The 60948-nt window shown below is 42.3% G+C and overlaps 6 protein-coding genes across 7 annotated transcripts in view; 2 read left to right on the forward strand and 4 right to left on the reverse strand.

The window, feature by feature from the left end:
* The window catches only part of pde8a (phosphodiesterase 8A), a 38019-nt gene extending 33414 nt beyond the window's left edge, over positions 1-4605 (reverse strand). Inside the window, exon 1 of one of the 2 annotated variants that reach the window (XM_079217559.1) lies at positions 4426-4605. In XM_079217559.1, the coding sequence (XP_079073685.1) occupies positions 4426-4578 (153 nt within the window). In that variant the 5' untranslated portion in view covers positions 4579-4605. Of the gene's footprint in view, positions 1-4404 lie in introns of both variants that reach the window. The other variant, XM_079217558.1, reaches the window with a different exon arrangement.
* Positions 4606-12590: 7985 nt separating this feature from the next.
* On the reverse strand, positions 12591-17000 carry LOC306735062 (glycine amidinotransferase, mitochondrial-like; the record flags this gene model as incomplete). The annotated part of the gene is made up of 9 exons (XM_079216497.1): positions 12591-13424; positions 13558-13674; positions 13765-13828; positions 13949-14113; positions 14436-14573; positions 14799-14989; positions 15672-15867; positions 15989-16201; positions 16932-17000. 9 exons carry the CDS (start codon positions 16998-17000, stop codon positions 13312-13314), a joined length of 1266 nt encoding a protein of 421 aa, XP_079072623.1. The 3' UTR covers positions 12591-13311.
* Positions 17001-34417: 17417 nt separating this feature from the next.
* On the reverse strand, positions 34418-39283 carry LOC306736012 (glycine amidinotransferase, mitochondrial). The gene is made up of 9 exons (XM_079217592.1): positions 39153-39283; positions 38129-38341; positions 37812-38007; positions 36939-37129; positions 36576-36713; positions 36089-36253; positions 35905-35968; positions 35698-35814; positions 34418-35564 (listed from the first exon to the last, which is right to left on the reverse strand). Exons 1-9 carry the CDS (start codon positions 39219-39221, stop codon positions 35452-35454), a joined length of 1266 nt encoding a protein of 421 aa, XP_079073718.1. The 5' UTR covers positions 39222-39283; the 3' UTR covers positions 34418-35451.
* Positions 39284-41273: 1990 nt separating this feature from the next.
* On the forward strand, positions 41274-50604 carry LOC306735248 (long-chain fatty acid transport protein 2-like; the record flags this gene model as incomplete). The annotated part of the gene is made up of 10 exons (XM_079216701.1): positions 41274-41754; positions 42388-42597; positions 42707-42865; positions 44096-44220; positions 46439-46633; positions 46864-46954; positions 47119-47317; positions 48889-48986; positions 49119-49249; positions 49510-50604. 10 exons carry the CDS (start codon positions 41274-41276, stop codon positions 49684-49686), a joined length of 1866 nt encoding a protein of 621 aa, XP_079072827.1. The 3' UTR covers positions 49687-50604.
* A 701-nt stretch (positions 50605-51305) lies between these two features.
* Positions 51306-55226, forward strand: LOC306735452 (long-chain fatty acid transport protein 2-like; the record flags this gene model as incomplete). Its single annotated transcript, XM_079216921.1, has 10 exons — positions 51306-51786; positions 52303-52512; positions 52624-52782; positions 52970-53094; positions 53280-53474; positions 53677-53767; positions 53845-54043; positions 54421-54518; positions 54817-54947; positions 55053-55226. The coding sequence occupies 10 exons, from the start codon at positions 51306-51308 to the stop codon at positions 55224-55226; spliced, it is 1863 nt and encodes a 620-aa protein (XP_079073047.1).
* A 265-nt stretch (positions 55227-55491) lies between these two features.
* hdc (histidine decarboxylase) lies at positions 55492-59176 on the reverse strand (the record flags this gene model as incomplete). Its single annotated transcript, XM_079217497.1, has 12 exons — positions 55492-56262; positions 56522-56623; positions 56841-56939; positions 57024-57114; positions 57213-57375; positions 57487-57553; positions 57975-58118; positions 58203-58340; positions 58430-58552; positions 58633-58746; positions 58831-59003; positions 59149-59176. 12 exons carry the CDS (start codon positions 59174-59176, stop codon positions 55492-55494), a joined length of 2013 nt encoding a protein of 670 aa, XP_079073623.1.
* Between the last annotated feature and the right edge of the window lie 1772 nt (positions 59177-60948).

Here is a 60948-nt window from a genome sequence, read left to right on the forward strand (position 1 = left end):
GAAGAGACCCACTATAAGGTGACAAAGGGATTTATTATGATGCTGTTTGGCGCGCACCGCACTTTGTGATTCTTTTTAGGCCAGCAGAGAAGGCTTAGCAGGCCCTGACGGCCCGCCACTGGGTTTTAGGAAATACAATGAATAAATACCGTACTAACGTCACGTTTCATCCTGAACTCTTGGACATCTTTAGCTATATGCAAACATCTTATAGGGTGATTAACTCTAGAGCTGCCAATACATCAATCAGTAGACTGGAGTTACTCCATGGGCCTATCTCGCTTCCTCTCAACCCCTTCTGCTCATGGCCCAGTCGAGATAAATGACATGGCAACAAAAATAAATCCCCCTTTGCTGCCCCTTCAGGCACTCCAGACAGGAAGGGAAACACAGGGTCACACTGCAGCTGACAATGTGTTTAAATAAAACATTATGAACGACAAAAGTCATATTTAAAGGCTGTATTCATGATTTGTGTGATGTTTCTTTTGATGTAAAAGTAGGACAAACCCTAGAATTACTGGAGAAAAATAAAAATCCTAAAAATCATACATTAGATTATTTTTGGACTGCTATCACTCTGTCATTCAAAAAAGAATAGTTAAACGTTTTAGGAAACATGCATATTCACTGTCGTCATGGGTGGATTAGAAGATAGATGCCATTCTCATGTCTGTCCATTGCATATAAATCTACAGCCAGCAGCCCGTTAGCTTAGCTTAAAATTGGAAAGAGGCCAAAAGTCCAAAAGGTAACAAAAATGCGTGCCTCTAAAGCCTAGCAAATAACAGGTCATGTCTTGTTTGCCTAATCCATACAAAAAATTACAATACGTACAAAAATGTCAATTCACCATTTTTGAGGGACTACATTTTGTGTTTATTTATTATTTATTATTATTGATTTTGTATACAGTCTTTATGCAAAGCTACATTTCATATACCTCCACTCTTCTCATCTAACACTCAGCAATAAAGATAAGCATACATGCAACAATGTCAAACTATTCCTTCATGTACTGTTTAGGTGGACGTTTTGGTCCAAAGTGCCTCGCAGCACCAAAATGTTGCCCCAGTGGGACTCAAAGTGGTAACTATGGCAGTGTGCCAGGGGTTTGTGCCATGCTCTGAGCTATAAAAGCCCATTGTACATATACACATGACATCCTTGATTGACATAGATAAGCATAGTCCATCACTTGATCCAATCAGCAGCTGTACAGACAAAGACAACAGCAGGGCCATTGAAGTCAACTGAACGTTCACATGTCTATGAGCGCACAGAGAGGTGGCTCCAATTGTGCATTAAATCATATATGTGATTGTGAAACAGCTGTCAGTTAGCTGGAGATAAATGTGTTAACTTTGGACAACTGGAGGGTAGTGCAAAAGTTGTTATAGCGCAGGAGCAACAGACAGGGGGAAGAGCTCAGAAAGTTTGATGGCCAAATGAAAGAAAGTGAAATAGAGTGAGGACAAAAAAAGAGCCAATATCAGTCTCCCTCTTCTCAGGCAGCAGAAAAAAAGCACAGTGGATTAATTCATCACCATGCTGAGCCTTTGCCCTCCTCTGGAATAAATTACCCAATGACTCTCAACTTAGACTAAACACACACACTGACCAGAGAGTACACACAAAAACAGTGGGAGAGAAAACTGACAAATGGACAGAGGCCGTCCCGGGCAGCGGTGTATCATATCTTCACTACGAAATCTTCAAAAGCAAGACGTATATGTGAGGTGTGGGTCTTTTTTTCCTTCCAAAGTTCTGTGCTGGTAGCAATAGCAACAGTTAAGTGTTTCCCCATCCGAAGCTTTGGTTTAGAAAAGCAGCCTTGTGTGCGTTGTCACTTCTGGGGATGGGAGGGTTTAATGGGGGAAGTCTGAGGTACGGCTGAGTGATTTCACCACTTATGTTAATGCATGCAGAGGCTGGAATCAGGCAGCAAGCGAGATGGTATTACTCTCCAGATACTTATAAGCTTAGCACCTTTTATTGGCCTTTTCCATTTATAGTAAGAGGCAACGCTACAACTGATTCTACATTTGCTGTTGGGGGGTGGGGGGAGCTACATGATTTCCTTGAGTGGGGGAAATCAGACAGGAAAAGTCAAGGCCAGATAAATGGTTTTGTGTTTGACTGAAGTTTTTCCTCGGTCTGTTTAGCCGTACAAAAAAAATGCCCACTATCACCAGGACCTTGTACTTGAGCCTTATCATCACCAGAGCAGCCCAGATGGTAACGTACCCTTGACAAAGACTCACATCACACTAACAAATCTCTCTCTCTACTAATGTGTGCACTCCCTTCAGAATCACAGTGACAGTGATACTTGTTTGATCTGAAAATAGTGATACATTATATTTTCTTTAAGCCAAATGTGACTTCTCAAAACCGTGTGTTTTATCCGACCAACAGTTTATCCGACCCAAAGATAGTTAATCTACAGTCACGAAAAAGAAAAGCAGCAAACTCTCTCATCTGAGATGCTTGAACCAGAGAATACTGACTTGAGAAATGACTTCTAATCTAATCAAAACAGTTTCTGTCGATCAACTAATTGATGAATCAGTTAATCGTTTCAAGTCGTGCACCTGGTGTACCTCTACGAATACAACAGTGACATCTCTCAAAGTCTCTATTCACTATTATCTTCCATTATGTTATATGCAAGAAATTTGTATTTTACATGACAATGTGTTGCAAAAAAGGTTACATTTATGAACACACACAATTCCAGAGCAATCAATGGCCATTATTGATATCCTATGGGGAGAAGAAATCAAAGGAGCTATGACAAGCAGCAGCGCCATATTTCACTGAGACTTGGACAAATCAAGGCAAGTAGATTTTTCTACTTACTTACTTTTCCATATGTTATGGTAACAATAAGGCCGGCCCCTCGCTGGGGGCGAGGACGTTAAAGATGACACCTTTCAGAACGGGGATTAACCATTTCCAGCCAAAGGAGATTTGTATACCATTAGTCTAACTCAATCAGGGGACTAATTCAATCAAAGGCACAGTGGGCGTCTTGACATGGGGGCATCTGTCACACCGACTTCTCACTGCATCCTTCAGTGACATTTGGCCACAAAATTCAGCTTGACAGAGGCCCTCAAATAGCCCGCGGTCTGTCAGACAAATGCACACATGAAAATCACAGACGCACTTATGCACTCCTGACTTCACCAGATCACACTCATCCCCTCTATTTTCAACGGACTTTTACAGTACAAACATTACAGTACGAGCTTCCTTTGTGCCACTGCTCGAGGACTTCATATTATAATTATTCTTCATTTAGAGGTAGAATAACTGTTCTCAACTCAATATTGCTTGATTACTCACTTTTCTACAAAGGGGATGAGGCCTTTTGAAAACCAGGATCTTGACATCATAGTTTGCTGCATCAAATTCCATCTGTCTCACCTCCAAACACACATTGGCCTGTTAGTCTGAATAATAGTGATAGGTTGCGCTTGTGTGACCTCTTACACAATACACCAAATAACCACAATAATCATCATCATCATCATCTTGATTAGAATCACCTATTTGGTCCCTGCATAAAAGCGGGCTCACCACATTTGGCTTTCCTCCATTAGTGTAATTATTTGTGGGCCAATACACAAACGGCACTGTTATTTTTTGCGGTGATGTAACACACTAATGGCAAACTTTTTGCTGTTATGTCACTCAATCCTTTTCAATACCTGCTCCTACTTTCCATTCCGATATCAACCATACACTTTCAAAAGTACTCGTCTCATTTTATGCTTGAAACACAAAGTTTAGGCCTCTTCGATGGGAGAGGACATCCTCTTGAAGAGCGGACACGGTGAAGCAGAGGCCAAAGCTCTGCCAACTGAACAGTGGCTGACTATAGATGTCAGATTTTGGTTGTATAAAGTGCATACTGCAGCTGTAAAGATCATGCAGAGCACATACATCTGAAGAAGCGACGCAAAACTGATACAAATGTTTGCTTTATCGTGGCTCTTGCATAAAAACCACAAAGCGAACAATACCTCAGGAGAGTGTGGAGGCCTGTGACCCCACGACCTTTAATTGAGGCTTTATCACGGCCTAGTTCCTCTAAATTAAAAAAGCAGCTAAATTAGTCTATGAAAATGTATGGTTTCAAGTCAGTAAAAAAAATAATAACAGTAAGTAACGCAGGCAGATTGTGCCTGTTGTATTCAATAGTCAAATGTATTGTCTTTTTTGGGGGTCATTTATTGTCATTAAAAATTTTATTTATTTTCTATTATGGATAAGAGGCATTTTGTAGAACTTTAAACCAACCACACACACACACACACACACACACACACACACACACACACGCACACACACACGCACGCACACACACACGCACTCACACACTCACACACTCACCACTGTGAATGTAGGTTCCCTCACCTTGCAGTTCGGGGCTTTTAGGGGTAGTCCCGAGGCAGGATTTCCTTGATGCTGAGTGGTATTAGTCTGCTGGGGTGAGTGGGAATCCTCGGACTCTTTTCCACTGTGGTAGACCACCCTATCAGAGATATGAATACTTGAAGCACAGCCCATGCTTCAACCCACTTCAGTCTTTTGCTTTTTGTGTCTTTTGCTTTTTGTGCAAGTGCTTTACTTTGAGGCTACACGAGTGTCATTCACCCTTTTTTTTTGTATGTGTTGCGGTCCACTCTTAAGGTTTACTATTTTAATACATACATATATAAATACATATGTATATATATATATATATATGTGTGTATATATATATACATATGTATCATCTAGGCCACAGCAAAGCCGGTTCTCCAATTGCTCTAACACAAGGCATGAATAATATATCTCTCTATCCCCCACCCCTTGACCAGGAAGCTGATTTCCTCCCTCTCTGTTTCATATGAAGTTAATTGGAGGTCCTTCATAAAAGCAGCTGTCTTATCCTTAAAAAAACTTGGATTCCAGTATTCTTCAGCTGAGCTGCTCAGATCCCCATGGGTGATTTTGATCCCCCTATCAGGCTCCTATTCTCGCCTTCTTCGTACCACATCACCATTTTCTCATTTCTCAACTTCACTGTTATCAAGTAAGCATGGGCCTACAAACCAGCTTCATGCAATAGTTGTATCCATCATTTGTGTCCAAGGTTTTTATGTGTAGTCGTCCTCCCCCACCCCGGAGCCATCAAAAATGATGCTTTTTTCTTCTTCTCTTCTCTCCCCCCCACCCCCCGCCCCCCTCCACCCCCCTCACCCTCTCTCTTAAACAATCTGGTTGGCCACTTCAGCTCAAGACACGGGCCATAAAGCGGTTCTCACGACACTTTGCTCCAGTCCTGAGCGGTTCATCATCAACAGGCTGAAATATTCACACTGCGGGCTGTTATCCTGGCCAGTCGCTCCGATGTCAAGCGCCCTCCGTAAAACATAAAGCCATTATGTAGTCCGACAGAACACTCCATTGATCAGCCCGAATTCGCCAATTTGGGAAGCGGAGAAATCTTGCTGGAAGGCTTGCAAATCTCCATTCAGACATCCGCCGCCCGGCTGAGGATGATCCGCCTGATATAAGAGGTCCAAACCCGGGTGCAGTTGGCTACAGTGTCAGCAGGCTCCACGGTTTTCTCTCATTCTGGAGGAAAAAAAGGATGTGGAGGCTGTCATGTTGTAGCCTGTAACGCGTGGAGGTACTGCCTCTGGAGAATGCAATCGCTTGAACGACAAATCTTTCCAAAAAAAATAATAATAATAAAAAAATAATATATAAAAAAAACAGGACCGCTCCGTGTCCACAAGTTTCGGATGTGAAATCGGGGACGGCGGGACTATCCACGGTGACCGAGCGGAGGAACGGCAGGACCGAGCTACATAATGCTGATTTTATGTTTGTCTTTTCTCTGCCTTTTCTGGCGTTTGCCCTTCCAATTCTTCAGCGCTGCTTGACAGCGGCACATCCAATAAAAGCACCCGCAAGGATTGACCTACAGCCTTTACTGACGTTAATGCAAATGAGCTGCGCGCAGCTAATCGGCGTCGCGCTCGGCTCCGCTGGGTGGTCCTCCGCTTTGCGTGGGAACTTTGAAAGCAGGAAAAGGACTCGGAGCGGCTGCAGGTACCGCGCCGCCGCGACGTTTTCTGCAGATTGCGCAAATGTACACCGGGCAAAAGCGTGTTATTTATTTATTTTTTTGGGTGGGGTTTTTTCACGGGTATATCTGCGGCACAATAACACCATTTACGGCGGTTGTTAATAGGCGCTTTTTTTTTTTTTTTTTCAAACACCCAGTAAAAACCTTTCTGGTCGAATCTCAGAGATGGTTGGGTTACCAATTCGGCCCAAATAAATTACATTTAAAGGCACGTTATCTGAAAAAGTAGATAAAACATGCAGACGTGTGTGTGTGTGTGTGTGTGCGTGTGTGTGTGTGTGTGTGTGTGTGTGTGTGTGTGTGTGTGTGTGTGTGTGTGTGTGTCTATATATATATATATATATATATATATATATATGTACATATAAACATATCATATATATATATATATATATATATATATATATATATGTATACTATATGTATATATACATATAGTAGATACAACATACATACATGTGTGTATGTGTGTGTATATATATCTATATATATTTATATCTATATATATATATATACATTATATATATACTATATATACATATAATATATAAAACGTACAGACAAGTGTGTGTATGTGTGTGTATGTATGTATATATATAGTATATGTATAGTGTATGTATATACTATGCATATATATATTTATATATATATATATATATATATATATATATATATATATATATATATATATATATATATATATATACAAATGATCTAATACACTGTGTAGTGAGACATTATTAATATTTTAAATACCAAAGCATTTAGTTTGCTATCATACAATGTTTCACAGTTTGCATCCACACATTTTAGGAGCTGATATCAGAAAGTGTTTGGTGTTTTTGAAATGAATGACTCAGACGCCTTTTCGAATGTTATAATAGTTTCTGATTTATCGTCTGTCTGCCTAATCGATTCATTTAATAATTTAATTTTCATCTCTATTTTTTGACTTCTTGAAAGCATTTGCATTTGAAAATGCATGGTGTGGATTCTATAGTAAATAGAGACTCAATCGGGCCAGGGGCGTAAAGTGTTGTTATGTGAGTGTGTGTGTGCACACTTATGACACTATTGTGGTGACAAAATCTGTCCTCAGACAGACAGACACAAGGTGAAAACAATACCGGCATCGCTGTTGCGGCTATAGTAATGATGATAATTTTGTCTTTTTTAGTTTATTAGTTAAGTTTAATATAGAAGCTTTGACTGAACTGGACAGCATGTTGTTGCGTTAGCTTAACCCCCCTGCATTGCATTTATTTGTGCCCTTTATCAGTTTTGTTTTGACTAGTTAAGGAGTCAACTGTCAGGTGATGCGATTTCCTGTTTTAACACTTACTTTTCATTTGCTTAATTCTCTCAAGCAATAAAAACAACAATTCCACTCCCTAATAACATCAGGAATTTTCAGGGCTTGTGTGTTGATATGTAGGAGCATGAACATCTCATAATAAAATATAGGCACTTTTTCCTTCTTTTTTTTCACATCAATAGATAACACAAACAACTTTTTCTTTAAAAAAAACACATGCTATTTTGGTTATTGTGACCAAGATATGCACTGAGCAGGACTTTTTGTAGTTGAAAAATAACCTTGTCATCGCCCTCTGGTGGACAAACCATATAGTAGCAACACTGTTTTTAACACTTCTTTGAAGCTAATAGCAGCCCTTAATGTGGAACTGGCATCACAAAGCATTGTGTCACTTGACGCGTCTCCTTTGAAGCCCAAAGCAGACACTGTGCGATAGAGAGAGAGAGAGAGCGTGTGCAGTACAGTATACAAGGGCAAATGAAAGGCGTAGATTTTTTTTAAAGACAAGTTAGTACTGCACTTCTATAAAGCTGGCTTGCAAGAGACGGAGAAAGAAAAGGAATTATCAAAATCCAAGAGACAGAGATGCCTTGACCGTAACCTCCAAAAATGTGTGGTCCTACATTTCCCATAATGCAACCTATAGCATTTTTTCATTAGACCCCCTCTCTCCAGACACACCTGTCTTTCATGTAGTCTTCAAGGCCAAATAAAGATAAACATGGACACTTGATCATCAGGATTGTTTTCTAAGACTCGGGCAGAGTAGTGCTGCCTATGACAAGTAAACTGAATTGAATATGTAAATGTATCGATTCAATGTTAGTTGCAATAATAATTGCTTTATTGAACTTTAAGCAATTAATCATAGGATGTGGTTACATTTTTCAGACAGGGTACCAAACAAAAACACAAACCACTTTTGACCAACTTTAAAGTCACAGCCTCAAATGTTTCATTGCTCTCATAAAACAAAAACACATCAGTGTGATACCAGCGATGTGAGTGATGAAAAACATCAATGTTAGAGACGAGTGATGACAGCACATGAATAAATCCACTGACGGATCATGTTCAATTCTTCATAAGCTTTCACTGGCTGCATTATTCATGAGGGGATGACGTGTTCACTGTTGGCTTTTTTGCACTTCTGTCACTTAGGTGTGTTTGTCAGTTATCATCATCGTCCTTTGTGCTGCTTCTTCAGTAGGAAAGTAAACTCATAATGTATTTGGTTCACTGTCAGCAGCAGGTTTGTGTACACTATACGTTCATTCTTGTGACTGTCGCGTCTTTTCCAATTGTCCTGATAAGATTCCTTTGGAATATGTCATGTTTGAGTGTTTATCATCTGTAGTTTCAAATACACAAACCAAATAAAGACCACAGCATTGAGTTGTTGTGTGAAAATTAGCATGATATTGACTAAAGCTTGTCCACTATATCTGAAAAGATTTTTCGGAGTTGAAAAAACGTCTGCATTACACTCTGAATGTCAATATTAATATTCAGTCTCTAATTAGGCATAGAACATTATCATTTTCCAAGCCAAAGATGAAGCTGAACTACCCAAAAACTGTGATTATTCCCATAACCTTCATCAGAATTAGCTTGGATTTGGTTGGTGAAATTAATTTAGTTATTGATATTTCAGACAAGTAAAGAAATAGCTGGATGCAAAACATCAGCATTTCTTTGTAGCATTTTCACATTAGCAGACAGATAGAAGACAGTTTTCTTTAAAGAGTAAAGTCAAACAAATTTAGGAAAAAACAACACTCTCCTTATTTCATATTTTCTGTGTTATTTGCAAGTGTTATTTTGGAGAATTCTCAAGACTCCTCTCACTCTCTGATACAATAGTGGCAATGGGTTTATAGTTGTGGTAGAATGATTTCCAATTAAAGATACCTGATGTGTCCTGGGCATATAAAGTATGTTGTAGGCATCTGAAGAAGCCTGCGGTCGTAGTGTATGAGTCCGAGTTAATATTCCTGTCCGACGCCACCTTCCGTGTTCTGTCTGTGACTAACAGGACATCAAGAAGTCCTGAAAGGAGCTGCACTAGAAAATGGTTGGTGTGCACCGCGGCGACGGTGTTTCTACGAACGCTCAAGGTCGTCTTTTTTTAGTTCGAGAACACCAGTTGGCCTAACAGTAAATCTGGTAAAATACAGGAGGAAAACTGCTGTACAGACATTCCTGAGGTAAAAATGATTATTACAAAGGATACATCATTATAGTCAGAGAAAGCTTGTATATATATATATTTCATTATCTAATCTTTAATTGTAGGGACACACCACAGCATTATAGCTTAATGCCCGCCCCTCGATGGGCCGGTGGGCCTAAAATACCTCAAACTCAACAATAAAAATACAAGAGACATGCAAAACACAAACTCTGCAATAAAAACAGCACATTTCAGAACAAAAAGACACCAACTAATACAATAAAACACTATGAAACTAGAAGCACCAGATCATACATGACTACATGACTGATCTCTCTTTAAAATGTGATTCTGTTTGAGTTTTAATTGATCACAGAACCTGAAGCTCTGAGTGGAACCACAAGGTCGTTGAGCACCTGGGAGGCTTAGTTATTATGAGTTTAGGATTAGCCGATTTTGACATTTTGTAAACGTGATTGTGCCGTTATTTACTATGCGTTCCAATACCAGTACTATAAAACTATTTAGTATGCCAGGAAACTATTTAATATGTCCAAATGCGTAGTTTGTTAAATGCAGTATGACACAAATACCAGGATGTCCTACTGCATCCGGTCGCATTTTGCAGTATGCAAGCCAGCATGCTTTTTCTGGCCATTCTGACCCACAATTCTCTGCAAAGAGGATAGCTGAGCAAGACAGTCATAGTTCAAGAGGCAATCTCATGACGAAGTAGTGTGTGTCAATTAAATGCATACTGCATGCAAGAGTACGTACTTTGTAAGGGCGAATGAAGTTTGTACTACAAGTCAAAGGAGTATGCGATGTGTTAATATGTGTGCAGGTCAAACGAGCAGTTCAAAGATAACTCTCTTGCTGACCAGAGACATCACGATATTATTAACTTAACAATAAAACATGTTCCACTTTGGCCGTATTTGATTTTGAAACATATTTTAAACCAAATTGTGCTCTTCATCACTTCCGGAAAGCGCCTGACAACTGTGCAGTGAAGTGTACTTCAGTGTCTTTTCGGATCCACTAGGGGGCACCAAATGAGTGAATTTCCATTTTCTCCAAATAGTGACTTTAAACATATTTATGTTAACGTAATAAAATACAATAAATTAAAATGAATTTAATTATTATGATACTTCTGTTGAACTTACTATCTAAAGCCCCAAAAAATATTATGTTGCTCTCTACTGTAAACTATGACACAATGTTATATCATAACGTTCAAAGGGAAAAGGTTTAGACATTTCCTTCTGAAGGTAGTAAACTATTAAATTATGTCAAATGTAATGCAAATGTTACAACAAAACAAAAACAGCGTTTTGTTTTAATGCCCAAGACGCCCATATTTCTGCCTGGTCAAAAAGTATCTATTAGGATTTTGAAATTCTGATATTATGGGATGTTTGCACGCATTGTGCTCGCAGTATCTTTGATCAATCAGCGGTACTCGTGATGCCGTGCAAACCTTCCATCCAGTTTTCAACAGACAATTTAAAAGACACCTTGTTCAAATCATTAGATTAAAGTGAGTGCATGTAACCTAACTGTCATGGAGTATCTCAGGATTGTCTGTCCTTCCTGCTCCGGGTCAGTGATACAAATTCATTTTGTTTTGTGGTCCGGAATCATAAATAATTTGAATGAACTCCAGGATACCAAACATTAATCTAACTTCCTGTAACCTGTTTACACTTAAAGGTCACGTTCATCGTCATGGTTGGAACAGTCCAGCCTGTGAAAACAGTCTTCTTGGACTTTTTGTCAAGACTTGGACAGAAGTCCACAAATTCATAACAGAAATCCTGAATTACAAACTGAGGGCATTGGGTTTGAAAGGTGTGATCATTTACCGCTGCCAGAATGGGATCAATAGTGTTTCTCTTCTCTATTTCTCACGTTTTCTTTTAGATTACCACCACAAACTATGGTTTGTCCCAATATGAGTGAAAACCCCAACTTGACCACCTGTTCAGCTCCCAGAGATTTGAACACGTGGATCTTCTCTAGCTGACTCTTCTGGACCTAATTCAGACATAGTCAAGTCACACATAGTCAAGAGAATATGAAAGATGACGTCTGCTTTCCTGCAGACATTAAAGCCTAATCATTACCAGATCCCAATCAGGTTGATACTTGAAGTGCATCGATGCTGAAAATAAGTGTACTTAGGTAAAACGTTTGACAGCAGGACTTCTTTTAGTGTGTATACTTTTTATTAAGTAAAATATCTCAGTTCTTCTCGCACCACTTGTGATATGGTGCAAAATGTGTTCACTTCACAAACACAAATGTGTTAAATATAACACATAATATAAATAATATAATAATAATAATAATATTGCATAATACAAAACATCACATGCATTTGCCTGTTGAGCTAAAGCCTCCCTTTTAATTCATTGTTTTAAAATAAATCTTAAGACTTAATACAGCAAAGGAATCAGAAAACATCTTTGCACACAGAAGCAGCCAATCAGTTCAGTGAGAATGACGAGTCGCATATAACTGGCCCAGATTTGCAATAGGAGAAAAGGCAAAAGGTACACAATATCTGATATGGACCACAAACTTTTAAAGTAAATATATAATCCAATCAAGAGTATGAAAAATATAACTTTTTCTCCATCCGTCCATCCACTATCAGTCGCTTATCCGGGGTCGGGTCGCGGTGGCAGCAGGTTCAGCAGGCCGACCCAGGCTTCTCTCTCACCCGCAACACTTTCCAGCTCATTCTGGGGGATCCCGAGGCGTTCCAAGGCCAGCCGGGAGATATAATCCCTCCAGCGTTTCCTCGGTCTTCCCCGGGGTCTCCTACCAGTTGGACGTGCCTGGAAAACCTCTAATGGGAGGCGTCCAGGAGGCATCCTGACTAGATGCCCGAACCAAACCAAACGAACCAATAACTTTGTCTGTTAAATAACTTTGTCTGTTAAATCAATTAAAATCTTTACAAAACAATATACTACAGATAAGAAATTGATATTGTTTAATGACCTACTTAACAACTTTTGTACATTTGTTTAAATAAAAAAAAGAAACTTTGGAAAAACTTGGTGCTTGACTTCTTCATGAGGAGGTAGCTTCTCGCCTCCTTGTTTGATGACTTTCACATACCAAAGTGTATCTTGTACTCAAAGTTATGACTTATATGTATGAGCCATAACAAATTCAGCTTCACAATAGCCAGGCCAGAAATGCAGTTAATATTGAGATTACTGAATGAAGTAAAGTTATACTAAATTGTTGCTATTGAGCAGGTGTATATACAGATATATAGACACATTTCCCCTTGGGGATGAATAAAGTATATATCTATCTATCTATATCAGGACAAAGCTGTTTGCAAAGGCACTGAGATGCACAGCAATGTCAAAACAGTTCATACATGTTTACTTAGGGCAGAAAGAACTGTCTCATTATTAGTTTGTACAGTTTGAACAGTATACTGCTTTGACTTCGAGCTGCAGCGGGTGACACCCAAACACACACATTTCAAATACTTTTTCAAAGAAATTCGCCAGAAGTAGATTTGTGATTAGTGTGTACATACACAATTGACTGACAATTATGATTCAATAACTATAGTGGAAGCAAGATTCCAAACTGACGCTTTAATCTTCAAAGCTCAATAAAAACTGCCTATTTCTGGCATGGCTAGTGGAAGTAGGACTGCAGGGTACCGCGGCGGCGGATGTCGGTTGTCCAGCAGTGGAAGCCACCACCCAGGGAGTTGGCGTGGCGTATATTCACCTTTATGGTCTTGATGCCTGCAACAAAAACACAGTCATGCCTCTAATACAGAGTATTTAATACAGATGAAAGGGAAGATCAGAAAGTCCGTTGAAACAAATCTTAAATGCTGCAAAAATAAGATGGAATAACTTCCATTTAGGAACTCACCGAGGCTCTCGAACATTTTTTGAATTGTGCTCTCGTTGGCGTCAACCATAACACGCTTCTCCCCCAACATCAGGACGTTCATGGACAGCCATTTGGAGGCCATCCACAGTGGGTGGTCTACATAGAAAGGGAGAGGGAAGGTACATGTTTTACGAAACAACTGGAAACGTTTTCCTTCTGGAGGAGGAGATGACTTTTAGTACTCACCATCAGGCATCAGAGGTGTCGGAGGTTTCACAACAGTCCAACCAGCCTTCTGGAACATGTCGATCTGAGGAAGATCGACAAAGAGTAGTGAGCGTGGGGCACACAAAGTTAAAGCATTTGTCCACAAGAGGGCAGCACAGGACACTTTGAGCGGTGAAAGGCAGCCTTTCCTGTCCTACAGTACCTGGAGACATGGGCGATCAGGGTTCGACAGCACCAGTCCTGGCCCGATGATGTTAAAAGTGGCATCAATGTGCATGGGGTTAGGGTCCTTGAATGAGATGATGTGGATGTTGTAGTCTGGAGCCAGATGGCGGCGCATCCACTCAATTCCCATGTAATTTGTAACCTGCAAAGAAAAAAATAAAGAAAAAACAGTTTAAGCTTCATATTCTTAAACTTGTGCGTACCTGTATTAGTTTTGAGTGGATAAATGGTAAATTGGTGTTCACACGCACACAGCGACAGCTGTATGTCTATCTGGAGTTTAGCTCAAGCAAATCATTGCTTTATCTAATCTTTCATTCTGCATGTTGCATGTCGCTCTGCACGTGACTGCCACGAACACGTCGACACTATAGACGTCAGTACTTGTACCTGGGGTGCTTCTAAGAAAAGCCCCCCTCCAAATCGGACGGCAGACGTGCTCACAAGTGTGACAGCCTTCATACCTGACTCCTCTGGACAAAAAGGTCCCTCCCAGCTCGGATGAAGTCGGCAGCATCGAAGCAGGGCTCGTGCTCTGTGGTCACAAACTTCCCCTCGGCAGCCAGCTTGTGTCTGTCCTCCACTGTGCGGATGGGGTAGTCCTGAAAGCCCACGCAGTTAGGATTTACACTCAATTGATCAGTGTGTGGCCTACAGAGATCTGTGGCGATAAGAAGAACCTAAACAATGTGTTTCAGTGCAGGTTGAACTTTACGTTGGAGTTAAAGAACGTTATCCCCTCAAAAAGCATTAGTCCTTAGTCCTGCACAGTCCACTCTTCAAACGTGTAGCATGTGCTGTCCTAATCTCTCAAGATAAGGCCTCACCTGATCATACAACTCATCGGCCATAGTGGGTTTAGGAGCAGTGGTCCATTTTGCACCATTTCTAAAGTACTCCTTGATCAAAGGTCTGTAAGCTCTGTACTCAAAGAAGCGAGCCCTCCAGGCCATTGGAGCCTCGATGATCTCATTCCCCACAACCATGAGGATGTCTCTGGGCATGGCAGCATACATGCCTGCAACAGATTCAAAACACGATACACCATTAGCTTACATCAAATATTCTATCAAATACAATTTAAGCGCTGTTATCACACAGAACGATAAGAGACCAGCAGGGGTTAGAAGTATTCTGATCATTTACTGAAGTAAAAGTAGTGTTACATTATGGTAAAAGTCTTAGTATTATCAGATACATGTACTCAAAAGTACTCATTAGCTAAAATAGGCCTTTTCACTGTTATATCATGATAATATTGGGCAATTATTATTGATGCATTAACCTAATGCATTAGGTAAACAGTACTTTGATCTTGTTGCTGCATGGTTGAGGAGGTAGTTTTATACTTGTGTGTGGTTTATTCAATACAAAAATACATATTTAATCAACTGATCTTATATCTTGTATCCCAAATAATATAATAATTAAAGTGAATAGTAACTGTGGTTAGGAAAAACATGAGCTGGAGAAGTAAGGACAATATTTCCCTCTGAACTGTGGTGGAATAGAAGAATAAAGTAGCAGTAAATGGAAATAATCAAGTAAAGTAGCGTTAAAATGGTACTACTTGTGTTTTCATGGATTACTGACTTTGAGCTTTGAACTACTTTTTTACACACACATTTTTGAATGTGTAATGAAAACATGTTTAAAAGGCTAATCAGTGAGTGATGCCCCTGCTTCGTCTAGTTCTTTACCTGACGACGTGAAGTCTGGAGTTTTGTATTCATTGGACCAGGTGAGGGGCTCGGGCCTCCTCACAGTGACGCCCTCGTGACGGAGAATATTGCACATTTCCTCAATCTCAGCAACAGCTTTTTTCAAGTGGTCCGCAGGAAAAGATTGGCCCCCATACTGCTGGTAGAAGGGCCAATACTTAGCAAATGTGTTAGCCTGTTGAGAGGTTCACAAAACAACAACGCAGAGTTAACCTCACCGTGCACACATTAGTAGCTCTTTACCTGCACAGCAGTGTGATCTGGGTCACAGAGGTCATCTTGAAATAATGGCTTACTTTCACTTCCACGGTGAAGGGAGGCACACAGGCGTTTTCGGCGCGACCCACGATCACCTCCTCAAGGGGGTCCCATTCATTGTAGCTGCATACAGGGCACTCCTGCTGCACAGGCTCAGTAACATGGTCAGCAGCATGACCCGGCTGTGCAGCTGCTGCACTGGAAGTGCTCTGGAAGGCCCTCTGTGCCCATCCAGTCACCGCCCGGCCAAGCTGAGGAGGGGAGAAAATGAAGCATAAGTTGTTGTTGTTGTTGTTGTTATGTTCTGCAGCACACAAAAAGCCCCTCAGTTTTGTAAAATTACGGATTTTTTGTGTGACCTTTTCAGATAGAATACATGACACATTAATACAATCTATATGTTAGTTGAAAACCATTGCTGTTTGCTTGTTTGCTTGTTTTATTTTAGCTCCAGATATGACGGTAAATGACATGATAGAGTCTGGTAATTGACGTGGCGGGCAGCTCTCACACAAAGTCTTATTCAAACACAGTAAAACAATAGAGGCTGATAAGTAACACAGATATCTGCTTTAAAATGGATGATTTCTTTGGTGCTAAAGTTCACGTGTCAATAAGAAGCCGCTATCTACAGAGGGACCAGGGACAAAAAAAACTTTCTCAGCAATTAGAAACAAATCAATCTTTTGACTAAGGTCTCTTTGAGATAATCTCTGAGTTTGTCTTCTTCTTCTTCTTCTTCTCTAAATTGAATTTTCAGCTGAAATGCTCAATCACACACACACACCCACACGCAACAACAACAAAAGTAAATAAATTAATGAAAATGATCCCAAGTTAAAGAAGCAGCTCAGATCCAGAGTAGAGTGAAGAAAATAACATTTTCTTCATTCACTGATATGTGCTTAAAATTTTTTTTAAAAATCTAATATTTTTGGAAGAAAAAAATAGAAGAAGGCATGAAAGCACCACAATACCAACCATGGCTCCGATCAGATGGGCAGCCTCGGCCCCCCTGCTACCTCCTCTCAGACACCTGACTCGCAGCATTGTCCAACGTAATAGTGAGTGTGTCAAGTGAAATCAGACGGCAGCGCAGGATCCACTTCCCAGTTTGCTCATGAATGAAGACGCCTCAGCGCAAAGCCAACTTTATAGTGCTGCGTCTGCGCGCCTCTGAGACTATTGGTCGCTCTCAAGCTGCGGGGCAACGTGACGTTAGAAAAAGCATTTCTGAAACTCAATCCCTGACGCCAGCAAATTCTTATCAACTGGGCTACTAGCCTCTCAAAAAGTTTCCAAGGTCTGAAAATGTATCAAGAAATATTTGCATTGTGCAGAACATTTGCTTTGTCTTCCTTCAAAATAGCGACTTGAGCAGTGTTATTTCTGCTGAAGAACTTAAAGCAACAGTGAAAGACTATTAAAACACGTTGTCATTGCAAACAAATTATTATTGGAATGGAATGCACCTTGTTTGCTACTGCATAAAAAGGCTGAACACATACATTGAATAATTGAATTTATTCAGTATTTAATTTAATTGACTTTAAATCTACAAGTCTATGAGTAATGCATTTGTTCCCAATCTTCTTCTATTAATGTTTCCTATGTTGATTACAAAAAGGCAACAGGTAAAATGTATAGGACAATAAGCACATTTAATAAATCTCCTCAATAACTGGCTTTACTGTCTGTGAGTGTTCATCATGCTTCCCTCCACTGGGATGTAATAACATCAACAGTACAACAATGGCATTACATTGTTCTGGAACATTAGAATGAGCACACTGGGAGTCGAAGCACAGTGAAGGGTGAGAAAGGAGTAGACACAATCAAAGAAATAGATAGCCTAGTGCAGGCTGTCACCACATGCTCTGCTGGACTGTGCTCACAAGAGTTTCACAACCCAAAGACCTCATTGATCCCTGATATCCCACACTCTTGAAAAATATATATCTCTGGCTGATGCCCTAGGTCCAGCGGTTATGCACCGAGGATGCCTTCAGCTCCATAGCATCAATTACCAGTCCAATGGTCACAAAGAGAACTTGTTGAGCCTATGAAAGCTGTATTAATCAATGTAATACATGCACGGCTAATATGAGTTCAGGGAGTTACTGCTTTAGTGCAATAAATAGGCATACAGATACAGATACAGATACAAAACTGGCCATTAAACTGCAACCTGCCGTTTTGCACATTCATGTTTTAAAATGATTCAACAAACAAGATACAATGTGTTATTTTGTGATGTATAAAGGCAGATTGTCAAACCTTTAAACAGAATAAGGGCTGCTGTTTCCAATCTTTTTCTGTGGACACAAAATGTGTCTGAGGATTAAACTTCATATATATGATTGTCATTGTGTGTGTGTGTGTGGGGGGGGGGGGGCTACTCATGCATATACAGTCAGTCATCTGTACATTATGTGATGAGGTATTTACTTGAGAATGTCCATGTTTTGCCACTCCTACTCTACTACAAGTCAGCGGCAAAAATACTACTACTTCTACTACTATTACTACTACTAATACTTTCCTCCACTGTAATTATTTGACAGCTTGAGTTACGAGTCTGATTGATTCCACATCAAATAAAACACGACAAATATAAAATGCTTCACATTGTTGTGGATGAACCCAGTGGTTTCCCAATCGTGGTTCCCACCCTTGTGACGTTTCAGACGTCGGGGAGTTGTTGCATATTTGTGTAGCGGAATCTGACTGTTGTTACTTTATTTATGTCTCGTGACCTCAGGACGGAGCCCGACCAATGCCTGCTAACACACCGCGCTGCAGGAAATACAAAAGGGCCCATTTACCATCTATGTAGTTAAGTTTAAACCTTTCTGAACAATTTCCCTTTTAATCATTTATATTCGGGATTATTCACATATTTGGCCTTTTCCATGAGCTGAACCTACTTTTTGAGAAAATGCCCCGCCCTACTGAACACAATCCTTATTGGCACAACACTCCCCATTTTGCAGGCCGGAGCTGCACTGTAGTTTTTTGCTTTCTTTTTTTTTTAGTTGTTTTTGTTTTTACAGAACCCGTGACTCTGCAAGGCAGAAAACATGCTGGTTTATTTGATTTCCGCCGTTTTAGCAACCCTTCTCCTCATACCGATCGCACTCAGGACTCTGTCCCCGTATCTGTGGATGGATGTGCTGTATTTCAGGGATCTGCTGCGTATTTTAGTGAAGTTTGTGTCGAGGCGAAGGAGGAGACCTCTCTTCTTTGTGTTGGACCGCTTCTTGGAGCAGACCGCCGCGCATCCAGACAAGACCTTCGTTGTGTTTGAAAGCGACAAGACAGCCAACGCGCTGCAGTCTCACCCCGGGTATCGGGCCGGCGACACCGTGGCGCTCTTCATGGGGAATGAGCCCGCCTTCATGTTTACCTGGCTGGCCCTGGCTAAACTGGGCTCCCCCGTGGCTCTTCTCAATCACAACATCCGCACCAAGTCTCTGCTGCACTGCTTTAGCTGCTGCAAGGCGAAGGTGTTGATCGCGGCCGCAGGTACGCGTCTGCGCACGTGTGCACCTTTGCACATCTGCAAAATGAGCAAACCTTTCCTGGAAGTTAAGGCAGCGAGGCCTGCTCTTTGAGCCATGCATTCAGATGGGATGTTCATACTTTAAACCACTGTGAAACTAAATCATATGGTTTGTGGTTGCAGCTATTGTGACCTCAGTCCTGCCTTAAAGGCTCAAGCAGTTAAAAAAAAAAAAATAAGTTAGAGGTTTGGCTGGTTATGATAATATCCATCCTTGTCTAACTGTACTTTGTATCTGCCTCTGGAGAATGCAATCGCTTGAGCGACAAATCTTTCCAAAAAAAATTATATTAATAAAAAATAATATAAAAAAACAGGACCGCTCCGTGTCCACAAGTTTCGGATGTGAAATCGGGGACGGCGGGACTATCCACGGTGACCGAGCGGAGGAACGGCAGGACCGAGCTACATAATGCTGATTTTATGTTTGTCTTTTCTCTGCCTTTTCTGGCGTTTGCCCTTCCAATTCTTCAGCGCTGCTTGACAGCGGCACATCCAATAAAAGCACCCGCAAGGATTGACCTACAGCCTTTACTGACGTTAATGCAGATTGCGCAAATGTACACCGGGCGAAAGCGTGTTATTTATTTTTTTTTTTTTGGGTGGGGTTTTTTCACGGGTATATCTGCGGCACAATAACACCATTTACGGCGGTTGTTAATAGGCACTTTTTTTTTTTTTCAAACACCCAGTAAAAACCTTTCTGGTCGAATCTCAGAGATGGTTGGGTTACCAATTCGGCCCAAATAAATTACATTTAAAGGCACGTTATCTGAAAAAGTAGATAAAACATGCAGACGTGTGTGTGTATGTGTGCGCGCGCGTGTGTGTGTGAGTGTGTGTGTCTATATATATATATATATATATATATATATATATATATATATATATATATATGTGCATATAAACATATCGTATATATATATATATATATATATATATATATATATATATATATATATATATATATATGTATACTATATGTATATATACATATAGTAGATACAACATACAGACATGTGTGTATGCGTGTGTATATATATCTATATATATTTATATCTATATATATACAATATATATATATACATATATATCCTATATATACATATAATAGATAAAACGTACAGACAAGTGTGTGTATGTGTGTGTATGTATATATATATATATTTATATATATATATATATATATATATATATATATATATATATATATATATATATATATATATATCCATCCATCCATCCATCCATTATCAGCCGCTTATCCGGGGTCGGGTTGCGGTGGCAGCAGGTTCAGCAGGCCGACCCAGGCTTCCCTCTCACCCGCAACACTTTCCAGCTCATTCTGGGGGATCCCGAGGCGTTCCAAGGCCAGCCAGGAGATATAATCCCTCCAGCGTGTCCTCGGTCTTCCCCGGGGTCTCCTACCAGTTGGACGTGCCTGGAAAACCTCTAATGGGAGGCGTCCAGGAGGCATCCTGACTAAATGCCCGAACCACCTCAGCTGACTCCTTTCGACACGAAGGAGCAGCGACTCGACTCCAAGCTCCCTCCTGATGTCCGAGCTCCTTACCCTATCCCTAAGGCTGAGCCCGGCCACCCTGCGGAGGAAGCTCATTTCGGCCGCTTGTATTCGAGATCTCGTTCTTTCGGTCACGACCCAGAGTTCGTGACCATAGGTGAGGGTTGGAACATAGACCGACCAGTAAATGGAGAGCTTCGCCTTCCGGCTCAGCTCCCTCTTCACCAGGACGGACCGGTACAGCGCCTGTTTTATTGCTGCAGCCGCACCGATCCGTCTGTCGATCTCCCGCTCCACCTTACCCTCACTCGTGAACAAGACCCCGAGATACTTGAACTCCTTCGCTTGGGGCAGGCAGTTTGTCCCCACCTGGAGGGAGCAATCCACCGGTTTCCGGCAGAGCACCATGGCCTCAGATTTGCAGGCGCTAACTCTCATCCCTGCCGCTTCACACTCGGCTGCAAAACGCCCCAGTGAATGCTGGAGGTCACGGTCCGAGGAGGCAAACAGGACCACATCATCCGCGAACAGCAGAGAGGCGATCCCGAGACTCCCGAACCGGATCCTCTCCGCCCCCCGGCTGCGCCTAGATATCCTGTCCATGAAGGTCACGAACAGGACCGGTGATAAAGGGCAGCCCTGGCGGAGGCCAACACCCACCAGGAACGTGTCTGACTTATTACCGAGGATACGAACACAGCTCCTACTGCAGGCGTACAAAGACCGGATAGCCCGTGCCAACGGGTCCGGCACCCCATACTCCCGCAGCACCCCCCACAAAAACCCCCGAGGGACCCGGTCGAAAGCCTTTTCCAAGTCCACAAAGCACATGTAGACTGGTTGGGCAAACTCACAGGACCCCTCCAGTAGTCTTGCAAGGGTAAAGAGCTGGTCCACTGTTCCACGACCGGGACGGAATCCGCACTGCTCGTCTTGAATCTGAGGTTCGACAAGCGGTCGGAGCCTCCATTCCAGCACCCTGGCATAAGCTTTTCCCGGGAGGCTGAGCAGTGTGATGCCACGATAGTTTGAGCACACTCTCCGGTCCTCCTTTTTGAAGATGGGAACCACCACCCCGGTCTGCCAGTCCATGGGCACTGTTCCCGACCCCCATGCAACACTGAAAAGGCGTGTCAACCAAGACAGCCCAACAATGTCCAGCGCTTTCAGCATCTCAGGGCGGATCTCATCCACCCCTGGCGCCTTGCCACCAAGGAGCTTTTTGACTACCTTAGCGACCTCTGCCAGGGATATGGGAGAAACCACCCCAAAGACTTCCGGCGCTGCCCCCTCTCCGGGGGACATGTTAGCCAGGTTTAGGAGTTCCTCAAAGTGCTCTTTCCACCGCCCGACGATGTCCCCAGTCCGGGTCAGCAGTTCCCCCCCCCTGCTGAGAACAGCCTGGGGTAGGCCCTGCTTTCCCTTCCTGAGCCGTCGGATGGTTTGCCAGAACTTCCTTGAGGCCAACCGAAAGTCCTTCTCCATGGCCTCCCCGAACTCCTCCCATGCCCGAGTTTTAGCATCCGCGACCATCGCAGCTGCAGCCCTTCTGGCCTGCCGGTACCCGTCAGCTGCTTCAGGAGACCCCTGGGCCAGCCAGGCCCGAAAGGCCTCCTTCTTCAGTTTGACGGCTTCCCTCACCCCCCGGTGTCCACCACCGGGTTCTCGGGTTGCCGCCACGACAAGCACCGATGACCTTCCGGCCACAGCTCCGAGCAGCCGCGTCCACAATAGAGGCTTTGAACATGGTCCACTCGGGTTCCATGTCCCCAGCCTCCCTCAGGATTTGTGAGAAGTTCTTCCGGAGGTGGGAGTTGAAGACCTCCCGGACAGGATCCTCCGCCAGACGTTCCCAGTTCACCCTCACTACACGTTTGGGCTTGCCAGGTCTTTCTAGCCGACTCCCCCGCCATCTGATCCAACTCACCACCAGGTGGTGATCAGTTGACAACTCTGCTCCTCTCTTCACCCGAGTGTCCAAGACATACGGCCGCAGATCAGATGATACGACTACAAAGTCGATCATTGATCTACGGCCTAAGGTGTTCTGGTACCAGGTACACTTATGAGCCACCTTATGCTCGAACATGGTGTTCGTTATGGACAAACTGTGGCTAGCACAGAAGTCCAACAACAAAACACCATTCGGGTTCAGATCGGGCAAGCCGTTCCTCCCAATCACGCCCCGCCAGGTTTCTCTGTCATTGCCCATGTGAGCGTTGAAGTCTCCCAGGAGAACTATGGAGTCGGCAGGCGGCGCCCTATCCAGGACCCCTCCCACCGACTCCAAGAAGGCTGGGTACTCCGAACTGCTGTTCGGTGCATAAGCACAAACAACAGTCAGAGCTTTACTCCCTGCAACCCGTAGGCGCAGGGAGGCGACCCTCTCGTTCTCCGGGGAAAACTCCAACATAGCGGCGCTCAGCCGGGGGCTCGTGAGTATCCCCACTCCCGCCCGGCGCCTCTCACCCTGGGCAACTCCAGAAAAGGACAAAGTCCAGCCCTTCTCCAGGAGCTTGGTTCCAGAGCCCATGCTGTGCGTGGAGGTGAGCCCAACTATATCTAGCTGGTACCGCTCCACCTCCTCCACCAGCTCCGGCTCTTTCCCCGCTAGCGAGGTGACGTTCCACGTCCCTGCTGCCGGCGATCGGCTCGCCCAGGTCTCCTGCCTGGCCCGCCGCCCGGTCTGCATAGCACCCGACCCCGATAATTCTCCCCGCGGGTGGTGGGTCCACGGGGTGACTGCTGCTCCATGTTGTTTCTTCGGGCTGAGCCCGACCGGGCCCCATGGGCGAAAGCCCGGCCACCAGACGCTCGCCGACGAGCTCCCCTCCTGGGTCTGACTCCGGGAGGGTGCCCCGGTTTCCCTTGTCTGGGCGAGGTAGCTATAGACCGTGGGCTGCTATTCATCAGGGTTTTTTGAACCGTTCTTAGTCTGGGCTCTCCCCCGAGACCTGTTTGCCTTGGGAGACCCTACCAGGGGCTGACGCCCCGGACAACATAGCTCCCAGGATCACTGAGCCACTCAAACTCCTCCACCACGTTAAGGTGGCGATTCATAGGAGGATATATATATATATATATACAAATGATCTAATACACTGTGTAGTGAGACATTATTCATATTTTAAATACCAAAGCATTTAGTTTGCTATCATACAATGTTTCACAGTTTGCATCCACACATTTTAGGAGCTGATATCAGAAAGTGTTTGGTGTTTTTGAAATGAATGACTCAGACGCCTTTTCGAATGTTATAATAGTTTCTGATTTATTGTCTGTCTGACTAATCGATTCATTTAATAATTTAGTTTTCATCTCTATTTTTTGACTTCTTGAAAGCATTTGCATTTGAAAATGCATGGTGTGGATTCTATAGTAAATAGAGACTCAATCGGGCCAGGGGCGTAAAGTGTTGTTATGTGAGTGTGTGTGTGCACACTTATGACACTATTGTGGTGACAAAATCTGTCCTCAGACAGACAGACACAAGGTGAAAACAATACCGGCATCGCTGTTGCGGCTATAGTAATGATGATAATTTTGTCTTTTTTAGTTTATTAGTTAAGTTTAATATAGAAGCTTTGACTGAACTGGACAGCATGTTGTTGCGTTAGCTTAACCCCCCTGCATTGCATTTATTTGTGCCCTTTATCAGTTTTGTTTTGACTAGTTAAGGAGTCAACTGTCAGGTGATGCGATTTCCTGTTTTAACACTTACTTTTCATTTGCTTAATTCTCTCAAGCAATAAAAACAACAATTCCACTCCCTAATAACATCAGGAATTTTCAGGGCTTGTGTGTTGATATGTAGGAGCATGAACATCTCATAATAAAATATAGACACTTTTTCCTTCTTTTTTTTCACATCAATAGATAACACAAACAACTTTTTCTTTAAAAAAAACACATGCTATTTTGGTTATTGTGACCAAGATATGCACTGAGCAGGACTTTTTGTAGTTGAAAAATAACCTTGTCATCGCCCTCTGGTGGACAAACCATATAGTAGCAACACTGTTTTTAACACTTCTTTGAAGCTAATAGCAGCCCTTAATGTGGAACTGGCATCACAAAGCATTGTGTCACTTGACGCGTCTCCTCTGAAGCCCAAAGCAGACACTGTGCGATAGAGAGAGAGAGAGAGCGTGTGCAGTACAGTATACAAGGGCAAATGAAAGGCGTAGATTTTTTTTAAAGACAAGTTAGTACTGCACTTCTATAAAGCTGGCTTGCAAGAGACGGAGAAAGAAAAGGAATTATCAAAATCCAAGAGACAGAGATGCCTTGACCGTAACCTCCAAAAATGTGTGGTCCTACATTTCCCATAATGCAACCTATAGCATTTTTTCATTCGACCCCCTCTCTCCAGACACACCTGTCTTTCATGTAGTCTTCAAGGCCAAATAAAGATAAACATGGACACCTGATCATCAGGATTGTTTTCTAAGACTCGGGCAGAGTAGTGCTGCCTATGACAAGTAAACTGAATTGAATATGTAAATGTATCGATTCAATGTTAGTTGCAATAATAATTGCTTTATTGAACTTTAAGCAATTAATCATAGGATGTGGTTACATTTTTCAGACAGGGTATCAAACAAAAACACAAACCACTTTTGACCAACTTTAAAGTCACAGCCTCAAATGTTTCATTGCTCTCATAAAACAAAAACACATCAGTGTGATACCAGCGATGTGAGTGATGAAAAACATCAATGTTAGAGACGACTGATGACAGCACATGAATAAATCCACTGACGGATCATGTTCAATTCTTCATAAGCTTTCACTGGCTGCATTATTCATGAGGGGATGACGTGTTCACTGTTGGCTTTTTTGCACTTCTGTCACTTAGGTGTGTTTGTCAGTTATCATCATCGTCCTTTGTGCTGCTTCTTCAGTAGGAAAGTAAACTCATAATGTATTTGGTTCACTGTCAGCAGCAGGTTTGTGTACACTATACGTTCATTCTTGTGACTGTCGCGTCTTTTCCAATTGTCCTGATAAGATTCCTTTGGAATATGTCATGTTTGAGTGTTTATCATCTGTAGTTTCAAATACACAAACCAAATAAAGACCACAGCATTGAGTTGTTGTGTGAAAATTAGCATGATATTGACTAAAGCTTGTCCACTATATCTGAAAAGATTTTTCGGAGTTGAAAAAACGTCTGCATTTCTGATATTACACTTTGAATGTCAATATTAATATTCAGTCTCTAATTAGGCATAGAACATTATCATTTTCCAAGCCAAAGATGAAGCTGAACTACCCAAAAACTGTGATTATTCCCATAACCTTCATCAGAATTAACTTGGATTTGGTTGGTGAAATTAATTTAGTTATTGATATTTCAGACAAGTAAAGAAATAGCTGGATGCAAAACATCAGCATTTCTTTGTAGCATTTTCACATTAGCAGACAGATAGAAGACAGTTTTCTTTAAAGAGTAAAGTCAAACAAATTTAGGAAAAAACAACACTTTCCTTATTTCATATTTTCTGTGTTATTTGCAAGTGTTATTTTGGAGAATTCTCAAGACTCCTCTCACTCTCTGATACAATAGTGGCAATGGGTTTGTAGTTGTGGTAGAATGATTTCCAATTAAAGGTACCTGATGTGTCCTGGGCATATAAAGTATGTTGTAGGCATCTGAAGAAGCCTGCGGTCGTAGTGTATGAGTCCGAGTTAATATTCCTGTCCGACGCCACCTTCCGTGTTCTGTCTGTGACTAACAGGACATCAAGAAGTCCTGAAAGGAGCTGCACTAGAAAATGGTTGGTGTGCACCGCGGCGACGGTGTTTCTACGAACGCTCAAGGTCGTCTTTTTTTAGTTCGAGAACACCAGTTGGCCTAACAGTAAATCTGGTAAAATACAGGAGGAAAACTGCTGTACAGACATTCCTGAGGTAAAAATGATTATTACAAAGGATACATCATTATAGTCAGAGAAAGCTTGTATATATATATATATATTTCATTATCTAATCTTTAATTGTATAGGGACACACCACAGCATTATAGCTTAATGCCCGCCCCTCGATGGGCCGGTGGGCCTAAAATACCTCAAACTCAACAATAAAAATACAAGAGACATGCAAAACACAAACTCTGCAATAAAAACAGCACATTTCAGAACAAAAAGACACCAACTAATACAATAAAACACTATGAAACTAGAAGCACCAGATCATACATGACTACATGACTGATCTCTCTTTAAAATGTGATTCTGTTTGAGTTTTAATTGATCACAGAACCTGAAGCTCTGAGTGGAACCACAAGGTCGTTGAGCACCTGGGAGGCTTAGTTATTATGAGTTTAGGATTAGCCGATTTTGACATTTTGTAAACGTGATTGTGCCGTTATTTACTATGCGTTCCAATACCAGTACTATAAAACTATTTAGTATGCCAGGAAACTATTTAATATGTCCAAATGCGTAGTTTGTTAAATGCAGTATGACACAAATACCAGGATGTCCTACTGCATCCGGTCGCATTTTGCAGTATGCAAGCCAGCATGCTTTTTCTGGCCATTCTGACCCACAATCCTCTGCAAAGACGATAGCTGAGCAAGACAGTCATAGTTCAAGAGGCAATCTCATGACGAAGTAGTGTGTGTCAATTAAATGCATACTGCATGCAAGAGTACGTACTTTGTAAGGACGAATGAAGTTTGTACTACAAGTCAAAGGAGTATGCGATGTGTTAATATGTGTGCAGGTCAATCGAGCAGTTCAAAGATAACTCTCTTGCTGACCAGAGACATCACGATATTATTAACTTAACAATAAAACATGTTCCACTTTGGCCGTATTTGATTTTGAAACATATTTTAAACCAAATTGTGCTCTTCATCACTTCCGGAAAGCGCCTGACAACTGTGCAGTGAAGTGTACTTCAGTGTCTTTTCGGATCCACTAGGGGGCACCAAATGAGTGAATTTCCATTTTCTCCAAATAGTGACTTTAAACATATTTATGTTAACGTAATAAAATACAATAAATTAAAATGAATTTAATTATTATGATACTTCTGTTGAACTTACTATCTAAAGCCCCAAAAAATATTATGTTGCTCTCTACTGTAAACTATGACACAATGTTATATCATAACGTTCAAAGGGAAAAGGTTTAGACATTTCCTTCTGAAGGTAGTAAACTATTAAATTATGTCAAATGTAATGCAAATGTTACAACAAAACAAAAACAGCGTTTTGTTTTAATGCCCAAGACGCCCATATTTCTGCCTGGTCAAAAAGTATCTATTAGGATTTTGAAATTCTGATATTATGGGATGTTTGCACGCATTGTGTCACAACCGTCACTAGACGGTAGTGCTTTTTGTTGTCTTGTCACTTCCTGTTTTACTTTGAAATCATCCTCCTGTGTCATGTCTGCTGTCTTTACTTCCTCATGTGTGATTACCTCTCCCTGCCCTGATGTGTCTCACCTGTGTCTCGTTAACTCCCCTCCCAGTGTGTATATATACTCTGTGCTTCACTTGTCTCGTTGCCAGTTCGTTTTTCTTCACCTGTGAGTCAACTTACCAGCGTTTTTCCTGCCTGATATCCTGTTCTGATTCCGATGTCCCTTCGTTTCCGAGTAAGCCCGATCCCTGCCTGTACCTCTGCCGAGTTTGACTGCCTTCCTGTGAATGACCCTGGACTGTTTACGTTGGCGATTCTACTCTCCCCTGAGTGAGACAGCTGCTCTCACCACAGCGGGTCAGAGCCTTGCCGACCGGCCTCAGTCCCTCCCCAGTTACATCGGGAGAACCTTCGGCGGTCCTTCTCCAGAGACTCTATCCTGTTGCAATATTACCTTTATCAATAAAGGAATTCTTGTGAACTTTACTCTCTGCCTCGGGTCGTGCATTTGGGTTCTTTCATTAGTGCTCCGTCGTGACAGGACGAACTGGCCCATCATGAACCCAGCCGACCTCGACCGCATGAAGGAGGAGATCTCCGGCCAGGCTCAGCGTTTGGGCAGCCACGAACACATGTTGAAATCTCTCATCGACAACGTGGCCCAGATTTCGACACAGCTCGCTGAGCTAAGTCGCGGCGCTTCTCCGCCAGCTCCCCCGCCTGTTGCTGCTTCCCCGGCGCTGCCGGGTGGATCCACCTCCGAGCCTCACATCCCCTCACCCACCAAGTACAGCGATAACCCAGACACTTGCCGAAATTTCATTACCCAGGTACGTCTGGTGTTTCTGGCCCAGCCTTCCCGGTTCCGTGATGAGTCAGCCAAGATAGCTTACATAGCTAACCTGTTGGATGGTCCTCCTTTAAGTTACTTTAATGCCCTATAGGAGCAGCAAGCTCCGCCGGTCCTCTCTTTTGAACTGTTTGCCACAGAATTAAGGAGGATTTATGACCATCCCATCCGGGGACAACAGGCGGGTCAACAATTGCTTAAGCTCCAGCAGGGGAAGAAGTCAGTAAGGGAATTTGCCAGCGAGTTCCGCTCCCTAGCTGTGGACTCCGGCTGGAATGACCTGGCTCTACTTACCGCCTTCCAGAGCGGACTCAATCGGTCTGTCGGCAGGAAGATCGCCCTACGGGAGGAGCAGCAGTCGCTGGATGGAGCCATTGCCTCTGCCATCAGGATCTCCGACCAGATGGCGCAGTGAAATCCTGAAGACTCAGCTGTTCGCTTTTCTGCACCACCTGTAGAGTTCCCCAGAGCTGTTACTCACCATGTCGATGCCCGAGCCACGGAGGGAGAGGAACCCATGCAGATTGGTCGCACCAAACTCACCCCGGAAGAACGCCGGCGGCGCATGACGGAGGGTCTCTGCCTCTACTGTGGTCAGCAGGGACATATCATCTCCTCCTGCCCAGTAAAAGCCAGGGCACCAGTGAAGGAGAGGGCACTGGTGAGCCGCATCCTGACCCTGTCCAATCCCGCTCGCCTACAACCCCTGGTTCTTCTTCGCTCTTCCTCTGCCTCGCTCCAGCAACCGGTTCTGGTGGACTCCGGTTCCGATGCGGATCTCATGGACTATGCTCTCGCCAAGAGACTCGGCCTTCGGGCCTTCCGTCTTCAACGCCCCCTGGAGGCTCGTGCCTTGGATGGCCGCCTCATTTGCAGGGTCACTCACCGGTCCCAACCGGTCACCCTCCTGTTCCCGGACAAGCACACTGAAACACTATCTTTTCACCTGTTTTACTCACCCTCGCATCCCCTGCTCCTAGGTCTCCCATGGCTGAAGCTGCACAACCCGCATGTGGACTGGAGTACTAGGAGAATCCTCGCCTGGGGTCCCCGATGTGCACGTTCCTGTGGGGCCAGGGTGGCACCCATTTCGGCTCCAGGACCTCCTGATCTCTGCCTAGCTCCGGTCTGCACCTCCCAGCTATCCGGCTCTCTGGACACCTTCCCCGCACTGGACAAAGTACCTCTTTGTTATCACGACCTAAAGCAAGTTTTTAACAAAGCCCGTGCCTCTGCACTTCCTCCTCATAGACAATATGACTGTGCGATTGAGCTCCGTCCCGGCACCCATCCTCCCCGGGGGAGATTATTTTCACTGTCTGTTCCAGAAACTGCTGCCATGAGGAGCTATGTGGAGGAATCCCTGGCTGCCGGTCTCATCCGCCCGTCCTCCTCTCCTGCTGGCGCTGGATTTTTCTTTCTAGAAAAGAAAGATAAATCCCTCTGCTCTAGCCCTTATTCAGCGGTGCAAACGCACCTGGAGTCGGGCCAGGCGCTCCCTTCTCATCAGTTTGGCGCGTTACAAGAAGGCCACTGATCGCCGCCGCACTCCTGCTCCAGCGTACCAGAACGGCCAACGTGTCTGGCTGTCCACCCGCAACCTTCCCCTACATATGGAGAGCAGAAAACTGGCACCCAGGTTCGTTGGTCCTTTTCCCATCTCTAAAATCATTAATCCTGTCACTGTGCGTCTGAAACTCCCCAGGACCATGAGAGTGCACCCAGCTTTCCACGTCAGCCAGATCAAACCCGCTAAGGAGAGCTTGTTGGTGCCCACTGCCCAGCCCCCGCCTCCCCCCCGACTTGTGGATGGGGGTCCTGTTTATACCGTCCGCAAGCTCCTGTCCTCTCGCCGACGTGGCCGCGGGTTTCAATACCTGGTGGACTGGGAAGGTTATGGACCTGAGGAACGTTCCTGGGTGCCTGCCTCGCACATCCTTGACCCTTCCCTCATCCACGAATTCAACCAGTCCCATCCTGATGGCCCTGGGCCGTCAGGTGCCGGCCGTAAGGGGAGGGGTACTGTCACAACCGTCACTAGACGGTAGTGCTTTTTGTTGTCTTGTCACTTCCTGTTTTACTTTGAAATCATCCTCCTGTGTCATGTCTGCTGTCTTTACTTCCTCATGTGTGATTGCCTCTTCCTGCCCTGATGTGTCTCGTTAACTCCCCTCCCAGTGTGTGTATATATACTCTGTGCTTCACTTGTCTCGTTGCCAGTTCGTTTTTCTTCACCTGTGAGTCAACTTACCAGCGTTTTTCCTGCCTGATATCCTGTTCTGATTCCGACGTCCCTTCGTTTCCGAGTAAGCCCGATCCCTGCCTGTACCTCTGCCGAGTTTGACTGCCTTCCTGTGAATGACCCTGGACTGTTTACGTTGGCGATTCTACTCTCCCCTGAGTGAGACAGCTGCTCTCACCACAGCGGGTCAGAGCCTTGCCGACCGGCCTCAGTCCCTCCCCAGTTACATCGGGAGAACCTTCGGCGGTCCTTCTCCAGAGACTCTATCCTGTTGCAATATTACCTTTATCAATAAAGGAATTCTTGTGAACTTTACTCTCTGCCTCGGGTCGTGCATTTGGGTTCTTTCATTAGTGCGCCGTCGTGACACATTGTGCTCGCAGTATCTTTGATCAATCAGTGGTACTCGTGATGCCGTGCAAACCTTCCATCCAGTTTTCAACAGACAATTTAAAAGACACCTTGTTCAAATCATTAGATTAAAGTGAGTGCATGTAACCTAACTGTCATGGAGTATCTCAGGATTGTCTGTCCTTCCTGCTCCGGGTCAGTGATACAAATTCATTTTGTTTTGTGGTCCGGAATCATAAATAATTTGAATGAACTCCAGGATGCCAAACATAAATCTAACTTCCTGTAACCTGTTTACACTTGAAGGTCACGTTCATCGTCATGGTTGGAACAGTCCAGCCTGTGAAAACAGTCTTCTTGGACTTTTTGTCAAGACTTGGACAGAAGTCCACAAATTCATAACAGAAATCCTGAATTACAAACTGAGGGCATTGGGTTTGAAAGGTGTGATCATTTACCGCTGCCAGAATGGGATCAATAGTGTTTCTCTTCTCTATTTCTCACGTTTTCTTTTAGATTACCACCACAAACTATGGTTTGTCCCAATATGAGTAAAAACCCCAACTTGACCACCTGTTCAGCTCCCAGAGATTTGAACACGTGGATCTTCTCTAGCTGACTCTTCTGGACCTAATTCAGACAGTCAAGAGAATATGAGAAGATGACGTCTGCTTTCCTGCAGACATTAAAGCCTAATCATTACCAGATCCCAATCAGGTCTCCTGTTTTAGTGGAGCTGTTGAGGCAGCTGCAGTATTACATAATTAGGCAGCTGTACAAACAAGCAATCCATCTGCAGAAGACTATGCTGACATAGAAGCAGGGGGAAACAAAAAGAGGGAGGACTGAACAGCTGTGAAGAGAAGCGTCTTGGCTTCCAGTGAACCTGTCACTGACACACAGGCCCCTTCAATCCAGACGCTGAACTCTGAGTGTGATTTATCAGTGCGGTAGCCTCATCGCATTCACCCGGCAGCGCCTGTTCCGGACCACATTGTGACAAAGGTGAAGCAGCTGAATAGGTGCTTGTGCATAGCGTCAGGCCACGAGCACGTAGCCAGGATGCAACTAACCGCTGAGCTCCCGATGAAGGCGTATGATGTCAGGGCCGAAGAAGGTCAATCAGATTGAGGAAATTAAGAATACAGACGCCCCTAACATGTGGGCGAACTGCAGAGCAACCCTCAAGTAGTTGTTTACTCATCAGCAGTGGAGGAAGAAATAGCAATAGCAATACTACAGTGTAGAAATACTCAACAAGTACAAGTAAAATATCTTCTTCTTTATTACTGTAATAGTTTAGTGAAAGGTGAAGAGTATTAGCATCACAAACATACTCATCATGTACTGATCAAGTACTCATCATGCAGAATATCCATGACACAATAATGTATCATTTCATAATAATTATTGATGCATTAATGTTTAGACTACCTTAGCATAACATTTAACAATACATCATATTTTATATGTTGATTACATATTGTGTTAATACTCTGAATCTGCAATTTGATGTTCAAATGGATGTAGTGGAGTAAAAAGTACAATATTTACAAAACACTAGTTTTTTTCCATAAAATAGCAGACAATGGAATTACTCAAGTAAAGTAAAAGTAGCTTAGGTACTTAGGTATTACTTGAGTAAATATACTTAGTTACTTAGCTGGTTATTTACAGGTGACAATATGTGACTTTGGTTTAAAGTTATGCACGTAAATTAACTGAAAATAGCACCTCTGACTACAAGCCATTCATTTAATAGAATCACTCTGAAGACTCAGCCTTCTTTTTAAGCAAAAGTAATGAATAAATAAAGCAGTAAAGCGACCTTCTCTATTTGTATTTGCAGTAGTCTTGTTGACATAATGATATGCGATGCAGAATCTCTCCACTGACATATCAGCCTGGTTAATGTTTACACACAAAGGTGTTACAGTTAAAGCCAACCTGATCAACCAGGTGAATAGATCCCAAGTTCCCAGGTCTGTGACCCACACTGAATATTTGCCACCACGATACGTAAGTACACATATGATTTACTTTCACTCAGGTTTTTCTATTTTATGCTACTTCATAATTCAACTCCACTGCATGACAGAGGGAAATATTATACTATTTACTCCTCTGCATTTATTTGATTACTTAAGTTACAAGTTATGTTTCAGATTAAGAGTGTAAAAAAATACACGAACAGCCTCTAAAATATGATGCATCGTAATAATATAACTGCTTTACTCTATGTGAAGCAGTCAAATAAATCCAGATTTAAAATGCTGCAAACGCATAAATATTTAAATAATAGATAAAACAGATACGACACCATGAAAGGACTCACTGTGTGGAAAGAGTACTTTTCCTTTTGATACCTGAAGTGCATCGATGCTGAAAATAAGTGTACTTAGGTAAAACGTTTGACAGCAGGACTTCTTTTAGTGTTTATACTTTTTATTAAGTAAAATATCTCAGTTCTTCTCGCACCACTTGTGATATGGTGCACAATGTGTTCACTTCACAAACACAAATGTGTTAAATATAACACATAATATAAATAAAACGACACACAACTCTTTTTAATTACATTTATTAAAGTTGCATAATACAAAACATCACATGCATTTGCCTGTTGAGCTAAAGCCTCCCTTTTAATTCATTGTTTTAAAATAAATCTTAAGACTTAATACAGCAAAGGAATCAGAAAACATCTTTGCACACAGAAGCAGCCAATCAGTTCAGTGAGAATGACGAGTCGCATATAACTGGCCCAGATTTGCAATAGGAGAAAAGGCAAAAGGTACACAATATCTGATATGGACCACAAACTTTTAAAGTAAATATATAATCCAATCAAGAGTATGAAAAATATAACTTTGTCTGTTAAATCAATTAAAATCTTTACAAAACAATATACTACAGATAAGAAATTGATATTGTTTAATGACCTACTTAACAACTTTTGTACATTTGTTTAAATAAAAAAAAGAAACTTTGGAAAAACTTGGTGCTTGACTTCTTCATGAGGAGGTAGCTTCTCACCTCCTTGTTTGATGACTTTCACATACCAAATTGTACCTTGTACTCAAAGTTATGACTTATATGTATGAGCCATAACAAATTCAGCTTCACAATAGCCAGGCCAGAAATGCAGTTAATATTGAGATTACTGAATGAAGTAAAGTTATACTAAATTGTTGCTATTGAGCAGGTGTATATACAGATATATAGACACATTTCCCCTTGGGGATGAATAAAGTATATATCTATCTATCTATATCAGGACAAAGCTGTTTGCAAAGGCACTGAGATGCACAGCAATGTCAAAACAGTTCATACATGTTTACTTAGGGCAGAAAGAACTGTCTCATTATTAGTTTGTACAGTTTGAACAGTATACTGCTTTGACTTCGAGCTGCAGCGGGTGACACCCAAACACACACATTTCAAATACTTTTTCAAAGAAATTCGCCAGAAGTAGATTTGTGATTAGTGTGTACATACACAATTGACTGACAATTATGATTCAATAACTATAGTGGAAGCAAGATTCCAAACTGACGCTTTAATCTTCAAAGCTCAATAAAAACTGCCTATTTCTGGCATGGCTAGTGGAAGTAGGACTGCAGGGTACCGCGGCGGCGGATGTCGGTTGTCCAGCAGTGGAAGCCACCACCCAGGGAGTTGGCGTGGCGTATATTCACCTTTATGGTCTTGATGCCTGCAACAAAAACACAGTCATGCCTCTAATACAGAGTATTTAATACAGATGAAAGGGAAGATCAGAAAGTCCGTTGAAACAAATCTTAAATGCTGCAAAAATAAGATGGAATAACTTCCATTTAGGAACTCACCGAGGCTCTCGAACATTTTTTGAATTGTGCTCTCGTTGGCGTCAACCATAACACGCTTCTCCCCCAACATCAGGACGTTCATGGACAGCCATTTGGAGGACATCCACAGTGGGTGGTCTACATAGAAAGGGAGAGGGAAGGTACATGTTTTACGAAACAACTGGAAACGTTTTCCTTCTGGAGGAGGAGATGACTTTTAGTACTCACCATCAGGAATCAGAGGTGTCGGAGGTTTCACAACAGTCCAACCAGCCTTCTGGAACATGTCGATCTGAGGAAGATCGACAAAGAGTAGTGAGCGTGGGGCACACAAAGTTAAAGCATTTGTCCACAAGAGGGCAGCACAGGACACTTTGAGAGGTGAAAGGCAGCCTTTCCTGTCCTGCAGTACCTGGCGACATGGGCGATCAGGGTTCGACAGCACCAGTCCTGGCCCGATGATGTTAAAAGTGGCATCAATGTGCATGGGGTTAGGGTCCTTGAATGAGATGATGTGGATGTTGTAGTCTGGAGCCAGATGGCGGCGCATCCACTCAATTCCCATGTAATTTGTAACCTGCAAAGAAAAAAATAAAGAAAAAACAGTTTAAGCTTTATATTCTTAAACTTGTACGTACCTGTATTAGTTTTGAGTGGATAAATGGTAAATTGGTGTTCACACGCACACAGCGACAGCTGTATGTCTATCTGGAGTTTAGCTCAAGCAAATCATTGCTTTATCTAATCGTTCATTCTGCATGTTGCATGTCGCTCTGCACGTGACTGCCACGAACACGTCGACACTATAGACGTCAGTACTTGTACCTGGGGTGCTTCTAAGAAAAGCCCCCCTCCAAATCGGACGGCAGACGTGCTCACAAGTGTGACAGCCTTCATACCTGACTCCTCTGGACAAAAAGGTCCCTCCCAGCTCGGATGAAGTCGGCAGCATCGAAGCAGGGCTCGTGCTCTGTGGTCACAAACTTCCCCTCGGCAGCCAGCTTGTGTCTGTCCTCCACTGTGCGGATGGGGTAGTCCTGAAAGCCCACGCAGTTAGGATTTACACTCAATTGATCAGTGTGTGGCCTACAGAGATCTGTGGCGATAAGAAGAACCTAAACAATGTGTTTCAGTGCAGGTTGAACTTTACGTTGGAGTTAAAGAACGTTATCCCCTCAAAAAGCATTAGTCCTTAGTCCTGCACAGTCCACTCTTCAAACGTGTAGCATGTGCTGTCCTAATCTCTCAAGATAAGGCCTCACCTGATCATACAACTCATCGGCCATAGTGGGTTTAGGAGCAGTGGTCCATTTTGCACCATTTCTAAAGTACTCCTTGATCAAAGGTCTGTAAGCTCTGTACTCAAAGAAGCGAGCCCTCCAGGCCATTGGAGCCTCGATGATCTCATTCCCCACAACCATGAGGATGTCTCTGGGCATGGCAGCATACATGCCTGCAACAGATTCAATACACGATACACCATTAGCTTACATCAAATATTCTATCAAATACAATTTAAGCGCTGTTATCACACAGAACGATAAGAGACCAGCAGGGGTTAGAAGTATTCTGATCATTTACTGAAGTAAAAGTAGTGTTACATTATGGTAAAAGTCTTAGTATTATCAGATACATGTACTCAAAAGTACTCATTAGCTAAAATAGGCCTTTTCACTGTTATATCATGATAATATTGGGCAATTATTATTGATGCATTAACCTAATGCATTAGGTAAACAGTACTTTGATCTTGTTGCTGCATGGTTGAGGAGGTAGTTTTATACTTTTGTGTGGTTTATTCAATAAAAAAATACATATTTAATCAACTGATCTTATATCTTGTATCCCAAATAATATAATAATTAAAGTGAATAGTAACTGTGGTTGGGAAAAACATGAGCTGGAGAAGTAAGGACAATATTTCCCTCTGAACTGTGGTGGAATAGAAGAATAAAGTAGCAGTAAATGGAAATAATCAAGTAAAGTAGCGTTAAAATGGTACTACTTGTGTCTTCATGGATTACTGACTTTGAGCTTTGAACTACTTCTTTACACACACATTTTTGAATGTGTAATGAAAACATGTTTAAAAGGCTAATCAGTGAGTGATGCCCCTGCTTCGTCTCGTTCTTTACCTGACGACGTGAAGTCTGGAGTTTTGTATTCATTGGACCAGGTGAGGGGCTCGGGCCTCCTCACAGTGACGCCCTCGTGACGGAGAATATTGCACATTTCCTCAATCTCAGCAACAGCTTTTTTCAAGTGGTCCGCAGGAAAAGATTGGCCCCCATACTGCTGGTAGAAGGGCCAATACTTATCATATGTGTTAGCCTGTTGAGAGGTTCACAAAACAACAACGCAGAGTTAACCTCACCGTGCACACATTAGTAGCTCTTTACCTGCACAGCAGTGTGATCTGGGTCACAGAGGTCATCTTGAAATAATGGCTTACTTTCACTTCCACGGTGAAGGGAGGCACACAGGCGTTTTCGGCGCGACCCACGATCACCTCCTCAAGAGGGTCCCATTCATTGTAGCTGCATACAGGGCACTCCTGCTGCACAGGCTCAGTAACATGGTCAGCAGCATGACGCGGCTGTGCAGCTGCTGCACTGGAAGTGCTCTGGAAGGCCCTCTGTGCCCATCCAGTCACCGCCCGGCCAAACTGAGGAGGGGAGAAAATGAAGCATAAGTTGTTGTTGTTGTTGTTGTTGTTATGTTCTGCAGCACACAAAAAGCCCCTCAGTTTTGTAAAATTACGGATTTTTTGTGTGACCTTTTCAGATAGAATACATGACACATTAATACAATCTATATATTAGTTGAAAACCATTGCTGTTTGCTTGTTTGCTTGTTTTATTTTAGCTCCAGATATGACGGTAAATTACATGATAGAGTCTGGTAATTGACGTGGCGGGCAGCTCTCACACAAAGTCTTATTCAAACACAGTAAAACAATAGAGGCTGATAAGTAACACAGATATCTGCTTTAAAATGGGTGATTTCTTTGGTGCTAAAGTTCACGTATCAATAAGAAGCCGCTATCTACAGAGAGTCCTCTGCTGACTCTAGTTCAGCTCCAGTGTCACTGAGTGTGGGAGCGCATCTGTGGCAAACAGCTGTTCACTGTCACTCAGGGACCAGGGACAAAAAAAACTTTCTCAGCAGTTAGAAACAAATCAATCTTTTGACTAAGGTCTCTTTGAGATAATCTGTGAGTTTGTCTTCTTCTTCTTCTTCTCTAAATTGAATTTTCAGCTGAAATGCTCAATCACACACACACACCCACACGCAACAACAAAAGTAAATAAATTAATGAAAATGATCCCAAGTTAAAGAAGCAGCTCAGATCCAGAGTAGAGTGAAGAAAATAACATTTTCTTTATTCACTGATATGTGCTTAAATTTTTTTTTTTTAATCTAATATTTTTGGAAGAAAAAAATAGAAGAAGGCATGAAAGCACCACAATACCAACCATGGCTCCGATCAGATGGGCAGCCTCGGCCCCCCTGCTACCTCCTCTCAGACACCTGACTCGCAGCATTGTCCAACGTAATAGTGAGTGTGTCAAGTGAAATCAGACGGCAGCGCAGGATCCACTTCCCAGTTTGCTCATGAATGAAGACGCCTCAGCGCAAAGCCAACTTTATAGTGCTGCGTCTGCGCGCCTCTGAGACTATTGGTCGCTCTCAAGCTGCGGGGCAACGTGACGTTAGAAAAAGCATTTCTGAAACTCAATCCCTGACGCCAGCAAATTCTTATCAACTGGGCTACTAGCCTCTCAAAAAGTTTCCAAGGTCTGAAAATGTATCAAGAAATATTTGCATTGTGCAGAACATTTGCTTTGTCTTCCTTCAAAATAGCGACTTGAGCAGTGTTATTTCTGCTGAAGAACTTAAAGCAACAGTGAAAGACTATTAAAACACGTTGTCATTGCAAACAAATTATTATTGGAATGGAATGCACCTTGTTTGCTACTGCATAAAAAGGCTGAACACATACATTGAATAATTGAATTTATTCAGTATTTAATTTAATTGACTTTAAATCTACAAGTCTAAGAGTAATGCATTTGTTCCCAATCTTCTTCTATTAATGTTTCCTATGTTGATTACAAAAAGGCAACAGGTAAAATGTATAGGACAATAAGCACATTTAATAAATCTCCTCAATAACTGGCTTTACTGTCTGTGAGTGTTCATCATGCTTCCCTCCACTGGGATGTAATAACATCAACAGTACAACAATGGCATTACATTGTTCTGGAACATTAGAATGAGCACACTGGGAGTCGAAGCACAGTGAAGGGTGAGAAAGGAGTAGACATAATCAAAGAAATAGATTGCCCAGTGCAGGCTGTCACCACATGCTCTGCTGGACTGTGCTCACAAGAGTTTCACAACCCAAAGACCTCATTGACCCCTGATATCCCGCACTCTGGAAAAATATATATCTCTGGCTGATGCCCTAGGTCCAGCGGTTATGCACCGAGGATGCCTTCAGCTCCATAGCATCAATTACCAGTCCAATGGTCACAAAGAGAACTTGTTGAGCCTATGAAAGCTGTATTAATCAATGTAATACATGCACGGCTGATATGAGTTCAGGGAGTTACTGCTTCAGTGCAATAAATAGGCATACAGATACAGATACAGATACAAAACTGGCCATTAAACTGCAACCTGCCGTTTTGCACGTTCATGTTTTAAAATGATTCAACAAACAAGATACAATGTGTTATTTTGTGATGTATAAAGGCAGATTGTCAAACCTTTAAACAGAATAAGGGCTGCTGTTTCCAATCTTTTTCTGTGGACACAAAATGTGTCTGAGGATTAAACTTCATATATATGATTGTCATTGTGTGTGTGTGTGTGTGTGTGTGTGTGTGGGGGGGGGGGGGGGGGGGGGGGCTACTCATGCATATACAGTCAGTCATCTGTACATTATGTGATGAGGTATTTACTTGAGAATGTCCATGTTTTGCCACTCCTACTCTACTACAAGTCAGCGGCAAAAATACTACTACTTCTACTACTATTACTACTACTAATACTTTCCTCCACTGTAATTATTTGACAGCTTGAGTTACGAGTCTGATTGATTCCACATCAAATAAAACACGACAAATATAAAATGCTTCACATTGTTGTGGATGAACCCAGTGGTTTCCCAATCGTGGTTCCCACCCTTGTGACGTTTCAGACGTCGGGGAGTTGTTGCATATTTGTGTAGCGGAATCTGACTGTTGTTACTTTATTTGTCTCGTGACCTCAGGACGGAGCCCGACCAATGCCTGCTAACACACCGCGCTGCAGGAAATACAAAAGGGCCCATTTACCATCTATGTAGTTAAGTTTAAACCTTTCTGAACAATTTCCCTTTTAATCATTTATATTCGGGATTATTCACATATTTGGCCTTTTCCATGAGCTGAACCTACTTTTTGAGAAAATGCCCCGCCCTACTGAACACAATCCTTATTGGCACAACACTCCCCATTTTGCAGCCCGGAGCTGCACTGTAGTTTTTTGCTTTCTTTTTTTTTTAGTTGTTTTTGTTTTTACAGAACCCGTGTCTCTGCAAGGCAGAAAACATGCTGGTTTATTTGATTTCCGCCGTTTTAGCAACCCTTCTCCTCATACCGATCGCACTCAGGACTCTGTCCCCGTATCTGTGGATGGATGTGCTGTATTTCAGGGATCTGCTGCGTATTTTAGTGAAGTTTGTGTCGAGGCGAAGGAGGAGACCTCTCTTCTTTGTGTTGGACCGCTTCTTGGAGCAGACCGCCGCGCATCCAGACAAGACCTTCGTTGTGTTTGAAAATGAAAGCTACTCGTACACGTACACGGATAAACGGAGCGACAAGACAGCCAACGCGCTGCAGTCTCACCCCGGGTATCGGGCCGGCGACACCGTGGCGCTCTTCATGGGGAATGAGCCCGCCTTCATGTTTACCTGGCTGGCCCTGGCTAAACTGGGCTCCCCCGTGGCTCTTCTCAATCACAACATCCGCACCAAGTCTCTGCTGCACTGCTTTAGCTGCTGCAAGGCGAAGGTGTTGATCGCGGCCGCAGGTACGCGTCTGCGCACGTGTGCACCTTTGCACATCTGCAAAATGAGCAAACCTTTCCTGGAAGTTAAGGCAGCGAGGCCTGCTCTTTGAGCCATGCATTCAGATGGGATGTTCATACTTTAAACCACTGTGAAACTAAATCATATGGTTTGTGGTTGCAGCTATTGTGACCTCAGTCCTGCCTTAAAGGCTCAAGCAGTTAAAAAAAAAAAAAATAAGTTAGAGGTTTGGCTGGTTATGATAATATCCATCCTTGTCTAACTGTACTTTGTATCTGTATACTGTTCCAACTCTTTGCCTTACATCATGTATTGTGTGTATTATGTGTTGTCCTTTCTGTGGACTCCAAAGGTAAAAAAAGATCAGCCAAGGCGTCGGCTGATGGGGATCCATAGTTAATATAGAATAAACAATCTGAATGTAAAATCATTTTATATCCGACTGAAGTTTAGATTTTTAAGCCTCGGAAAAATATAGATTTTTTTTTGTTCCTGGAACAACTTTCCACTGATTCAGGGGAAGCAAACTTCCCCACATTGTCCTCGTCTCCAGAACTAATCCCCAAAGTTCTGCATTATCTGTCTACTAACCTGCCATTGACCTGGTTATGACTCTCCCGTGTGTCCCTTTCCAGAGCTCAAGGAAGCGGTGGAGGATGTGCTGCCCTCACTGAAGGAGCAGGGCGTCACCGTCCTCCTGATGACCAAACACTGCGACACACCTGGGATCGAGAGCTTCTCCGATAAAGTGGACGAGGCTTCAGACGCTTCGGTCCCTCGCTCCCTCAGATCACACATCACATTCAAAAGTCCCGCGGTTTACATTTACACCTCTGGAACTACAGGTATGGTTTGCTTTCGGTCTTGTGTGATTCTCAAGACGACGTGTCGGTTCTTCTGTTGTCAAGCTTTGTGTGTGTGTGTGTGTGTGTGTGTGTGTGTGTTGTATTCCAGGTCTCCCGAAGGCGGCTGTGGTCACTCAGAACCGCCTCTTAACCGCTCTGGCGGTTTTATCTTCTAACGGTGTCACGTCCAGTGATGTCATCTACCTGAACCTGCCTCTGTACCACACCGCTGGATTCATTATAGGCTTTATCGGCGCCATTGAGACAGGTGAGACGAGCTAAAACCAAATACGACTGTGTGAAGCTCCTTTCAGACGAATGAATGCTCACTTTACTGAGCTGACATGGAGTTTTTAGGTTGTTTTATACATTTCAGGCTTGGTAAGATCACTGCATGAAAACTCCATAGTTATTTGATCTCAGGCCAAACTGCAGCAAATAGTACAATTCTGCACCAAAGGCTTTGCCACACTTTAGATTCTGTCTTCAAGTTTACCAAGTTGAACACAATGGGTACCAACTTCAAGTCAGTGATTTTTATTTAATTCAATCTGAGGTCAACACAGGTCACAGGTGTAACTTCTTTACAAAGCAAAGAAAACTTAAAATGGTTCAAGTCTTAAACCAAACAAAAGCTCTCACTAAAAGACGTTGTACAATGGCCGTCGTAGGAAATCTAAGAAGAGAAGCGATGGAAGATGTATGGCTGATCCAGGTCCAGATTATCGTCATACATTATTGACACTTTGGTGTCTTAAGGAAACCATGGGTCTCTACTTCTTAAGCTAATTCAACCATTTTTAAATGCCATTTGATTAGGTGAAAAATGCGTCGTCACAAAGCTGACAACAAGGCGGTTCATCTTCGCTCTTGAAAAGTTTACGTTTGGAGATGTATGGTTTTCGCAGGACAACCCTGATAAGTAACGTACAATGATTTATTATTTTGACAAGGATTTGATCCCTCACTGGCCCTCATAGGATTCTCACACACAACCCTAATATGAGGCCGCAGTGCTGCTAAATTGTAAGCCGAATGGAACTCGTTTCCACACTTCACAAGAAGTGATGCCCCTGATCCTCCTCCTCCCGCTGGTTTTTCTGTCCTTGTGGGAAACTAAAAGAAAGAGTCCTTTGTCGCTGGGAACGGGTAATCTGAACAGAGCCGGGTCAACCACAACCAGATTACCTCTACTTTCTAGCTGCTTCTTTCTAAATAGGCGAAAGTTCACATCCCTACTATGTGTCCAGAGTTCCACACATGTTGGGAGATATCCAACATCGCTGCAGAACAATCACCGTTCTGTTGCGCACTACATGCTGCTAAATTACATACAGTGTAATGTTGTTGCCATGAGTGTTTGGGAAATCTTCAAGCAAACACAATGCCGAACATGCTGAAATGAAAGCCATGAAAATGTATCTGAATCTTTTGTCATCACATTTCTATGCCGTTTAGCTCATAATCAAATGTTCTGTTTTGCTGTCTTATTGTGAAGGGTCAACTATCATTCTGAAGAGGAAGTTCTCTGCCTCTCAGTTTTGGGACGACTGCAGGAAATACAGTGTGACCGTTGTGCAGTACATAGGAGAGGTGATGCGTTACCTCTGTAGTACACCGAAGGTAAATTCATTATTGTTATTTTCGCTTTTTACTTTGTCGTGACATTTTTACAGACGGGTGACGGATAGACCGACAAAAGTTTAAGGAAATATACAGGGATTAACACAAAGCGTATGAAATATGATTTAAATATAGTTCAGGTTATTTGTTGTTTTTGTTAGTGAGGGTATTGCCTGTGTTTGTGTGCATGCATGAAAGTGTGTTGTATAAGTGTGCAATTTGTTCATACATAAATAACTGGGACCAGAGGAATCTGCAGGCATGTTTTAGGAGGAGGAGAGAAATACATAAATGTAAATAATCTTCATAATAACTATGAAAAACTAAATAAATAATAATATTAGTAAAGATAATTAAGTGAATAAGTCAATAATAGTAAGTGTCCACTCAATTTTAATCTGCAACTATTTTAAGTTGCCCTTTAGTTTTTTTTATGCCCGTTTTATGTCTCTAAGTATAAGTTATTCCATGTTGATCCCACTTGGTTTTCTTTGTTGAAAAGCCTCTGGAGCAGTGTCTTGATCATGTGACCGTTAAAACACTCATCTGAAACCTAAACCATTGGCATTCCTTTAGGGCTGGCAGGAGGTAAAGGTCTCCCTCCCTCTTAACCAGGGGCCAATAGAAAAGGCCTTCAGGAATATATTTGTGGGATAGAATGTACAATTTAAGAGACAATTAGTCAGACAAGAAAGGGCAGTTTTAGTCATCCCTGGTTGTGACGGAGCCGTCATGATGTCATAATTAAAATGTGCCGGATGTCTCATATTCAATATATCGTATGCTGACGGATTGATAATATTGTCCCAGCCACATTTTTGTATTACCTTTTGATCTCTTTAAATGTCTTTTGAAGGCCAGTTTTTCTATGACTAGAGTGATTGCAATGCAAACAAGCTCACATAAGATCTTTGTCATGCGCTGTAGAACCAGCCTCCTCTCTTAGTGTCAAACTGCTTTCGTAGAGGCAGCTGCTGAGGACTGTAAACCGGCTGCAGCAAGCTGCCATTGAGACGCATCCAGTCAGAGATAACTTTCCAAATCAGTACATTCCCACTGCACAGCACAGCTGGCTTACCAAAATAGAAATCGTTAAATCTCAAATATCGTGTTCCAGCCTTCTGCGTCATTAACTGTATGGGTTTGAAACCCATGAAACTCTATGGATACATGTTAATATCAATCAATATGCTAATATGATAAGCTGATATTTTTAAAGTAGCATTGCCTACTTTTCACATCACTCAAAGATGTACGTATCTGCTGTGTTTCGGGGAACTGTACACATTCTGCCTACATGTATGGCCATTCAGAGTATCTCATTGCATCACATGAAGTTCAGTCTCAATTTACCGTGTGACCTCGTTCGAGTCGGAGGAGGTGCCTGTCTGTATCTGGTCACCACTAGGAATAGATGCTGGCCTTAATTTAGGAAGACCATATCAAGTGACTTGGCAACCCGATTACTCTGGACTAGTCGACTTTAGGGCCACATTTAAAGTATTTCTTCTATAGTATATGTTCTTTGTTTTTAGAGAACATGTTATTTTTAAGACCCTCAGAAGTATTTTTGCTCGGGTGAACTGGTTTTTCAATTACAAATGATCACATATAGACAGGGATTAGCCACTTGATCAGAGAGGATCCTAATTAAAAGGATAATTAGGTGAATGATGTCTGTATTATGAAGCTCGGGATTCACATATGTGTGTTTCAGGTTTCAACTTTTCACCCTTTTGCCAAAAATTTGAACCCAAAGTAGGTCATGTGCAAGTCATGTAGATCAACATGTCAAGTTGTTTTGGGCCTATAGGTCCGTATTGCTCGGTGCCCATGCCTCGCTTTTACACTGTGACTCCTGGAATCTAAGAGACAACTGTATCACTGTAAAACTATTACAGTTTCTTCATGTTAAAATCAACATTTTTAAGCTGATATTTAAGAAGAAAAATCGTCCTGGGTGGTCGGCTCTCTGTCACCTTTTCACCCCAGATGAGTTTACACCCCTGGCGTGCATTCTCACACTTTATAAACACCTTTTAAAAAGTGCTGACAGGTGTTTTTTGGCCCCATCCCACTATTTCTTCTATGTTTGATACGATTTGTACAGTCAGTCAATTCCAGCACTTTGACTATGATTAACTATCAAATCATGTATTTTTGTAATATTTGCAAAATGCTTGATCTATCAATTTTCTATTTTTATGTGACGATACAGAAAGAAAATGACAAGGAACATAAAGTAAGACTGGCCATTGGCAACGGGGTCCGAGCAGAGATATGGAAAGAGTTTCTCAATCGCTTTGGGAACATTCAGGTCCGAGAGTTTTACGCCTCCACAGAGGGAAATGTGGGATTCATCAACTACGTAGGGAAAATTGGAGCTATTGGACGAGTTAACTTTTTTCATCAGGTAAGAATAGAAAAATATATAATGTATGTTTCTGTCAACATTCTTCCTGCTATCAATTACAGCAAATCAATTAATATATATGTAAAAGTAGTAATATTAGTATTTTTGTTGGAATCACACATTTGCCATATATTAGAATGTCATGTCTGTCAATAGTATTCAACTGTTGGTGTAAAGATGCATTTTGCCCATGAAGCAACTCTAATGTCTTTACTTCTTTACTCCTGTAGATGCTGTTTCCCTTCACTCTTGTTAAGTATGACACAGAGCGAGATGAACCGATTCGAGATGCTAGCGGCCTCTGTGTGGAGTCGCCCAAAGGTGAAGGAACTTGATGTATATGTTTATGCTTATTGCATGCACCATGATCTGGATGTTGTAGGCTGCAGGGGTTATTTACCAAACAAATTAGGGCGGTGGAAGATAGGGAAAGTATTCCATTGACAATGGCAGTAAAAGACATACGTCTTGTCTTTTTACTGAAGGTGTGACTGGACTGCTGGTGTCGAAGATCACAGACATCGCTCCTTTTGTCGGCTACGCTCAGAACGAGGAGCAAACGGAGAGGAAAAGACTTCGTAATGTTCTCAAGAAGGGAGATCTTTACTTCAACAGTGGAGACCTAATGAGGATGGATAACGACAACTTCATTTACTTTCAGGATCGCGTAGGTGACACATTCAGGTACAGAACTTATGTACCCAGTGATTTAAATGTCGGGTTCATCTCTTCACTCGTTCATTTACCTGCAGGGCCGAGATCAATTCTGCAACTTTTTGTATACATTTAAACAAAAGATGATACTAATGATTAAATGAAAAAATGCAATCCATTATTATTTATATATGATTTATTTGTAGAAATTACAAAACAAGACTTAATATACAATAGACCTCACAAATAAGGAGTGAACGGATAGCATATCAGACAGCTAGATGGTGAGGGTACACATTACAGCCCCCCTCCCCTCGACGCCCTTTCCCAAAACAAATATACAACAGGGCAATTTGATACACAAACAGAAAAGAAAATTATAAAAGCAACCAAAACACAAAATCAACAACTGGCTGTTAAATGCTTGCAGTGGCAAATAATATTGTAAAAACATATGCTTATTCTTACTATCCCACCTTCTCTGACCTTCAACTCTCTCACTCACGTCCACTCACACACATGCATATCCACTTGCATTAATTGAGCAATGTAAAGACGATAAATATGGAAACAAAAAACATATGCATAACAATAACTAATACAAAAACATAGAAATAATAAAAAATAGTAGTGCTGCATGCTGCTAATATGTGCTACCAACAAGGCTAGTTAAAACGGGGCACTGGTGCGTTGTTGGGGCGAATCAATCAATGGTGGCGATATCTAGTTGGGTAGACCTGGCATGCTCTAAGAAGGGTTCACAGACCTTACAGAACTTAGTAGAGGTGCCTCGTAAAGAGTACTTCATTTTTTCTAGTGTCATAAAACGAAGGGCATCTCTAAGCCATTGAGAGTGGGAGAGGGGGGGGAGTTCTTCCAATGTAGCAAGATAACACGCCTCGCTAAAAGTGACAGATAGGCCACAAGTTCACAGAAGTAAGATGGTAGTGAGTTCCCAGAAGGTAGGACACCAAACAGGGCAACTAATGGTGAGGGACAGATATTGGTAGAAGTGACGGCTGAGACACCCTGACTTTAGGACTGGCCGGTCCTAAATGGCATCGGTCACAGCGTGAGTCTGCACCTGGGAATATACGAGCCAGTTTACTCTTGGACCAATGAACCCTGTGCACTACTTTACACTGTAAGATTCCATGCCGGGCACAGACAGAGGATGAGTGGACCCATTTCAAAGCGTTCTCCCACACTGCAGAGTCCATCTCTATATTAAGATCAGCCGACCATGCAGTCTGCACGGCATCAGAGGTTGAGGATTGGTGTTCAAGAAGAGTGTAGTAAATCCTTGATATGGTACCTTTCCGGTAAGGGTTAATTTTGAGGATGGTGTCTATAAGCGTGGGATACGGTATGGTGGGAAAATTGGGAAAGCGGTTACGTACAAAATCTCTTATCTGCAAATACACAATCCATTATTAATACAACTATCTTTCTATCCAAAACTGGAGAATTGTATGAAATCTTGCATGTTATGCACCAGGCTCCTTTAAAACGACTTGGCACACTTGAGTAGTGTTTTCTAAATTTTACTTTTAATAAACCAAATCAAAACTGATCAAAGTTGCAACTTGTTTGTTCAACAGGTGGAAAGGTGAGAATGTGGCCACGAACGAGGTGTCTGACATCCTGACGCTCAGTGACTGTCTCAAAGAGGCCAACGTTTATGGAGTCCAAGTGCCAGGTGGCGGTCATTTCCTCACATACATACTCACTCCTCACTTCCAAATGGCAGAACATTTGAAGAGAGACATCGATTTGTTCATGAATTGGTAAAGAAATGCTTTGTCCGTTTCAATTTTGTTTGCCACTGCAGGACATGAGGGGCGCATCGGGATGGCAGCTGTCACTGTGAATGACGGGGCCCAGTTTGATGGAAGTAGAATATATAACCATGTGGTTAACCACCTGCCTTCATATGCCCGACCTCGCTTCATAAGAATACAGGTACGTTCATTTCATATGCACTTTATCTCATTTGACTTTTGGAAGAAACTGTACATTCAAATAAAACATTTTTTAAATATTTGAAAAACAAACATTGTTCTGTTGTTTAAAAAAAAGAAAGAAGGATTGTGATGAAATGTTTACATCACTTGTCAATTTTGGACGATGCATTTTTCTAACAGTGTCTGCAGCATGTGAAGGGAAGCAGTAGTGATATCGTGATACTGTACTTGAGTATTTTGTGCGTGTCGTCTGTCTAGAATGCAGTGGAGGTGACGGGGACCTTCAAGCAGATGAAAGTGAAGTTAGTGGAGGAGAGTTTTGATCCAGGACGTATCCAGGACCCTCTTTACATCCTCGACGATAAAGAGAAGAGTTACATCGCGCTGACAGCTCGGGTCTACAGCTCCATCGTATCAGGAAACATCAAACTATGAGTCGGAGCTTCGTGTTCACAAACTGGGCTTTCAGGCCAGCTGCATTCATACTTTTGACTGAACAAATCCTTTTTACTAATACTCATATTATTTGAGTGTAGTAAAATGATATGGAAAGATAAAATGGCTTTAGATGGGAGATGCTGCTTTTGCTTTATTCCGTCTAATATTGGTGTTGAAGCGTTGCTTTATGTATCGATAAAAAGATGTAGTGTTTAATGAGATGCTTCCCGAGAACAAAGTTTATTAAGACTGCGGCTATTGGACTTCCTCTCAGGTAGCATCGGATGTACTAACAGAATACTTTGCTTTGGAAAGACATGAGTATGGAATGGTTTAAGAGTTACCAAATACATGTCCAACAGGACCTACAGATTTTATGTTTTGCTGCCAATATCTGGCAATATAAATTGCTTTCCTTAAAATTAAAGAAATTCTTACGAAACAACCAGGACTAGTTTTTTAATGTGCATATCTGCTCAGATTTTCCAAAAATATCAGGAAGGACAGATGTGCAAAAACCACAAGGTGGAGACAAATGCACATGCGACCAGAGACTCTTCTTCTCAGTGTAGTCGGGATGTCCACTGATATACTCTCCCCTACATCAACAACAATGACACCCATATAAGCATTAAGATTTCGACAGACGCATGTGGACAAGGGTGTCTACGTATCTGTCTGCCATGTATGCTTTTGTGTTTAATATTTCCCGATATTTATAGTGTATCTGTACAGCTCTTCAAAACCGTGAGAATTGAAAAATAAAGTTGCAGATTTTCTTTCAGGGGGACAAAGTCCTGCTGCGAGTAAATCGGTCACATCCCAGTTAAAATGTAACGTGGCATAACATACTTTACCTCTCACATGCACACAATTTACTTTGACCGCCTGCTCACGTCTAGTAATTTTCACTGTCTCAGCAATCCTGATTGAGGAAAATGTGTTTTATTCTTTTATGATCAGGTTGTTGCATAAGATGGAGATATTCACAGGACGTTGATCTTTGAACTCAATAAAGGTCAACAAGCTTTTTTTACTTCTTTTTTTTCCTGCCTTGGTGTCACAAAAAGAAAATGCTTTTAGGCTGTTGGTCCTATACTGATGTTTGCCATCCTCCTATCATCTGTGTCTAAATTAGACACATTTCCTAATCATGATGAAGGATTGTTGGAGCCCCTTCTTGGTGCCACAACGGGTCAGTAGCGGGCATAATGGAATGGAATGGAGTGCAGCGCTGCCAGAGTGTCCTGCATGGGGTGGGAGTTGTGGTTTATCGTGGACGAGAGCTTAGCCATTAACAAATCCTGTGCAGGGACCCGCTTGTCCTAATTGTTTATTATTATGATACAAAGATGTAATGGGATTGCAAGCAAGGAGAAGCACTACAAAAGAAAAAAAGGCTAAAGCATAAAAGCATTCACACAGAAAGCTGACTTCATTATTGCTAGCAGCTGCAGAATTGACCTTGAGTGACATTCCTCCTCCGGGGGAGTAGCAAAGTTCAAGAGGCGTACACTGAATTGGTCTCGTTATATTCAGCTTTTGTGTGCTGTTGAAAGTGGAACCTTTCAGGACTCAAATTCCAGCCCGGACTGAGACTTTTCTTCTGATTAACAATGATTGCATATATTCTATATACCGCTCTAGCAGGTTTGGCAATTTTGCCATTACTGCTTTTCTTCAGAAACCCTTATTTTTTTCACGATTTACGTTACACGATTACTGCAATTAAAATTGGTATAAGCTTGAGAAAATTCCAGAAGCAGAAACCCTTTTACAGTATTTTGGATCGTTTTCTGGAGCACGCGGCGAGGCAGCCGCATAAGAAGTTCCTACTTTTCGAGGAAAGCTCGTACACTTACAGCCAAGTGGATAAAGAAAGCAACAAAGTGGCCAGAGCTCTGTCCACGCATGCCGACCTGAAGGAGGGAGACACGGTGGCCCTCTTCCTGGGCAACGAGCCTCAGTTTGTGTGGATCTGGCTCGCTCTGGCCAAGCTGGGATGCATCGCTTCTTTACTGAACTACAACATCAGATCCAAATCTTTGCTGCACTGCTTCTCCTGCTGTGAGGCCAAGGTTCTAGTCGCTGCTGCTGGTAAGTTGGGGAAATACGACTGAGTTTATCCTCTGTGTGATGCATTAGGAGTATATGGTGACTGGTATCTTCAAGTCATTATTGTCACATATTCTGCATTTAAATTTCAGATACCATCCCATGTGTTCAACTGACAGGGGTCTTTTCAATAAATTACGTTGTCCTCTTTTTTATATAAACAGTATCCTGCTGTGAACACGTTCTTTGGATGGCGTTAAAAATACTCATGTTGATATTTAGGCCAAAAATGTAAGAATTGCTTTTAACATGCAAGCAATCTGAATATGGAGCCCTGACATTTAAAAACACATGTGACCACTTTTACAGTTTAAAAATCGGTTATCTTTGTAATGGACACACTGTTTCTAAATGACCTCAAACCGAAAGAACTGGCTGGGGTTTGATCTTAAGAGGCTTAATCCCATGATTCTCCACATCTGTTTTGATTGTTTTCACGTTGTATTGTCACTGCACGGACCTCCATGAGGCCTTCACTTTATCTCTTTTGTCTCTCAGAATTGCGAGACGCTGTCGAGGAGGTGCTGCCCACCTTGAGGCAGCAGGGAGTCCGTGTGTTTATCCTCAGCGAGGACCCCAATGTGGAGGGCATTGAAAGCCTCTCTGATCAAATTCGGCAGGCCTCTGACCAGCCTCTGTCACCTCAGCTGAGGGCCAACATTACCATTAAAACTCCTGCGGTGTACATCTACACCTCAGGAACCACAGGTAATCTGACGGAACAGTGTGTCCTTCTATCTGCGTTGCTATTTATAGTGTGGAGGCCTTGAGCTGCAGAACTAGGACCGTAAAAACTAAGCTTTGTCTGTTTTCCTTTAGGGCTTCCCAAGGCCGCTATAATGAACTTTGAGAGGATATGGGCGGGATCTTTTTTACAGACTATTGCTACCGTACGCTCCGATGATATCATCTACGTGTACCTGCCTCTTTACCACACTGCTGGCTTCCTGATGGGACTTTGTGGAGGCATAGAAAAAGGTAGTTCGGGGCATCATACAACTACAACACAACTCTGATCAGTTTATTAAAGGTTAAACTAACAGGTAAATGACCTCAAATCACAGTTTGGCCCTGGTTACCATGAGTTGTATTTCAAAGTCCAAACACTTACTGAGCTCTCAGTTTGAGGTTTTGTGTTGCTGAAATCTGTGCTTCTTCATTTCAGGCCTCACTCTCGTTTTAAAACGTAAATTCTCTGCCTCCCACTTCTGGAATGACTGTAGAAAGTACAACGTGACTGTTATTCAGTACATAGGCGAGATTATGCGCTACCTCTGCAACACACCAAGGGTAATAACACACGTGTTTATATATCTTTTTAAGCATTATTGATTGTTGAATTCATGCACAGCTGTATTAGTTCTCATGACATTTGCTTGGGCAGCAGTCAGACACACTGCTTTGTATTTCAAACGAAAGGTCACATGATGTTGTGTTTATTATCCTGGTCTCACCTCTCCTTCACTTTATTGCAGAGAGACAATGACAAAGATCATAAAGTCCGATTGGCTTTCGGGAACGGGATAAGGGCCGACGTCTGGGCTGATTTCCTGCAGAGATTTGGGGACATTCATATCTGTGAATGCTACGGAGCAACAGAAGGAAATGTTGGTTTTGTCAACTACTGTGGCAAAGTTGGAGCTATTGGCAAAGAGCATTTTTTCCACAAAGTAAGAGTTCCCGTGTACAAATAAGTTGTTTTTGTTGGAGTGTAACAGTTAACACCATGGGATAACCTAGCTGGCTGGATGTTTTTGTCCATCATTTACAAGTTAGCTTTATTACAATTGAAATATTTGATGTATAACAAAACAAGATTCTTTATGTGACAAAAGATTATTTCCCACGATTTATTCTGAAACTGTGTTTCAGATGGCATATAAGTATGCCCTCATAAGGTACGACACAGAGAAAGAGGAGCCAGTCAAAGACTCCAGAGGATTTTGCATTGAAGTCCCCAGAGGTGAGCCCGTCTCCTCCAAAACTAAAGCCCCCTCTTGACCCTCTGCCAAATCCCGTGCTCACTGCTTTCACCCACAGGAGAGACCGGTTTGTTGGTGGCAAAAATTGGAGAGAGAACACCTTTCAGCGGCTACCTCAAGAACGCTCAGCAGACCGAGAGGAAGAAGGTGAGAGATGTGTTTGTGAAAGGAGACCTCTACTTTAACAGTGGCGACCTTTTAAAGATAGACAACGAGGGATTTGTCTTCTTCCAAGACCGCATTGGAGACACTTTCAGGTGAGTGGATGAAACGCACCTAACGAGTCCACATCTAGAAACAGTGGTTGGATAGCAATGTCAAAGTCTGAACTCTAACTTTGTAGATGAATGCTTTAATAACTGAGGCTACTTTTGACTTTTAAAGTAATTTATTTGCAAAATAACTACACGATAATGATTTCATCACAGAAAAACTGAATTCAAGGTGTAGGACACTACATTACATTTGACTTTATTCAATGCCTTGAACTTACAATAGCAGAATCTTGATTTAACTATTATTTCTGCAAAATGAAAACATGCTTTTCGCTGACTATGTTTGGATGTAAATCATAACAAACTGTTAACATTGCAGCTCAGTCAGGCACCTGCCTTTTTTTTGTCATCCAATACAGGTGGAAGGGAGAAAATGTGGCAACCACAGAGGTTGCAGATCATTTGCTCATGGTGGACTGTGTTGAGGAGGCTAATGTCTACGGTGTAAAAGTGCCAGGTAATAATCACATTGCTAGAAATCAGCCACCACCTTAAACAGATCTCCAGGTATCCCGCCAGCGGGCTCGGAGAGCCGGACCCTTTGGACAGAGAGATGCTTTATTAGATAGTCCTGTATTATCTTATCTCCCAGATCAAAGGTGATAATTTAAGATGCACAAAGGGCATACCCATTAGATTGCATTGTGAAAGAAATAGCACATTTTACTAATAGCCTTTCATCTGACCACTATATTTGTTTGAGTCTCACACCCGCCCATCATCATCCTCTTGTACTTTAACCTTGGGCCGATTAGGTCACGAGGGCAGAATAGGAATGGCAACACTGAAGATCAAAGAAAACATGGACTTTGACGGCAAAGCTGCGTATCAGCACGTCAAGAACTCCCTCCCCAGCTACGCACGGCCACGCTTCATTCGCATACAGGTGAACAAAGTCTTGCCGATTCACATCACAGCACATTCATCTTTCTTTTTTTAATGTAACTAAAAACGTCAAACATGATACAACCCATTCATGTTGCTCTGGCAGGACGTAATGGTGGTAACTGGGACGTTTAAGCAAATGAAGGTCAAGCTGGCAGAGGAGGGCTTCAATCCCGGCGTCATCAGCGACCCTTTGTTCTACCTGGAGGAAAACAAGAGCTACATACCCATGACTCAGGAGATATTCAGCTCCATCGCAGAGGGAAGAACCAGGCTCTGAATGAGTTCAGTGTTTATTATTAGATTGTCAGTCTCAAAGTATACATTTGATTTAAATGACACAAGATGCCAAATAAAGATTAACGGCCCGCACATTGAAAATGTATTTACAACACATTTCATGAGCTAATTGTGGGGAATATTGTGTACTGAAATATTTCAAAGGATATCATTTCTTTTAAATAAAAAAAACCCAACACAGCTGTCCCATTAAATCAATTATCATACTGTAGAAGTATGAACTACTACTGCACACTGCTTCAGGGTTATTCCAGGAGCTTAGGAGCTGTGGCCGTTTCCAGGGGAGGAGGAGAGGGAGCTGCGTTAGCTCCAGGGGAAGAACACATACAGTTTATTCTGCAGGTGGAGGACAAGTGTTTCTGAGTTGCCTGTGAAACCTTCACAGGGCAGCACAGCTGGTGCCGGCCACACTGCATCAACTGGTTGCAGAAACTGGGAACGCTGTAGAACTTTGTCAGCTTCTTCATGTCTTGTTTACCCAGACGATTTGAAGGCATCTCTCTGATCTTGCACACGGGACCGGATCCTGCCATTGATGGCGTGTTTGGGTGTGCGCCTGCAGCATCTTTCAGACTAGGCCTTGTTTCAAAGGCATAGCCAGACGGACCGATGTAAGGCAAAGGCTCACTGCTGCAGCTAAGAGATCGCATCGCTCTCCTAGGTCGATTCCAAGCCTTGTCGATCCACAGCTCCACTTCAGCCTTGTCCAGCCTGGAGGCCGCATCCTCTCTCTCCTCAGACCTGGTGTCTGAGTCGCCCTCTTGGTTTTCTTGTTTCACCTCACCTTTGCCTGATTTTGGTTGGTCTGCGTTATTCAGAGCCTGTGTCTCAGCCAGAAGAGCGGAAGCGGTTTTGGAGATGATGCCCCAGTCCTTAAGGATGTCCTCCGCGGTGCTGAACTGCGAGGTCACCGTGAACCGGATGATGCGCTTTGTGTGAATGTCTGCAGGAATGAGGTACATGGTGCCTGACCGGGTCAGTCTCCTCAGCAGCTCCTGGGTCAAATCATTTCCTCCCTAAAAATAAAACAAAAAAGGACATAAAATCTTCATAAACGTCGCTGAGCCAAAAATGAAAAGCTTCCAATCTGAACGTTTTAGCACTTTCAGACATTGAGTCAAGGTTTCAGCTCTTATCAATGATCTCTGCGTTTGCTCTGACCTTAACCTGTTTGGTAAAAGTTATTCAGTAACTCAACTTTGATCAAGGTTTCTCAACAATGGTTAGTTATTCAGTGTTAGTTATATGTTGCTGTGTACAGTGTGTGCCACGTACTTTCAGACAGAACACCACCAGTCCAAGGTGCCTCTCAGCAGGAACCTCAAAATGTGGGTCACTCTTTATGTGAGACTCCAAGAGCTTTGCCATCTCAATCCCCTAAAAAAAAAATATATATATATATATATATATACATATATACATATATATATATATATATATATATATATATATATATATATATATATATATATATATATATATGTATATGTAAATTATGAGACATGAAAACAAATCAATTACGTTGGCTGTCATGGAGTTCCCTGATAACCTTCTACTTAAATCCTTTGCATGAAGCGAACTGAGTGTCACTTACATGTCTGATATGAGCCTGGAGGTTTTTCAGCCCAAAGGAACGCATAACAAACCAGAGCTTGAGAGAACGGAAGCGCCGGCTGAGGGGAATTTGCCAATGCTGAACGACAGAAAAAAAAACAGTTTAATTGCATGAAATGATTCACAGTGATAATTGATCCTTGAAGACGTGACTTTATGGTACCATGAAGTCTGTGGCTGCCTGTGAGTTTTCATGCCTGAGGTAAACAGGATCAACAGTGAACGTCTGTTGGAGCTTAAATTGATCCTTAACCCTGAGAAAACAAAGTAAAACCATATTGCCAACCAACAAGCTTCATCGACAGTGTTGATGTCTATAGAGGTGAGATCGGCCTTCACACTTCTTACTCACCAGAAAGCTGTGCAGTCAAAATGGACCATCATCCACTTTGAGGGGTTGAAAACAAAAGAGTGAGCAAATTCAATGCCATCCAGGGACCAGCGGAGCTCAGGACAGAAGTAGGCTGAGCCAGCGTACGCAGCATCGACGTGGAGCCACAGTCCCTCTTCTGCACCTGGGAAAAAGATTTGAATACAAGTACGGTAATTCTCTGAATGCAAGCAATGTTTTGACATTACAGGCAGCGTTTCAACAGACATCTTTGGGAGTGAATTTAAAGACGTACAGACTGGTCCCAGTTCAGACAGATTGTCAAAGGCACACACTCCTGTAGTTCCCAAAGTTGCACACAGCTGAACAGGGGAGGGAAAAAAGTGTCACCAATTTGACATTTAATGTTTGTATTTTGCTGTAAATTTAAATTTTTGTAAAATAAATTAATAAAGCATTCTGTTAGTTGTTCATGTTTCATCCCTACAAATCGGGCCATATTGTACAATTCAATCTTAATAATAACACTTACTTTTTATATTTTTTACTATTGTTTCTATAACCAATACATTTATGTAAATAGTATTCTGTTACAAGCATTCAACATCTCATTTAAATAATCACATTAGTGTCAGCAGCAAAAAAACAAACAACAATACAAAGACATGATCTGAAAAGACAATGCAATTCGTAGAAAATCACTCCGATATCTTACTGTACTTTAAAAATAGTTCCCAGTCACACAAAAAAACAGGTTTAAAAACGTCAGTGTCAGATACCGACCATGAAAGGGACCAGTCCCCCCCTCCTGTCTTCTTGTATGGCTTCTTTTAAAGCGTCTCCTCTCAGAGACAACCGCTCATCGGTGGGCAGAAACCTGATCTTCACCAGAGAGATCAGACCCGCCTTCTCAACCGAGGAATGAGCCTGTGGAAAGCACATCAGATCAAATTCTCAGTTGAATTCATCTGATTGACAGGAAGCCACTGTAGAAGAAGTGGTGACACTGACCTGATCTGAAGCGTAGGCCACCAGTCTTGAATTTAGGACCGAGTCGTCCACGTCCTGGTCGAGCTCAGGCCGCAGCTGCAACATTTTGTCTTTCCTGGCTGCCAGCAGAGCAACCAGTGTGCTCTCACTGACTGTGCTCTAACACAGAGAGTACGGGAGAAACCAACGGTGATCACAAACTGCAAAGCTTTGGGTTTTAAAATAGACAGATCAAGGTTGTCGCAAACCTGCAGTATGCCTCCACCTCTGCTGTCTGGATGGTGATGCAGGAAGAAGGAGGGGAGCTCCAGCGCTTTACACAGCCAGTCCATCACATTCATTTCCAATTCTGTACACGCTGGGCTGGAGGCCTGTTCAAAACCAGCACAGACAATATCGTTTAACAGGATGTGACCTCAACGTTGTGATGTTGCGTGGCTTGTCCTCTTACCCAGGTGAATCCAACACAGTTGATGGCATCGGCGAGCATGTCTCCGAGCATCGACGGCCACGAAGTCAGACTGGGGTAGTAGGCGTGCATATGAGGGCTCTGCCAGTGAACCACCTGGGGGATGAAAAGAGGACATACTCGCTTCCTTGCTGTAGTTTCAAATCTCCGATGTGATCATGGATGACGTTAAGAACTCACCCCCGGCATGATGACTGTCTCGATGTCCTTAAAGATACTGTCCCAGTCCTCAGGCTCTGTAGGTGCAGTGTCAGGGAGGAGCTCCCTCATGTAACCTGGCTTCACGTCTGGAATCACCCTCCTCTCCCTGATGGAGCCCAGGTACTGTGTGATGTAGTCCACCAGCTCCTTACCTGAGCAGTAACAGACACTGTAACAGCTGGAACGGTATTCCTACTTCCCATTTATTGTGTCCATTCTTTACTAATCATTCATTTCAGTGAAATATAACAACACAGACAAAATGAGTCAATGCAGTAAAATGGAAGCTACCGTTACCTCTGCGATTGTATTCCTCAGCCTGCATTTTGCTTTGTTTTTCAGATGAGAGATCTTTAGGTTAATGTGTTGTGTGTAACAGGTGGCTGCAATGATGCTTTGTTTTTTCTGTAGCAGAGATCACAGCACTATAAAGACCCTGTTGTGAAGACCCGCCCAAAATTGGTGACGCATTTGAGCCAAGAAACAAATGGCCATCACATGATCTTTCCATCATTGGAGTCAATGACTCCACGTTTGCACTAAATATTTACTCTCCTCTGCATATAATGATTCCTTTATTCGCACTGCAGTGACACAATACTGTATATAACGTGATGGGACGATATCAACAATGGTTAAATGAATCATCAAGATAACATTTTGTAATATACATCAATCCCTCTGCACCTGGAACCAATACTCTTTACGCAGAGAAACAAATCTCAGTCACAGTGGAAATCAACCTTTTTCATTTCTTTTAGAGAAACAAACGTGATGTGAAAACTCTTTAATGTCTTTCAGTATTTATTGAACAGACATTTGGAATAATTCAGCTGAAAGGATAGAGATCTTTCCCCACAGATGGTTCAGAGGACTAACCTCTTTATGAGTCTTCATGTATCCCTCCGCCTTCGCAGGCTTCCTCCTCCATCCCCCGAAGCACCAAGGCCAAGGGTAGGAGTTGTTGTCTCCAAGGAAGTGGATGGAAGGGTGAGAAAAGGATGACTCTACAGCAAGTCAGATATAAAACATTTGATAAGATACACTTGTTATTTGTGCCTGGACATACATTTAAAAAAGAATTGCAATGTATTCATATATATTTTATAAATATATAAAAATTGCAATATATGTATATCTATATATATCTATATATATATAGATATATATAGATATATTACAGTTTTGTTTAGTTTATGACCATATTTTCACCATATAAACTTGAATCAAAGATAAATAGATAATGCACAGTCATATTTTGTTATATAGTAAACAAAACAACAATGATGTTTTACAAAGAATATATCGATCCCTCTTAGATTGTGAAAGGTCCCACTAATGCATCAATGCATCATTTTCCTGTAGCTGGTTGAGGTGGAGCTGGTTTCATACACAGTTTGGTAGTTTAGTCCAATATGGCTAACAAGGCGGAGGCCATGTGTTTTTAATAATCTTTTTTTCTTTTCTTGAATCTTTGCATTTTTTTTATGTTCATAACATGACTTCAATGGGCCTCAAACGGTTGTTAATATGAAAGTGTTTCATGCGTTATTTTCTTTTCCTCGAGAGACTATACATACATGGCACCATACATTTTAAAAACAATGCTACCCTTTCCACATCCGCCCTGAACACATACAGAAGATGAGTGTGAGACCAAATCAATATTTGTATTAAATGATGACTCTTCATGAGCAAAGAAAAAGGTAAAATTACAAACAAATGAACAATGTGTGTTCATTCATTGTTCATTGTGAGTTAGATCAACTCCATCGCACCTGTTCACACACTGTGCTGTTGATTGTGCATTGTGGTCACATGTGGTAGCTCTCATGCGGTTCTCTGGCGCTGATATGTATAAGATCCTGCTGGAATAAGATCCAGATCCGACGCCTCTGTTATCACTATCAAAATGTTTTGTGTAATATCTCATGTTCTGTGTTCCGTCACTCTTTACCATTGGACACGTTGACACTTTCAATGTGGAAGTTTGTTTGTTTATCCATGCAAGTCCTCTGAATGACAGTTGAAAGTGTGTGTGTGTGTGTGTGTGTGTGTGTGTGTGTGTGTGTGTGTGTGTGTGTGTGTGTGCGTGTG

This window comes from Taurulus bubalis (assembly GCF_910589615.1).
Source record: "Taurulus bubalis genome assembly, chromosome: 4".
NCBI lineage: Eukaryota > Metazoa > Chordata > Actinopteri > Perciformes > Cottidae > Taurulus > Taurulus bubalis.

What these genes read in the sequence shown, in the direction of transcription:
- LOC306736012 (XM_079217592.1), bottom strand. Translation starts at nt 39,221, where the DNA reads ATGCTGCGAGTCAGGTGTCTGAGAGGAGGTAGCAGGGGGGCCGAGGCT. An exon ending in TCCAGACTTCACGTCGTCAG is followed by an intron (nt 37,130 to 37,811) that starts GTAAAGAACGAG and finishes AATCTGTTGCAG; the next exon opens with GCATGTATGCTGCCATGCCC. An exon ending in CCGATGAGTTGTATGATCAG is followed by an intron (nt 36,714 to 36,938) that starts GTGAGGCCTTAT and finishes GTGGGCTTTCAG; the next exon opens with GACTACCCCATCCGCACAGT.